At 40.8% G+C, this 67,342-nt stretch overlaps 2 protein-coding genes across 2 annotated transcripts; both read left to right on the top strand.

The window, feature by feature from the left end:
* Positions 1 to 724: 724 nt before the first annotated feature.
* Positions 725 to 10,537, top strand: LOC115364620 (uncharacterized). Its single transcript, XM_030059121.1, has 6 exons — positions 725 to 753; positions 919 to 1,077; positions 1,463 to 1,655; positions 2,528 to 2,635; positions 3,860 to 3,943; positions 10,469 to 10,537. Exons 1-6 carry the CDS (start codon positions 725 to 727, stop codon positions 10,535 to 10,537), a joined length of 642 nt encoding a protein of 213 aa, XP_029914981.1.
* A 16,729-nt stretch (positions 10,538 to 27,266) lies between these two features.
* LOC115365975 (collagen alpha-1(I) chain) lies at positions 27,267 to 57,396 on the top strand. Its single transcript, XM_030061218.1, has 52 exons — positions 27,267 to 27,322; positions 27,416 to 27,460; positions 27,572 to 27,625; positions 27,971 to 28,015; positions 28,126 to 28,179; positions 29,087 to 29,131; positions 29,234 to 29,287; positions 30,473 to 30,517; positions 30,701 to 30,754; positions 31,389 to 31,496; positions 32,472 to 32,525; positions 33,069 to 33,122; positions 33,234 to 33,278; positions 33,389 to 33,442; positions 33,602 to 33,646; positions 34,782 to 34,835; positions 34,943 to 34,996; positions 35,995 to 36,048; positions 36,278 to 36,331; positions 36,601 to 36,654; positions 36,778 to 36,822; positions 36,937 to 36,981; positions 37,459 to 37,566; positions 37,694 to 37,747; positions 37,998 to 38,051; positions 38,197 to 38,250; positions 38,589 to 38,696; positions 38,795 to 38,848; positions 40,167 to 40,274; positions 40,460 to 40,513; positions 40,676 to 40,729; positions 41,033 to 41,086; positions 41,358 to 41,411; positions 42,921 to 43,028; positions 43,219 to 43,272; positions 44,267 to 44,320; positions 44,429 to 44,482; positions 45,072 to 45,125; positions 45,204 to 45,257; positions 45,423 to 45,476; positions 45,612 to 45,665; positions 45,756 to 45,809; positions 45,897 to 45,950; positions 47,913 to 47,966; positions 48,073 to 48,090; positions 48,189 to 48,242; positions 48,444 to 48,506; positions 49,008 to 49,173; positions 51,177 to 51,283; positions 52,582 to 52,662; positions 52,763 to 52,945; positions 53,769 to 57,396. Exons 2-52 carry the CDS (start codon positions 27,458 to 27,460, stop codon positions 53,922 to 53,924), a joined length of 3,306 nt encoding a protein of 1,101 aa, XP_029917078.1. The 5' UTR covers positions 27,267 to 27,322; positions 27,416 to 27,457; the 3' UTR covers positions 53,925 to 57,396.
* The last annotated feature ends 9,946 nt before the right edge of the window (positions 57,397 to 67,342 follow it).

Below are 67,342 nucleotides of genomic sequence, written 5' to 3' on the forward strand. Positions count from 1 at the left end.
AGATTTCCTTTAAAGCAGCCCAAATTTTTAGCTGCATGTTTCCCTCTGAAATGAAACCGGATTTATTGAATTTCGCTGCCACTCTCCAACCAAAATATATATATTTTTTTTTTGCTAACAAACAGCTAACACTGTGGCACATATTAAATATGTAGCACTGTTCTGTGACCGGCTTCACCAGATAAATTTACAGCTAGAATCATTGTAGCCGCTGCTGAGCCATGAAAATACCTGGATCGCAGCTACCCTGTCCATTTCTTTGGTTATCTTTGTTCAAAGAAGACAACAAAAGTTTTACAAGGAGGACAATCACTGCAACTTGAGTTTGGATCATCACAACTTGCTAACCAGTTAGCTGATAGCAAAAAAAAAAAGTCTCAAAAATGTTAACAAATCAGAGACAAATGATAACATAAATTGTGAGGCCTATTCAACCAAAGAAATGATCTCTACATCCACAGTAGCTCTGTGTTTGAGGAGTGTTTGTGTTGCAGTGTTTGAATCGATGCGTTGATTGTTTTCCAGGAGTAGCCTTGCTGTGCCTTTCTCTACCTCCACACTCCTCAGCGTCATACAGTCACAGTGTGGCCTCACTTTGTCCACAGAGAGCGTGGATTTGCTGCAGCATTTGTCCCAGATGGCCATCAACGCCACCAATGTGTCCTTATCAGTGGACAGCCGGAGGTGTCGGACGCTTCACATCGGCCTGTATTCCAGCCTGACCATGGCCACACAACAGGCGTTTGGACCAAGGCACTAGTTATTATTATTATTACTATTATTATTAATAGTAATTTTTCTGACTTATTTGTTGAATTTGCACAACTATTTTAAAATGGCTTGAATTATTCTTGGCAAAAATGAGATGTTCATGTTAAATAAATGTGTCTTTTGTACGGATGTGTGTCTTCCCTGCAGGTTTGCAGATGAGTTCAGCGTGCTGATGGAGTTGCGCAGCTCTCAGGAGGAGGAGAGCAGCCTTTTGACTCTGTTAAACTACCAGCATCACATCGACCTCCAGCTCCGCCTCGGCCCCCATTCACTAACTTTCATCTCCACCCAGCACAGAGAATATGAGTACGTCCACCCAAAATCCAGCTTTCCTCTGTTCATGATAAACCAGCTCATACGTCAGGTCAGGACTGACAAACATTTGATTTGGGGAGGCTACAAGTGCTGAAAGGTCACCTGGATAGAGAGGTGCATGCCAAATGGGCATGCTGATATATCGGTGTGGTCCATGGATAAGATGTAGTTTGACTAATTACATATTTATTGTAGATCAGCACTACAATGGCTGGCAATGGAAAGACCTTAACCAGAAGGCTAGTTACTTAATGGTCCTGCTCTAAATCCTGACATTAAATGCTGATGGTGGAGGTTAAAATCATTCTGTCTGCTGTAGTTTAGTACGAATACTCACTACTGAACTTAAAATTTGATTTTCCTTAATCAAATGTAGGTTTCCAGTGAGCTCTCTGCGTGATGGCCAGTGGCACCAGGTGTCACTGGGCGTCTCTTTGTTCTGGCTGGAGGTTTATGTGGACTGCATCCTGGTGGAGCGGGTGGACTGGGCCTATCCCAGTCAGGACGTGTCCACTGAGGGCCTGCTGATGATGGGGGGCATTCTGGAGGGCTTTGAGATTCCTTTTGAAGTAAGGAGGAGTTCTCACTAATTTGTTTGCTTTAAAATCAGTGGCTAACCAGTCCATATTGTTTGATCAATTCACTTTATTTCATTTGCTTCAGCCACTTGGTGGCAGTAGAGAGAGGTTGATTATAACCTCTGTTTAGCTAATTTCAGCTGTAAACAGGAACTGGGAGGAACTATGATACATTACTTTCATTGTTATCTTTCTAAAAAATGTATTTTTTTTATTTACTGTGTTGCATCTGTTAGCTACTCATTCACTGTTTCAGGAAAAGTCCAAACCACAGGTGTGCTCAAGAATGCCAGGCTACATCTCTATGCATGTTATAATTTTTCATGTCTGCAATAACTCTTAATAGTGTTGCAGAAGCCTGTGAAGACTGTGAACGTTCACTTCCCAATCTTTTCTACCACCTAAAATAATATAAGAATATCTCAGTAAATGAGCAGAAGTGGCCAAGAGTCATAAGGCCATCCTCATGTCTTGCCAATAAATCACTTCGATGATGACTGACTGCTCCTCTGCACCTTAATTGAATCCAGACGGACCTGAGCGCTGCTTTATTACAGACTGACAATCTGGATGCCATCCTCTGTCTTGTTGGCTGAATTTATCATTCTGTATGCATGAAATTTTTTGTGCCGCCTTCTCAGCTTCAGGTCAAGACGTCAGGTCAAGGTCATGAGAATGTCATAGGAAGATCGCCACCGCAGGGAATTTGCATTGATATTGATCTATTTCTTTGTCCAGCCCTCTTGACCCTGCCCTAAGTGTCTTCTGTGTGCTGGGCAGAAACTGTATGAACTTAGAGTGCTTTGCTTATGGCTGACCTTTGCACTTTGAGCAGTGTCTCAAACTCCTGCTGGTGTCCCCAGGGTGCTGTGAGACAGATGACCTTTGTGATGGGTGATCCAGGAGCTGCCAGATACCACTGCCCCCTCCACCTGCCTGTCTGCGACCCCCTGGCCTCCGACACCTTCAGGGTAGGAGAGTTAACCACATTAGTTTTAGTGTCTTGTGATGTCTAAATGCTGTTTGAGGGGCTTTTCCACACCGATGAGCAAAATTCTGGTGGAAACTGAATTTTGTGGCATTAGATTTGTCAGATTTAAAGAGATTGAATATTGGAACAAAATATCAGCTATTTATAGCTTCAGTGAAAAAACATGGCTGTAAGGCCTCAAAATCCTTCACCTGTTGAACGCAGCAGGCCACATAGTGTTTTCATACACTACAGTTTAAGGCTGTATATGTGTATTTGGTAGCACTTTACAAATAGCACTACACAAATTATGAATGTACATACATTGTGCATTATCTTTCGTTTGTGTAGTAACATTGTATGGCCATATCCATATGCTCTACCACATGTATTAGGAAGATTTTCACAATGCACTTACACATTAATAGAGTGGATGGGGGGTCATGTTTTCACCCCATTTTTTCTCTTTGTTTGTCTGTTATATGATATCGCAAAAAGTTATGAAAGGATTTGGGGAAAGGTTGGTCAGGGGACAAGACAGAGCTGATTAATTCAGATGCTGATTGGTCAAAAGGGAGCATGGCGGTGGGCTTTGCTGATTACAAAAATGCATGTCATTTTTCAAATAGATTCACGTAACTTGCCAAACCTTGTGGAGAGCTTGGTCATGAGGCAAGAAAGAGCAGATAGACTTATCATGCTGACTGGCCACAGTGGGGCGTGGCAGTGGGCGTGGCCTGTCAATTAAAAGCATTAAAAGTAAGAACTGACAAAAGTTCAGTTTGGTCAACTATGTCACATGGAAATGGCAGATGAGAAGAACTGTTTAGCATTGGCGAAGGTCTGCAATAGTGCCTTCTTTCTAGTTTTTTTGTGTAGCCAGTACTTTACCAAGATCATTTCAGTGATGGGATGGACGGTAAAGTTAGCCCACCTGTTCAGGCCGACATAACTCTACTAGACACTAGACACTAGTTCAACAAAAGAAATAATAAGTAATATTAAAATTCATGTAATATGTATTTTCAAAAATGTTTTTCAAATAATTAATATAAATAACCTATAATTAATTTATTGACCTCATGATGACTGAGGGTAATAGCTTATCAGCAATTTTATTTACTACTGCTACTGACTAAACACTACAATACACTCAATACTCTGGACATGGCCATGCTTCATTTACACTGGACAGGTGTGTTTTTTCCTCTCTTTTTTGTTTTAGAGCCATGACTTCTCCTCTGGCACCGCGGCCGATGACTTGTCCTACAGTGTGGAGGGATCCACAGACGAGGAGGTTGTACATGTGGTGAGTCCACAATGACCAGACTGTGCACTGTTACACAGCTGACAAGTGGTTGATGTAATGGATCTTTGGACTTTTTCCATATTTAGCCCAAAGGCACTGATTTAGAATTGATTTCTGCTATTTATTTATTTATTTATTTTTTTCGGAGTGATGGCTCATATGGGGATTGCAGTGCTGTGTTTGCTCACATCGTTGGCACTATTGTATAACCTCTAGCAGTGAGCAGCTGGTGAACATGGCTACATAACTGTAAACACAGAAGTTCGAAGTGATAAGTGGTGGATGCAGCAGATGGATTAGGGGTTCTGGTGCTTCCTTGTTGTCCTTACAAAGTGTTGACTTTGCATTTCTTAATGAGGCAGGACAGTGTTTAATTAGCAGCATAGAAACAAGCCTGTATCAGAGCTCACTGTGTCACAGCAGCATGTTGACTGTGTGTGTGTGTGTGTGTGTGTGTGTGTGTGTGTGTGTGTGTGTGTGTGTGTGTCTGTCCTGGCTCTGATATATGCCCCCTGAGGGAGGATTGGGGTTTGGCCCTGGATTCATTTCTTACAGCTTGTTAGCTGCATCCTAAGTGCTGCTGCTGTCCATGCTGAACTGATAGTTTCCATGCACAGCAGTGAATTCACTGCTGAGGCGGCTGGGGGCATGAAGCTTAGTGGTCCTTATGTGGGCTGGGAACAGGCACATGGAAAAAGTGAAAGTGAATTACATGTCTTTTTTAATTGTATTTATTTATTTACTTTTGGTGAAACTGTTCTCCCTTAAAGGCATAGTTCACCCAATTATAATTGAAAAAATGTTAGGTGGGGGGAAGTCCACCTCAGTGGCAGGAGGCTAACAGTTAGCATGTGGAGCATCCAGCCAGTATCCAGCACTCAGTGACAATGAGAGGAAGATAGCACCACTACTGTCCTACACAACAGCTTCAAAATGGTTAAACTATCCCTTTAATGCTTACACAGAAACACAGCATATAGAGTCACAAAATAAGCAGCATGTTTGATTTTTCTTTTTCAGCCTTAAGAACTGATAGTCTTTTACTCTGTGCCTCCAAAATGATGTAGCTCTGAAAAGAATAAAGTCTGAGCTATGAAATTCACAACTTTATCAAAAGTCAAAGCCAAAAAGATAGATATTCCTGACCCACCAACTCCTCTGACCCGTACGACCACATAGGTAACAGCTTAGGCCTTTTTCCATATGTAGCGTTTTCTGATTAAGATTTGTGGAATATGCCGATATTATTCAGTTTTTATGAGCATTTAGGAACATTCTGTGTTTATGGAAACAGTGGACTGTCCATCTCAGTTGGGGTTTTTTCCGCAGTTTGCGACACATGGCCTCTTGGTGTTTCACGGTCAGCTCTGTGTGTCGTAAATAAACCAACTCGCCCACAGTTTTCAAGGCTGGGGTAGAGATGCACTGACAAAAGAAAAGCCCACATTTCTGGTCAGAAGGAGAAACACCTCTACAAGAAATGATGAAAGACCTGGACTGGGATTATGTGCTAATATCACAACATCGACCTTTTCAATAAGGTAGTTGAATGAATGAAAGAGGGAGGCTGTGTTCACAGGTCAGCGTGCACAGCTGCATGCAAACAGAAATATTAGTGCAATATTCATCTTCATTCACCATGTGAACAACTTAATAGAAATTTTGTCTTGTTTGGAAAAAGGGCAAAAACCGTTCATGTAAACGTAGTCACTGTCTTATTTAGTCCTGATTGTTGAGACTTGCACTAGCGCCCCGAGGCTCCATCCCACCTGCACCGAGGTCAAAGTGTCACAGACCTGTTGTCAGGTCAGATCCTCGGGGTCACAGGACGTTTCCTCTGACTGTCCACTTCCAAGAGATATGGCCAGGAAAGAAAAGAAAAAAAGAAAAGAAAAAAAAACTCTCCTTGGTGCACTCTGATCAGATTCTTACACAGCTGCAGAAATTCTCAAAAAGATGGAAAGTAAATGTAATAGTTATCAGGTCTGGGTCAAATTTCAGAATTGTGCAGAAATTCTGGAAGAAGATTGGGATTTTTTTTTTTTTCCTGATCCCAATTCACCTCTCCTGAAGTAGCTTACATTTCTCATTGAGAAATGTTGCTGCTGTTCAGGAGACTTTTCTGAACAGCAATGCTGACACACTTAAGTATTCAAAAAAAAAAAAAAAGAAAGAAAATGAATGAGCACAATATGCACAAACTGCATACATATGAATTTGTCGAATTGATTTTAATTCTACTTGAGACAGTTTTATATGTGATATTGATGGAAAACTGTCATTCAGCTGACAGGTGTAAACCTTACCAGAGGTTCTTTTCAACAGTCACACTACCTGTCCACCGTCAGCATACAGCATTCTTCACGTTAGCCAAAATTTCCAAATCTAGTCAAGAAGTTAAAGTCTGGAAAATAAGTGGAATTAAAAAATGGGAAATGTGTATGAACCTTGGATAAGCACTCACTCTGGATTTTAACATTCAGTGTAACACGTTTTCTGTAAGCTGAAGTGCTGAGTAAAATGCCTAACCGTGATGCAGTGCTCCAGCTGCCACTGACAGATATTTGAACTCTGTGATGATGTGTTGGGTGGAGGAGCAATAGAATACAATTTAGGTGGAAGGTCATAATGGGGCTATTCGCTGCGAGTTGAGGCAAATCTGCATCAGACATCAGTCGTCCAGATGCAGCCTTTTACAGCAGCGAGCTACTTCACATCGAACACGGCGGTGAATGTGTTTCATTAACAGCAAATCTTCATTGTCTTGTCTCACATGCATCTGTGATCCACTTGGACGATCATGAATCCAGATACAGTCATTGTGTGTTGCAAAAAGCTAGTTTGTGACATCTTAGACTATGTTTATGTACATGTGGAGAGGTGTACCAGTTTCTAATTGTTTTCTAATCTGTGAAAAACCACATAGATATGTGGTGCAAAATCAGATCCCAAGGTGTGTGACTTAAGCTGGCAGTGTAGTGCAGAAGCTGTAAGAACAGCCTGGTGGACACCATGTGCATGGAACAGCATGGAGCTCTTTGTATGCCACTCCATGCCGGGAGGGGGCGCAGAATGGTCACGAGTCATCTGCTAAGAGCCAGCTTTATGCCAGAAACACGACACAACAGCAGAGAAGAGCAAACCACGCCGGTGTGCCTCTTTGATCTATCACCATGTAAATTTATTATATTGGACGAAAGGACACGAAAACAGGGTTACCAGAAAGACAAAAACTATAAAAACCATTGGATGTGTGCAATGTGCAAAAAAAAGTTTTTTTTTTTTTATCGCAGCTTACATGTATATTTAACCCTTTGAGCAACTTAGCAAGAAATGGCCTGAAATTTTTACTACATTTACGACTTCAAAGTTTCTTCACACCAGTATTGACCATAACCAAGTCGTCCACATTAGTTTTCCTAAAAGCAGCAGCACTGTTGTGTTTTGATGACTTGAAATTGTGTGGAGTGAAACAGTCCCTCCACTAGGGAAAATAGTAACTGGGAAATATTTGCTTTACACAGCCAATTATCAATTCTGTGGTTTATGAATGGCGATGACCTTGTTAGCCGCAGAGGCAGAACATTATCAGTCAGTTCATGTTGGTATCAGATATGGGTGGCATCCTACGACAGACAGGACGAGACTCCAAAAAAATCTGATACGAGCTGCAATCCGAATTAAGCATCAAGGTCTGCAGTGTGAACATTGCCAGAGAAATGGCGGATGCATAAACCAGATCACAGAAAGATAAAACCCCTTAAGACAAGCCTCATACAAGTCCTGGGAGCATAAACACTGTGGTATGAGTCAAATAAGCCTGGCTGCTTGTCGCTGCTTGGCAGAGGAAATATGCAACAGAGCGTGGGTTTAAAGTGGGGCTTGTGCTCTGTACTTGTACCATATCCCAGATGTCTGTGCTCTTGTCTGTTGGCAGCGCTTATCTATCATCTCTGACCTCAGCCTATTTAGTCTTGAAATCATAACTCTCTGGCCTATAATTTAGTGTAACCAGCTTCAGTTGAGTGGAGTGTATGGGAGGAGGAACAGCGCTGCAGCACCATGTTAGACACATAGGGTCTGATGTAACCGGTTTTTGCGCCTAACTGTGTCCTTTTCACACCCAAGGTAAACCCTGCCTGAGAAAGCCTATATGTCCCAGCCGGGTGTTGTAATAGAAACCACATGTTATATATATTGTCCTTGCTGTGGCTGGTGTTGACAGATAGATATCCTATAGACCAAGTGGCTCTGTCATGCTTAGACTGTGTATATTTGTGATGGGACTTTCAGTCGTTTATTTTCAAGGGAATTTTCCCTCTTTAGCACTACATATAGCAAAGTGATGAAAACCCTGCGGAGGTTTTTTCCCCACTGTCAAAGGAGAAACTCTTAATGTGGTGGACCCCCACCCGTCCAGATGATGCTGCCCCCACGGGTTTCTCCTCATTAACCCTGATCCCACTGGTTAAAGCCCCTGACGTCGCCCCGCCGCTCGTGCTTTGATTTAGGCTGCTGTTGGAACCCTCTGTAATTCTTCCATTTACATCAAATTACCCTCGGCGAAATAATTAGCAGATCGTTGCTGCGGTTTTTGTGTGAGGAAGCCCCACATTACATGAATGGGCTCGGCTTCTGTGGGCCATTCCCAATCACTCTGAAGTCAGAATTTTCCTACTAATTGTCTTATTCTCTTTGACAAGAGGAGACGCGGTGAAACCCGCTTCAAGCTTACAGCTGCAGAACATTTACAGCAGTCCTACGCATGTTTGGGAAATGAGGGAATCGATGGAAAATGATCGTGAACATGTACAGTTCTTGGACAGCTTGGGAATTGCATCAACATTGTCTGAAAATGCACACACACCCGCCTCACATGTTGTGATATTTGCTGTGGTAACACAATACGTTACAGCAACTTGGTTGCAGTGCATGGCATGCAACGCCAAAAAACAACCCCTATAAGAAATTAAAATGAGGAGACTGTTTGTTCCTGTTCCCTCTTTTTTGCAAATGTTCCCTCTCCTTTGTAATGTAATGCTGTCTGCTTGGTGTCTAACATAAAACAAAAAAGAATGTTCTAGAATTGTTGTTGGCCAAAATTTGTCAAAGTAATTTATTTAATTCCATCTGTATAATGAGACAAGTCTTTAATATTTGCCTTTATTTTTCCAGTTTAGTTTCTACCTTTTTGTTATATAGTAACACCTAGATGTGGCCCACATGCTGATATTTACAAATCTACAGTAACAATTACATCAAGAAGTGTAAAAAAAATGCTTAAATCCCTTCAAATGTTAAGTTGTGTGACCTTCGGACCCCCAAAATTCAGTTAAAACCCACTATATAAAATTAAAATGCACATTTTTACAAATCCCGCACAATCACATTTTTTATATGCTCATGTTTCTCATTTGTTAAATTGCATATACTTAGACTTTTCAACACTTTCATATCATACATAGCTCCATTCATTTCCTTTTCTAAGCACACCCTACTAAAAAAACTGACACCTCTGCATACTTGCTGAATATCATAATTGTGTGTGTGTTTTTTTTTTCCTCCTTAGTTCTGGGAGAGTCAAACCTTTTGCACTCTGTATCTAATAAAGGCTTTGATCTGGCAGCAGCGGTGTATGAAGCAGCCCTCCGTGAAGGAGATAGGCATCCATCCTCCTCAGGGCTGGGTCAACAGTTTGGGGTGTGGCAGTGTTTGGTGGCACAGTGCTGTAGTTTGTATGGGAGCAGAGCCCTGGGTGTGTCTCTCCCTTCCCTGCATAAGGGAAGTGCAGTGCAAGGGGAAAAATCCTCCAGCTCCTGCCAGGACAGGACCAGCGAACAGCAGCATATGGGCTCTGGACTCTGGTTGACTCTGGTGCAGCTGCAGTGAGCGTGGACATGCTGTAGCCATGTGGATTACATTAACCTGGGTGCTGGGCTGCCTTTGGCTGCAAGATCCTCTCCACATGGGGCTGAGTGTGCACGGGCAATCGACAGACAGTCATATGGTATGTGCTGTAAGGGATGGAATAGATTGGGATGGTGTTGCTCATGGTGTTGTCCGTGTTAACAGATCAGAAAGTGCTGTGATGCAGGTCAGAGAGCCATGTGTGATTCCAACCTGTGATGCATGCTGCCTTGGTGTTATATTGTAGGTGATGGGTTATTTTAAAGATGTTGCCATCTAAGACTAAATTTTGCATTTTGCTGTTTTGTTATGGCTCTGTGATACTCAAGCCAGTAGTAAACGCCCTTTATGCATAGAGGCCCTCTTAAATCGATCCATATGAAGCACATATGGCCATTTTGCAGGGCTTTTATTGTCCCTCATCAGGTGCTCTCCAGTAATATGTGTGTCCAACAGCAAGAGCATGCACAAGTTGAACTGAAAACTTGGCGCCGGAAATTCCTCATGTAAAGCAAAACAACAATGTGAGGGCAACCGGTCGACTTCAGACGCTGCTAACGCCTCGCGACCTCCCCGCTGACCTCCCTCTGTGTCGTGTGTACACATCTCCTTACACAGCCGTTCGCCTCCTCCAGCAAAAACCTGGACATGGTGCGTCCACGGAGCTTTCCCACTCGTTATGTATAGCTGCAGATGATGGAATATGTTTGCCCAGCTGCATTTTGGTGCGCGTGGTTCAGCAGAGATCATTTCCTTACCCATAGATTTAGATTACTCAGTTTATTGTGGTGCATACCTCTGTTGCTCAGGCTTGATTTATGCAGCTCATCATCGGCCTACTGGATACAGATCACACCCTGCTGGAGGCCGGCCTTCCACAGGCTTCATACGCTAGTCACTCATGCTAATGTCTTGTGAGTGACATGGTTTGCTTTACATTTCCGTCCCAATGTAATCCAAGCCAGTAGGTTCTATCTTTAATGAGGCTTTCCCCTGCCTGCAGAATACACTTGCTTCCATTCATGTCCCATAGTTTGGCACAGACATTACATTCATTCGTCACCCGAAAATATTAAATCAATAATCATTGCGTGCGTACTAGAATTCTAGCACGCTCATAAGGAGTTCACATCAAGGTCAGTTTTCCACAGGACACAAAAGCCAGTGGTTTTGCAAAGATATTGATCTGAATACTGAAACTTCTGGCCCAACTTGCTTAGGTATTTGCATTCAAACATCACTATATTATAATTCAGACAACTGAGTAATGCGCCACTATTGTGATTTCGCTTCTTAACGTCATTTGTAAGGAGTTATGGGCTCTCTTGTTTTGTTGTGAGTCAGTCTCTGTGCATCTGTCACTTAAAAGAGAGCTGTCCCTTTTACAGTTATGAAATCATAAGAAGACCACGACTCATAATACAAACACTCTGTTTGCCTGCCAGATACTTGTGACTTTACTACATAGAAGTGAAAGCTGCCATCTAATTCAGATTCATATGACACACAGTAATGCAGTGCATAACTGATAAGGCAGTTTTAAAAAAGGGAATTGTTTGATTCTTGGATGGGAAACACCCAACATCCAAAAAAAAAAAAAAAAAAAGACATGATATAAAATAAGACATAACACCATAAAAAATGATATGATAAACTAAAATAAATAAGATGAAGTTAAAAAAAAAAACAGGACATAACATTACAGCACAGATATAGTAGACATACCCAACTGAATTTCAAGCATCTGTGCAATTTAGGATTTTAAGAGGCTTATTGCTTTTACATCATAACAGATTTACATACAACTGATACAAAAAAGTACGTGGGTCAGTTTAGTCACAGACCTGATAGGCTTTCAGAGAAAAAGATGACTTCTTGCTCTGAGCGACCAAAACATAGCGGGCGCTCTTGGAAATGTGGAAAACAGAACACTTCAAACAAGAGGGTGATCCAGGCACACCAAATAACAGGAAATGTAAAAATGAGTAAGGAAATATTAAAAAGCCTTTATTGTAGTGGGTAAAACATTAAAAAGTAGATCTTTGTCAGGGCTTGTGCAGTGTTTCGTTTCTACATTTCCTGATGTGTGAAGTGCTTAGATTGCTCTCTTGTCTGAAGTCCTGGATAAGCTTTATTGATTTTATTTCTTAACCGTGGTCAACATTGTGACCAGTGAGGCTGACACTTTCTTGTTCTTTATCTCTCTGCTTTCCTGGATTCTGGTCAGTTGGCAGGGGCTTGTGAGGCATTTATAGCCCTAAATCTGTCAATCCCCCCCAGTACAATGCTGTAACTGACCAAGCAGTGGAAGATGCCGTTAGTCTGAATGGAGCCACCGTGACCTCCACACTCCTCCTCCTGTCACGGAGCGCAAACTGTGCTGTGGGCATTCAGCACGCTTGATAGCAAGCCGTAAAGGGTTTCCTCAAAAAGATAGTTATTGTGTTATATCATTTCACAACCATCAAAGTGTATGCTTTGATCGCTAGCCAAGTGGGCCACTAAAAATCCGCATTTACTGGCCCAGAGGTCTGAGAAACACTGACAGGCCAGCAGGCATGTGGCGGTGTCAAGCCCTGTTTCTAGTGTAGGATGTTGTGTGAACGCTGGCTGCTTTGATTTATCACGTTTTCATTTTCTCAGGGATCGCAGAGCATTTAGAGCCCAGCCATATTTCCCTCACCGTGGCCGCGTTGAATATGAAAGGTCTGTTATGGCCCAACTGCAGAGATCAAAGGCTCCGGTTCTGTACGCTGTACTCCCGGCCACATGTTCACCTCCACAGCAGACTGTGGAGCCGAGCGCCAGGCCAAGCCAGACTCTGCTCTCATAGGGCCCTATCTTGTGCCACCCGCTATCCGCTGCCACTACCCGCTACCCGCAAATTGCGGATTTAGGAGCTTCCGCTATCCCTAAACGGTATCTTGCGCCACCCGCTACCCGCTATCCTTATGCCGACTCCGTCATTTGCGCCTGGAGGTGTGTCTGTGGGTGTGTTTCATGCGCTATCCCTAAAGTTGCTATCTTGCGCACACACTTTAGGGATAGCGGATAGCGGGTGGTCCTGACCACCCGCTATCCGCTATCCCTGGGCTGTTACGAGAGCGCGCCCAGGCGGCTTCAATGCGCGCCCCGACGGAGCCTCGCCACACACACGGTCGGACTGATACCGGGACGCCGCCGGAATGGACTGAGTATATTACTCATATAGACTGTTTAGAGGAAAGACTGTTTTAATTGGACACTTACCCCAGCACGTTTTATTGTTTTATCATAAGCCAGCAGCTGTGCTATATTTTTATTATTATTTTAATATTTTATTTGCCCAATCTACCTTGTCAATAAATTAGTTTACACATAGTTCCACCTCTGCCTCTTGTGTGTGGTGTGTGACGCGGGGATTTCACTCAGTCAGTACAACCTTGTGACACGTCCACTTGGACACATGTGGCTCCATCTCCCGAATTAACTCGCCTATAATATAATATATAATATGTATATATATAAAGCCAACTTGCTTTAGCCTTAGTAGAAGCCTTGAGGAAATCTACCTCCCTCTCTCCATCGCGGGTTTAGGATTTAGGATTTAGGATAGCGCAGCCTGCCCTTAAAGGCAATGGCACCTGGCACACTGATTGGTTTAACTGGCGTAACGCCCAAAACACGCCTATACATAATATAGCGGGTAGCGGAGGTGTTTTGCGGATAGCGGGAGGTGCACAAGATAGCAACCTTTACGGGGGAACGCCTCTTCCTAAATCCTAAATCCGCAAATAGCGGGTTTAGGGAGTCTGGCGCAAGATAGGGCCCATAGTGTCCTGCAAACACTGGCGGCCGGTCAGTTTTGGTGTCCCTGCAACAGATGTACATTACCTATAAAATATTTATACCAGATGTGCTCAAGTATGACTTGAATGGCCAGGGGCTGAACGTCCAGTAACACTGTTAGTCATATTCTAATTTCCTCTCTAAATAATGAACGTGTAATTGCTAACCTTCTGTCCAGCTGGTACCAGAGATGTTCAACAAGGTACTGAGTCAGGATGAATACTAAAATGAACATTTCCTGAAGAGGCCTTTGTCATTTTGGGATATTCTAGAGACTGGCCTCCTCCATTAAATGTAAGTACAGGGTGACCCAAAAAAACAGGAACTTTTTAACAATCCAATAAAACCAAGAGTGATGGAAGAAAAATATTATATTCATAGTAATTGAAACCTGAAAACATGCCATTTAAGAAACAATGATGGAATTTTCATTTTTTAAAAATTGTGCTGCCACTTGCTCATGTCTGCCAATACACACTTCAAAAATTCCCGTTTTTTTGGGTCACCCTGTATTTATTGGTCCCTAAAGGTAACCAAACTTATTAATCTAAGGAAATGGTCATATAGTTGACCAAATTAAAGATTTGCAAAATAAATTGAAGATCATGTTTTTTGTTTAATAAATTCCAACATTAAAGTTAAAGTATATGCCTTTTTGTGACTGGTGACACCCAGCACGACACCCCTTTTGACCAATCAAAATGAAAATTCATGTTTCTTGCCCCATGACCAGTCTGTCCATAAACTTTTGAGCCTTCATTCATGATGTTTTGAGATATCCTGCTAGCAAATAAACAAACTGGCAGAATGGGGTGAAAACATATCCCTCATCCAAGTCCACTGACAGAGCTAATTAAAAAGAATGGGTGGTCTCTGGAAGCCGACAGTGGAGCGGGCCAAATGTGGCCCACATGCTCAACATGGCGGTCATGGTCTGTATGGTGGCGCTGGTTTAAAATTTACTTTGACACTAATTGTCATAGTCACTTTATATAGTTATTCTAGTCTATAAGGGCAGTGGTGATGAGCCGATGGGGCAGATTAGCTGAACAAATAGGCTCAGGTGCAGAACGATCAGGTGTCTGCTTATTGCTGGGAGAGCTGCAGCAACAATGCCAGCTTGTCCAGGATAAAGGAGCATTGTGTGCCGCTGAAAAAGGGGAATTTGTGTCTGTAGTGCGCCGGTATTCTGCCTCACCTTCATGCCACTCAGCTGTGCACTGCTATCTCTCTCATATTGTATCAAGTGGTCTTTGAAGTTTATCAGCTCCATGCTTACATTATTGACCTACTTCTACGGCAGTGATGCTGCCAGAGTCTTGAGTTACATCAGCCTACATACATGATGCATTACGTTATACATATATACTGAAAAATGAAGAAAATCAGTTCACATTAATGGAAACTTTACTGCCAGTTTATCATTAAAAACATTACATAAACAACACCAAAGTGACTAGAATAAAAGTGGCTGACAGCTGAGCAGGCTTGTGACAGGAACGTTCCTGCTTCATGTCCCTAGACTTTGTGAGGAAAGTGAATGAGTAACACTCTCTGTGTGGAAGGTACTGAACCCCTGACCAGGAGTCCAAGTCACGAATTTGATGACGTCAGTCTCAACTTGACAAAATCAAGAAGACTTCAAAACCAATGACTTTTGACTTCACTTGGACTTGAGCCTTTAGACTCAGATAAACCTTACAGTCTACCTTCTGCAAAGCCAAAGATTAAAAATTATGGAATTAACCCATTCGTGTAGACACCCTAGTACAGTCAGTCAGTCAGTAGCCAAAATATTATCAAATCAATCAGTACTCAGCTGTGTCTAGTGTTAGGTTAGGTATGTGTTATTAATGCATGCCAGCAGTGCCTTAACAACGTTACAATAGACAGAACTTATATTAACTACAGGGAGGGAAGAAGGGAGGCAGAGATGCTTGTGTGTGCATGTGCTGGTGTGTGGGTGTGTGTGTTAGACAGAATAGGGCAGAAGTGTGTGTGCATGTGTGTTTGAGAGAAAGAGAGGGAGAGAAGGGGAAAGTAAAAAAAAAAAAAAAAAAACTTGCACAAGTAGACCCTGTCATTCTTTGGAATAAACCAAAGGCAGAGGGGCCTTGTCATTTCAGGACCTCTTCTATACCCAAACTGATTAACAGTAAAGACAGACTGGTAAGTTGAAATAGGGTGTGCTTATGGCCCATGTGCAATAAATTGCATATATGGGGCAGGCAAAGTGAAAATAAATGATCAAGTTATTAAAGTAAGCTTGGTAAATAGCATATTATGACTTGTGAAGGAAACCTCAAAGCTTAGGACTTGGGACTGGGCTTGGACTTGTCAGTCTTGACTCATGACTTGACTTGGCATTTGAACGCCAGGACTTGAAATTTACATGTGACTGGCTTTTACTCTGTACTTACCAGATGTTAATGGGTGAAAACTATATGAATGTGAATTGCAGAGAATTGCAAAAAAAACACAATGCATGCCTTGTCAACATTCCCTGAATCAAGGTAAAAATTAAAATCATAGCAACACAGAGCAGATTGCCATTACAGGGTGTTGCTGCAGTGTGTCAGACAAGTGTGTCAGACAGTGTGTATGACAAGCAAACATGGCCTTCCTCTCAACATTTAGGAGGTAAGGCGTCAGGACAAAGGAGCTCTTATACTTGATTTTCTTGGCAGCAGTTAGGCTGCAGCAATGATGAGAGAGTAATATCCTAAAGACAGAATGTAAGGGATGTTACATAACCTGGCTGTTGCGTGCCACACAGGCTGCTTTCCTCCTGCTTAAAATGCCACGTTGTTGAGGATAAAATTGTGTGATTTTCTTCATTTTTTTTTTCTGTCTCCCTTCTCAGGATCCATCATTGGAAAGAAAACCTGTAGATTTCCTGCATATAGATGCTGCTGAACTATCGCATGGCTTTGCACGCGTTGATCAACCATCCTCGGTAGAAAACACTATCCATGAACACGGAAGACATCACGCTACTAAATCACCTCCAACAATCCAAACCTTAGATGAAAATATCACTGTGAGACGAAGGACTGCAGAGGCAGGTGATGGACGGGACACTGCCTCATATAACATTGTTGACCTGGACCTCCCATCCCCTGATTCTCCGACCCAAATATCTGACGTGAAAACAACATCCCACAACATTAGTTTTCTCATGGAGGAGAACACGATACTATCGACGGCATCAAAGGAACATGAGAAGACAACCAGTAGTAATCTCCTATCACAAGGAAACAACGAGGAAGCCGGGCATTCTGCTCCTCAGCACAAAAACTCACCAATAGCGGTAACAGGGAACATCATCACTGGATCTGACAAGAGGAGGTACCGGCTGCTCAGAGGCCCTCCTGGTCCAACGGGGCCATGGGGAAAAAGAGTAAGCATTTCTGTAGGAGTTAAATGTTCTCAAGTCTTGTACCTCCAAAAAGACACATATTAGACCAAAGAGTAGATCTATATGTTGAATTGTGTACCTATCTAAAATATAGAATAGAGTAGAATAGTCATGCTTAAGCATTCTCCAACAGGGATCATTTCTAACAAATCTGGGTCCACACAGCCCACTTTGGGAACCACGGGCTAAGAAACCTCCAGTTCTGTTTTTGGAAATCTTTACAACAGATATAGCTTTTGTCATTCGTGCTAAATCACCAAAATATCAGCAGTGGCATAAAACTGCTTCTTATTTCAATAGAGAATGTTTTCCCCAGTGGCTTATGTAATTGCCCAAACTACTTCTCTTTAATCGGCCTGTATTTTGGTTGTAAGTGGAGGTTATGGTCATGCTGCGCAAACATTGTGGTCGCATCGACCCATGTGACGTTGACTCAGGCTGGTTTTCCTCCAACCTGTAAAATTACAGGGCATAAATACTGCTTTCAAAATGTGTGGCATTAATAAGCTCCTGCGAAGACCACAGTGACCTTTTCTTTACAAGATCATCGTTGCCAGACGGCAATCCTTGCAGTTTTTGCCAGTAGGGTATAAGCATATGTTAAAAATGGCATAATGGCTTATTGTTCTTTCAGGGATGTGCCGGGAGAGAAGGCTATATTGGGTTCAAAGGTGACAAGGTAAGATTTGTTATCTGGTTTTCTATCATAACTAAGATTTTGTCCATCAGTGCTGTGTAATTAGATTTTTTTTTAATTTTGCACTGTCAATCATTTTCATCCGGTGTCACACTTTGAAAATGGCTTTTATCTCACCTGGGAGCAACAAGCTGCAAAATATCATACTGCAAAGTCATTTTATCTCATGTTCTGTGTTAAAATCTTATTTTTCTTGAAACAAGGTGATGAGAAAAATCTGCCAGTGGGATTAAATAATCCAACTTGTTTCCAGAATTTTCTTGTATCTTGAATTTTCTTGATCCCAGTGGACCCTGAATATTTCCTCAAACAAGTGCTGCTTTGGAAACAAGTGCTTTTTTCTCATCACATTGTCAGATTTTTTTTTTCACTTGTTTTGGGTTTTTTTGCAGTGCACTTTTCCTATTTTCCATCTATCCACATGTCTGCAAGTTATAGTCAGTCACTGTATCTTTTCCCCTCCAGGGCTCTCAAGGTATTCAAGGCTTGGATGGGAGGAGAGGGGATCTTGGGCCTCCAGGGCCTCCAGGACTTCCCACTCTCTACCTATGGAGGAACTCTGAGGAGGACTGGACTAATTTTCGGGTAAGACTCACTAAAAACACCCTGTTCACCGCACCGCTCTACAATCTGTGTGGAACAGCTCTGAAACCATGTGGGTTTGGAACATTTTATGCCACTCAGTCAAACAAACTGCTTTTTAAGTCCCCCGGCTCACTAGGACATGGTGCTCTAGAATGTCCTCTTAAGTTCATTTGTCCTCTTGAGGTCTTCCTGAGCCAACGTCTTCAGCGTCCTCACCACACTGTCTATTCCTGACTGCTAATTTCACCCTGCTTCTATACCACAATGCTCAGCCCTCAGCCAGGTTGCTATGATTCAAAACAGTTGTTTAGTTAATATGATGATGACGATTCCTAAATTAGTCCGATTCAATGAACATATATAAACCGGTATGTTAATGCCAATGCCACGGTGGCGGGAAGTAACTATAGAAACCATCCCATAACGGAGCAGTTAGAGATTCATTTCCCATACCTTACAACAGCCTGTGTCTCCACAAACAGCCTCATGTCCCAAACGATCCTTCAGCCAGGCCCTGAACTCCACTGTAAGTCAGTTTTGATTTGCAGCATTAGTGAATTGCTTAAAATGTAAATTAAAGAGTTTTGCTCCATAATTAGATATTGACCATCCAGAAATGACATCTACGTCTTGAAAATTACAGATTGGACACAATTGGAACAAATAAGGGAGGTTTTTGAAGGACAGTCTTTGGTTTACAGAAATGATATCAAAAAGAAGTTTGCACTCCCAAGTCCATCAAAGAGCCGTTTAAATCCAGTTTCCTCAGTTACAGGGTACAGGGTACAAAGCACAAACATTTTGGCCTAAGCCTTCAGTAGTGTGCAGTGTCTATTTGTTGGAATTCACTCTGTTTGAGGCCAAGTCCACACTAATTCAGAGAAATCTGAACACATCTCCATTTCTCCATTTTGCACTTCCATCCACACTCAAGTGGTGTTTTTGTCCGCTGAAAACTTTTTGAAAATGCTCTCCCAAATAGGCAGGGACCTATGTCATATAATGCATGACTGTCGTATGATGCTTGCTAGAACTAAAAGGATCAACATGGCTGCCAAAGTACACAGTATACACGTGTTTTCAGCCTTTTGGTGTGGATGGCTGATTTTGTGAACTTTGTGACAATGCTAGTGTGGATGGAAAACAATTTGGCATGAAAACACCTTTTTCAGATTTTTCTGGGTCAGTGTGGACTCTTAAACTCATCACCAATTATGAGTGAGTGCTAATATACAAATATGCACATGTGCCAGGAGGCTAGCTCTGATGTGACAGGTGTCCTCAGGGTTGCTAGTCTAGAAGACCCTTTTTTCAGAATCAACATCTAAAAATACAGCAAACAAACATGATGCTGCCAGATCATGCACTTCCATGTGCATATCTGCATTGACATATTTAATCTTAATTTAAATTAATTGAAGACATAGCATTCAGTGTGAAGATCTAATAGGCTTCATGTTGGAGTAGCAGTTTATCCGGATTTCCACTGCCACATTACTGGGTTATTTTTTCTGTGCCAGTAATTATGGCTTTCCATCTAATGATAAGCACCGGGGGAGATCATGTCTTGGCATTTGATATTCTAATCTTCAAGCATTTTTAAGAATATTTATTCCTTAATGCTCAGTGGTGGATGTATCATAATCCTTCCCCAGCCTCACACAGACAGGCAACTAGATAATCAAATCAAGCTGCTACTGTGTGCACTTTCACAGTGTCACTTGCAGGTAAAAACCCTGTATCTCCAAAATGTCAACATTTAAAAAACTAAAATAGAAACAATCCTGTTTTTAGCTTAATGACAAGTCATTTTTGAGTGTAACCAGTGAGGTTTGGAAAGGGTTTCATCAGCTCAAGCTCAGAGGAGCATGTCATTTTTCTATTAAAGGGAAAACGTGACCATTGCCTATAATTTCACAAGATTTTCACACAACACCAGTGACATGTGACTGCTGTGCAGGTTTTTATAGATGGTGACCTCCTCTGTGGCCACATGGGGAGAAGTGGGCTTCTATTTCAGGCCGGGCTGAGTAATCCTCTCGCTGTGTGTTTAGACGGCCATAGCTCAGGCCTCACAGCTCACTGCACTCTCATGTACAGTAATGAAAGTTGACGTACCTGCCAAGCATTGTAACAGGAGCGCCCCTCCGCCTCATGCCTGGGTCAGGTCCTGTGCTTTGGTTGTCGGCCAGCCACGAGAGCAGGGTCAAGCTGGCTGTGAATGGCCTCAGTGTTGCCGGCTGCTCAGCACACTGAGCGCTCTGACTGCTTCTTAACCCTCACTCAGCTTCAGCAGGCCCGCAGAGACACAGCAAGGATTAGGGGAGGTCCAGGCCTCTCCTCCTGTCTGAGCTTCACCTTGACTGGGCCAGCCAGCCTCCCCTCTTACCCCCGGAGCAGAGTCAGACCCCAGAGCCAAGACAAATATTACCTGGAACAGCAGCACGGGGCAGTTTAATAAACCAGAGGGCCCCCTGTGTGTTTTAGTTGACCAGCACTTCCCCTGGTGCTCAGAGTGCAGGGACAGTGAGCTCAGAGCCCTCTCACTCATCAGCCATCAGAACAAGAAGCTCTGCATGGGGCTCTCAACGTTTTGTCCCCACGTGTTTCTTCTGGCAATTGTATTGTGCAATCTTAAAGAACCACACCATTGATTGTGAATGTTTGACCCATTTACTACAGTTTACCCACATTTTACATTGCAACAAACCATTTTGCACATAATGCAGTGTACTAAAGATTTCATGACATAAAATCAAAATCCCTCCAAATTTTTGAATTTTTGGTTGAAACAGCCACCTCATAATGTCCTGCTTCTGCAGCTGACAAAGTCATTGCCATTCATAAAGCACTGAATTGATATATGACTGTGCTATTACATTGATGTCTTTGAAAGTTCATTTTCATATCATAGTGGAATGAATGGAAACCAGTGGCTGCATCCAGAGTTCTAAAATATGACTGTTTGCTTTAATATCTCTTCCTCCGGCTTGTGCTGGTGCCGGTGCCGGTGTGGAGCCAGTTCTGCTTTGGTGCCTTTTGAGAACCATCCTGCATTTTGAAAGGTTTCAGAACTGTATGTAGTGAAACTTTGTTAGAATTTATTTGGAGGCTCAAAGTGCCAACGAAGTGATTGTCTTCCACAGACCAGACTTCTTTGGCTCGCCTCTCGAGGAGGCTGCTGACGCTGCTTTAACTCATATTTTATCAATATCACGGCAAAGCGGACACCACACCCGGAGAAACTCGTACAGTAGCTCATAGATTCTGACATCAGCAGTTCCAAGTTTAAGACCAGGAATTTTGTGGAGCTGTGCCAGTGGAACCGGGACAGCTCCACAAAGAACCATTTCTAGACGAGGCACCGGCACTTCATTCATGGACATAAATATTGCAAGACCTAAAGTGTGAGAGCTGAATCAGCTGACCTGTGGCCAACAATAACATGTATCATCATTTATCTGGGAACTCTTTAAATTTGCACTGTTTTTATGTAAAAAAAAAATTCATCTGTCACAAACTGTCAAACTGTACTGTCCAAATGTAAAGAGTGTTTCCCAAACAGCAGTGACCAGGTGCTCCATCCACAGGAAGTTGAACTTACCAACAATGGTTAAACCTGCTGCCAAAAGCTTTTTTCAACATATTCATTTGCACCAACCATAATAAAGTCCTTGGTACACACTACATTTATTTAGTTATAAAATTTAGTAATTTAGTAAATGTCTACAGTCCCTTTCAAATTTTCTCTTTGATTTTCTTGATGAGGAAAGAAAACCCATTAAAATAATTTTATTACAGTCTCAGAAATAGTAGATGTATGTAGTTACCCTTGATTTTGCTGTTTACCATGAGATGAAAGTGAAACAAATTAATATACTGATATATCAGGCCTTCAATCTATCAAAGGACTCCAGTGTCACATCTGTCAGGTCTACATCAGTATAAAACAAATATATAATCTTTATTCGTTGTTGCTTATTTTACAGAGATCATCCTTCTATCATATCCTGAGAGCCGGCTGGCCGGTGAGTAGCTCAGCTTTTACTTTGGATCAGAGATGCTGAGTCAGAGCGAGTGTCTGATTTAACTTCCCTTTGTCTCTAAAGGTGGAACAAGGCCCCCCTGGACCAATCGGTGAAATGGGCAGGCCTGGCCCTGCAGTGAGTTTACATCCATTGCACGCACACCTCAAGACAGAGATTAATTAGATTCCATTTGCTTTTCTATTTTTTTTTTTGTCCCATTTGTATTCTTAATAGATTTTTAACCTTTATCTTAATAAACTTTTGGAAGTGACTTCTTCTTCTTCTTCTTCTTCTTCTTCTTTCTATTCTGCAGGGTATTCCTGGTGACCCAGGGAACAGAGGAATTCCAGGACACAGAGGAGACAGGGTAACTTTCCTCTCTTAGTCGAGTAATTGCACTGGTTGTCCTTGAATACTGTAAGATTGCATGTGTGTTTTTTAGGGTTACCCTGGACCAAAGGGTGTGCGTGGCCATGCAGGGAAGTGGGGCCAAGATGGAAGCCAAGGGTTACATGGACAACATGGGCCTCCTGGTCTACCTGGGCTGCAGGTGAAAACAAACTGCAACTCAGAGCATCAGTCTGATAATAGACTACATTGTTTGGCAACTTTGGTAGTTCTGTTTCCTTCCAGGGTCCCAGAGGCTTTAAGGGAGAAGCGGCTCCACCAGGGGAGAAAGGTGACGAGGTGAGACTTTCTCTGTTCTTGTTGGAGGAATACACCAAGTTTTTGTCAGATTCTATCATTGGTCAACTTAGTCGTTAACTTATGAATATAGAAACATAAAAACACCAGAATCATCAGCATACACGATGGTGAGTGATATTATGTCACTAGTGTGGAGAAACTGAGGACTTGAGGTAACTCTGAATACCAAATGGCAAACATTTTTTAGCGATTTGAAGCTAAGTCTCGCATTTTTTTAATTTGTAAAACTCAGTCTGATATGAACTAGCAGAGACTGCTTTCTCTGCTTCCATAGGAAATGAGGATGGTGGCTGATGAGGAGCGTATCTGTGTTTCCAGGGTCATATTTTATTTTATTTTATTTTATGTTTTTTTTTTTTGTTTTTTTTTTTTAAACAAAAACAGCTCTGTGTTCCCTCAATCCTCAACATGCACAAAGAAAAATGTCCACACCTCTAGTATATTAACAAAAATGCATAGTCGAATAGTACATGCTCACTAAATCATATCTGAAATGGTGTTTAGGGACAACCTGCTTTCAAATATATTCTCTTATTCAAACACACTTGTGTCAAACATTACAGTGAAGGTTCCATCAGTTTATTACAATATCGTTATATGTGCAGTTTATTAGAGTATTTTACGTCATTAACCTTAATGTTGACATTACAAAACATTAGAAAGTGCTGGCAGATCAACAATAGCCACATACATTATAAGTGACATATATAATATATCCCTTAAGCCACTAAAAACTGCCCACTCTATACACACTTTGAGGACCATCAGGCTGCTACACTGTTCAGTTCTTTCTCTAATAAACTGTAAGACCATGTCCACACTAAGCCGGCTAAATTTGAAATTGAATTTGAAATCTCCAAGGTGTGTAAATCTAAAAAGTGTCTAATCTAATAATAAAGCTTTTGAAAATAATGACATAAGATTGTCATGCAAACTAGTGACTGCTTCTGTTTTCGTCAGTGTAGAGGGGAAGATGTGCAGGCGCATGCATGCGCATTGCATGTTTTGGTGCATTTCAGCGCAGAAATGGCATGAAAATGTAGTGTGAACGAAAGGCCAAAACGGCGTTTTTGAATTGACCCTTTTTAGTGTCGACATTGCCTAAGTGGGTTAAGGTTAAGGGTTAAGCTTTATTGATCCCCATAGGGAAATTTTTTCTCTGCATTTTGGAGCGGTGGGAAGCCGATGTGCAGCGCCCGGGGAGTGTCCCATTGATCTCATTGCCACTGACCTCAGAACTGTTCGCACTCTCAACATCAAGTGGCTCATGAAAGGGCCACATTATCCATGTTCTCCAACTGAAGTTGTTAAATCACCACCTGCACATTGTGTTGCCTCCTCAAATATGTTTTTTCTCAGCACTACAGCACTTTTTTCAGTCTGAAAACTTTACACTGAGGGAACTTATGATTTTGGGATTCTAGGGCCTTGTAAACATAGCACCCTGGGGCATAGGGCCCTGATAACACAAGACCTTAGGAACGTAGGGCCCTGGAAACATAGGCTGGACCCTGGCTAATGGACAGTGGATAAATACATGGTGGCTCACCTGAGGCTTTTCCTAACTGGGCTGACTGTGCCGACCGGGATCAGCTATACTCAGTTCATTATATTTAATTCAATAAAATATTAATATACAGATCATAATTTAAAAACTCTACCAACTGTTTATTACCAAAGTCTGCTTTGTTTCTTTTATTTAACCACTATCACTTGATACAATATATGCTGAGGTTGTAGCAGACCACCAGAGCCAGCCATTGAATGGGGAACCCAAAGATATTTGTAGTCTCATCACTTTATGTAGGAGTTGACTGACATCTCAGTTTCCTATAAAATGGCTTTATTCCTCTAAAAGCATTGAGATAAGATCCGAGGTCAGGTTCAGCTACAGAACCGCAACTGTGGAGCTGGTAGGGATTACTGTCTTGCTCAAGAACATTTAATGGCTACTCACTTTCTCAGTGGATTGCTGCAGAGTAATATTAGCCTAAAGGTTTTGAGAAGCAGTTCTGTAGCTAAAGTTTGCTGATCCAAAACCCGGCTGGGGAAGTGGCTAAGACGCGCTCACCTTCCCCAGAGTTGCCCTATAGCAAGGCATTTAATTTCCAACTGCTCCAGTGGAGCTGCTCAGTGGCCAGCAGCAGACCGGGTATAAACGTTCATTACTGAATGAGTGCAAAGAAGAAAGAAAAGTGTTTTATTTTCTCTGTGCACTGTACTCTAGGGTTTCACTGGTGAGCCAGGACCATGTGGAGACAGAGGGAGGGCTGGGGAGAAGGTCAGTACATATATTTACATTTCAGAAAACAATTTTAAGAGCATGACCCACTACTGTGCTTCTCCTCTACTCAATATGAGCTTCTCCATGGCTCAGTGTGAGCTGTACGGTAAATGCCTGACCACATCGCCCTCTAGTGACTGGAAAGACTTACAGCTTTTAAACAGTGGCCAAACCTGTGTGAAACTGCAAGTGCTGCTACTACTATGGATACTAATAATTATGATGTTATAATAATATCAGTAGCAAAATTCTTCTACTGCTAATGATGCTACTGCTACTATTACCATTACCATTAGTACAAGGTTACTGTTATTAATAACATTACAAATTGCTGTAAAAGGAGCAAAGGCATAAAATAAATATTATATGAGTGCTTATTTTAACATTATGTTTTAATATCACCACTTTGGCTCTATTTGTTATTAGAAAAGTCCCCTTTACTGTATCAAATGGCTCATTGTACCCTGTAAGTTTGTTAAGAAATATAACTCATTTGCACTGTGTGTTCTTTATGTGATCTCCAGGGATCTAAAGGGGAACCAGGAGAAGCTGGACCCGCTGGCCCCCCTGTAAGAATAACATCTAGTCAAGACCATTCTCATTTGATATTGCAATGAGTCCTATATATGTAATGACATGTTCACTTGTAAAGAACTTTCAGAGTTAAATGATCTGTCTGATCAGTCTTACAATGCCATGTGAGAAAGTCACATATTTAGGCTCCCCTAAGGAAGGCCTTGTCAACACTTTACACCAAGACAACATATCTTGAAATGTGTTGGACCTTGTAGTTTGGTGAGCAAATCCATGCTACTCGGAGGATGAACCCTTTCATTTCCTCTAGCGCCACCCTCAGACCACAATATCAACTTTGCACGCAAAATATCATGACATCTAATCAGTAAATTGCCATGATATTTGGTGAGGGCATTCATATTCCCCAAAGGAAGGTTTCACTTGATTTTAATGACCCCCATTATCTTTCCTCTACTGCCACCCTCAGGCCAAAATGGCAAATTTAATATCTCATAATCTATCGGGCAGATTGCCACGAAATTTGGAACGCACATTCATGCTCATCAGAGGATGAATCCTTGTAACCTGTCCTCCAGCGCCACTCTCAGACCAGAGTGTACAAACCTTGCGCTCCCACAGCTGGCTTCTCTGCCAGCTGGGTGCCATCAGTGGAGGGTCCATGCTACTTACTTAATTTTTTTTACTTTCTCGCCCTTTCATTCCTCCACTGTTGGACAAATTAGCTCTGTGCCTCTTCATTTCCAAAGCAGAACAACAACTATCAAATGCCTACTTTTGTACAGGACCTGTGCTGTCAATACCACTGATTAAAAGCCCTTGAGTGTCTGGAAACATCTATTTATGACTTGTTTATTTACACAGCTAGAAGATAACAAGGCAGTTCCATGAAAACTCAAAAGACCTTTGTGAAAGATTTCATGCATCCCAAAAAATGGATATACATTTAGAAAAAAAAGGTCCCACTTGTTAAGAAATCAATAGTACCTTTAAACCTTTGAAAGAGCTGGCCTCACATTTTTCAGATAATAATTTCTCTTACTTAGCATTAATGATTGACACACACAAACACAAACACATGATCTGGCCCCATAGATCATATCTGTTGTTTCTTTGTTTGTTTGTTTTTTATTATTATTTTATTTGCCCTTATTTTATTATTTGTTATTTCTATCTAGTATTTATTATATCTATTAGATAATCTATTATATTATCTATTATTATCTATTGTATCTGTTGTTAAATCTATATTTATGTCTGTTGTTGTGTAAAGCAAGATACTATGCTCATGATGACTCAGTTTGTCTTAAAATTTGACATCAATTCATTCTCTCAGGGTTCTTTGGGCAAAAAAGGCTTTCAGGGGCTTCCTGGACCACCAGGACCAGAGGTAAGACGTCTCTGAACCAAAGACTGTTCTGCTCTGTGTGTCCAGTTGTCACTTGATTCTCCTGACTCAAATCTCCTAAAACCTTTTGATCAGGGCCACTCTGGACACGATGGATTGAAGGGACCCACGGGGCTAATGGTGAGCATGCTGTAGTATAGCTACACGGTGTCCATATACCTGCTAACTGCTGCTGATATGTCACTTTTGGTAATGAAATGAGAAATGAAATTCCCAATGTCAATTTACCAGGGAGCTCCAGGGGCCACCGGCATGATTGGACCACCGGGGGTGAATGGCTCTGAGGTTAGCTCATATGTACAGTTCTGTTCCAAAATGGGATGTCCAGCATTTGAAAAGTATGACATCTACTGAAACAAAAAATGACCCGTTGCATGACAGGGATTTTTTGATAATATTGGAGCTTTTTTTCTTGAAAAAAAATATACTAAAACAATACTAAAGTTTCTGGCTATCTAACCTTCTGTCATATTTTTTTGTCCTGAAAATGGAACATATCATTTTGGGATACAGCCCATTATATCATTTACTTTTATTAAAAGGATTTATTGTTTAAGTAAAATAATGTGCAAAACCACTGTTCACTCAAACTGTCAGGTGTGTGACTGTGTTGTTTTGTGTTCTTTGCAGGGGGATCCAGGGCCAACTGGTCTCCGAGGTCGTAAAGGCCCTCCAGTACGTTCCACAGTACACTTCATACACTTATCAGGGCTGATGACCAGACACTTATCAGTGGAGAATCTACAAGAAAACCTAACTATTCAATCTCACTGTGTCTCCAACAGGGCCCTTCAGGATTAGCAGGAGAGAGAGGCCCACCTGGACCCGGGGGGCCCCAGGTAAGTTTAACTTGGGAACCACACCAAGCACAAGCTTCTGGCATTTTTCTCCATCAAAATAATGGAATATCAATAGAGGGAATGATTAGGGCATCTATCATGTCCTCTCAAAAAATACAACCTGTACATAGTTAAGTATTAGATGATAATACTGTTGCATGTACTTTTATATTCCCACTTGAATTAATGGGTTTTGAGTGGGATTCAAAGTTCTATCTGATTTTTCAGAATTAAAACTCAGAGGATCCTGGCATGAACGGAACAGAAAATTAATATCATTAGTAACACAACATTATGATTACAAAACCAAAACAGCCAAAAATGGTGATGCGCCTGACACATACATGCACACAACAATCACTGTGTTCTCTCAGTTTTTAAAAGTAGCCTGAAACATAACATAACCTAACATAAGTCTAGCAAGCCCTTGCCACGTTAATATTTTATTCTCCAAAAAAAAAAAAAAAAAAGTCACTCATAACAATAGCTAACAAATTATACACAAAACCTATCAAACAACCTAATGTTGTAACATGACAAGATTTTATCTCATTATGAAACCAGGGACTTTGCAGTTATTCCCACAAGCACTTGACTAACTTTGTTGTAGAAATGTGAATTGGGAAAAAAAAAAAAAAAAAGATCTTTGAATGCAACTGCAATGAAAAGTAGAAACTGCAGCAGTAACTGTCATTTGATCAGCTGGTCTTTAATGGTTAGTTTGACAGGCATTTGCCCTTCTGGCAAGCTTAAAAACCACTGGCCAAGTTTATATGATCAAATGAAAAGCTATGACCAGTTGCTTATTGCTTGTGAAGTGATCGCATGAATTACTGTTGAACTGTTTGGTGTTTCCATTTTTTTTTTTTTTTTTTAATTCCTGTCTTAAATATTGTATTGTTCTCAGGGACAGCCAGGAATTGATGGCCCTCCTGGTTCAAAAGGAGATGTGGTAAGCTTTATTATTGTAATCTTGTTAAAATGTGTGTTTTTGCATTGGGTTTTCAGTTGTTGAAAACTGTGCTGATATCAATGTTCTGGCTTGCTCTGATAGGGTGAAATAGGGCCTGTGGGAGCAAAGGGATTGCCTGGCATCGAAGGGGCCATGGTAAGATCATTATAACTTCCTCTTGAATCCACCTTGCCCTTGCTGTGATCTCCAATGTGAATTTGCTATGTTAAGTGGCCAGATGTTAACTAGAGTGAGTGCTTGTTCTAAGTAGAGACTTGGCTTGGATGTTACAAGAACAGGGTTGGGTGTGTGCGTGCACAACCTGGAGGCCTTGACTGATGGTTAAATTCTATCACTCCCAGTTTATGTTTTCATTCCTTTAAAGTGTTCCCAATTTCCATCCTGGAACTTTTTGTGTTGTTTGCTTCTTATTTGCCTCTGAAAGAAAAACTACACTGACTACTAGATGGGTGAAAAATGCAAGAAAAACAAACAAAGTGTTTTAGGAAAGTGCTAAACAGCTTCAATGCTCCTTTGGCATAGATTCTCCAAGGCTCTGAACTCCTGGAGGGATGGAGCTCCATTCTTCCAAAAGATATTGCCCCAATTGGTGTTTTGATTATGGTGGTGGAGAATGTTGTCCAACGTATCGCTCCAAAATCTTCCATAGATGTTCAGCTTGGTTGAGATGTGTTGAGTGTGAAGGCAACAGCAAATGATTTATATCATTTTCATTCTCATCAAATCACTCAGAGAGCCCTCGTGGATGGGAAGAGAATGGAGCTCCATCCCTCCATTAGAGTTCCAGAGACTTGGAGAATTGATTCCAACACACTTTCCAGCACACTTCCACTCCATCCAGCTGCTCTGGTGGCTCATGGTGGCCCAACACTTAACTAAGATGATTTATGTTGGGTTTTCCTTTAATTTGTTACCTGCCTGTTAGCTGTTTGAATTGTGGCCTTTCTGGAACAACAAGGTCTGATTTCTTCAAACCTCCATGAAGCACGTATCTGGCTGGGGCACTCCCACGTTTAATACACAGGGGTCTATTTCCCATCCCATTGTGCTGCCATCTGCTATTTCACTTCCATGTTCACATGTCTGGTTGTGTTTAAGGCCTATAACAACCGCAACTTTGGATTGTTTTCTTTTGTTGGGGTTCTCCATATTTTACTGAGGTCATCCATGACTCCAAACATGGTGAAGGAATGCTCCAAAATGGCAAATAATAAGCAAGCCACCATATCTTCTGCTGGAGGCAGTCTCCATCTGTGCATTGTTATGATGGAATCGTGTTCAGATTTCAGCATCTCACTTCCTTCTGCACTTTTCCTCTAGGGGATGATGGGAATTCCTGGTCTGAAAGGATTTCCAGGTGGCACAGTAAGAAGTGCATTCTTCTGTTTTTGGTAGCATTCAGGGTTGGAGTAAATCTGTTGTTTATTGTGGATTTAAGAGGCTTTCTTGTAGTGAAAAAAAATCCCAGTATTAGCTTTTAAGCAATGTTGAATTGATTGAATTGAGTCATTTGACCCAAATCCTGTGTGACATGGCTGTCGGGTCTAGGGCCATAGAGGACTGGATGGTGACAAAGGGAATGCTGGACCCAAAGGAGACAGGGTAAGACGAAGAGGACATTGGTATTGGAAAGGAAAATATAATTATTCCCCATGTGGACGATTTCATTGCAATGGGACATTTGCAATATAAAAAAAAAAAAAAAAATTGAACACCTACTCTGAGAAAATGAAATGAGATGACCATTAAATGAGCCATACTTTTTAAAAGTGCTACATGTATCATGCATTTCTTCATGGCTAGAAACTCTTCCCACCAAATCCAACCCAGTGTGTCACTGTGTAAAATGCAATGTAGACACCAGTAGACAGGGTTACTTTTCTCAGTGATGGTCTCATTTGTTACTGCAATTAAATTAAAATCAATGAATCAATCAATCAAATTTGGTAATCATTTATTAATGCTAAAATGCTACAGGTGGCACCTTTTAAAGGGTACAGTCACTTTACAAGGATACAAGGATACAAGGAAGTTTATTGGTCATTATACATCAGGTTGTATAATGAAATTAAAATGTGGTTCCCTCTTGATTGATTAATTGGTTGTATAAAAAAATAAAATTATTAAACAAGTATGGTAACTTTTTTTGCTTTTTTTTTTTTTTTGTTCCCCCAAGCTGGAGATAAATGTACACATTGTGCTTTGGACTGAAGCTCTTCATATATGGTTTCCTTAGGGCCCCCCTGGTGCTGCAGGGATCCAAGGTCACCAAGGGGAAAGGGGTGTTCGCGGCCCCACAGGTCTTCCAGGGGTGAGAGGTCAGCCTGGGCCCCAAGGAAAAGCGGTACAGATTCATAGATTATCTGGATGTCCAAAGTTTAAGCATGAAACGCCCACTGACACTGTACTCTTACTATTGATACTGTTGTATCTATACTGTATATCAAGTCAAATAGTTTTATTGTCATTATACTGAGGGTCAGACAACAATATAATGAAATTCCAGTAGCACTCCCTAAGAGTTTATTCCTGCTTTGGTGGAGAAATTTCTCAAATACTTTTCCCCATATCTCTGCTAATAAAATGTACACTTGTGTAACTGTCCCTATATAGCAAGCACCCCACAGCCAATAAAGCCCATTTCAAAGTGCGTGAGCATCTATCTAATTAATGAAGACACAAACTGTTCACCCAATGGGAGCAATACTTTATACTTATGTAATGTGCATTTCTTATCTTATGCATTTTTATGATTTGTTTTGGACTATGCAGTGGCTTGACTGCAAGACAAATTTCTCCGACCTTCAGCCCTCCCAGTGTATATATGTTGTCTGTGTTCTCTGCATGTATATCTGTGTGTTGCAGTATGGTCATCTATATGTTTCTGTGTTTGTACAGGCTGTGAAAACAAATTTCCTGCGGGACAATCAAGACTATATATATATATATATCTATCCTCTGGGAGACAAACCTTAACATTCTCAACCGAAGTGATAAAGGCTTGTTGTTGTTTTTAACATAGAAACATGGAGGAACATTATAGGCCCATTAAAAAGAAGAGAAAGATGAACATTATTCACTCCCAAGTGGATCATTACAGCAGCAATAAATTAAATAGACATAAAAATCACATAAATTGTGTTCATCTTGGCAATAAAGTGTTCCTTTTTGAAAGAGAGAACTCTGTCTCACTCGACTGTTTAAAAAATAAAGATATACAAATTTTAGCGGTTCTCAGATTTGCAATGTGGCAGTGTAAGCCAAGTACACGAGCATGTCTGTTAATTCTTATTAGTTTCTCCATCGTTTGTCCTCTCAGGGTGAAGAGGGCGAGGCAGGTCTCCAAGGAGTGGTTGGGAAGGAGGGGCCAAAGGTTAGTGGTTTTTACTGCTGTTTGGTCCAGCAAAGCCAATAAACTAGAGCTATTGCCTGTCACAGACTGCTGACCGCATGCACCTTTTATTTTGTATGGTCACTTTATATTATTAGCACTCCTACTATTGCTAAAACTACCATTGCTACTGTTACCACTACCACCACCACTCTTGCTACCACTTGTGCCACTACTTCCACTTTAATTATTACTGTAAAGAGCAAAGATATTTATGTGGCACATTATTTGAGAGCATTTTGTCATTCAATTACAAAGTGCTCTAAAATGAAGGCAACAAAACAAATGTTAAAAAAACATGAACAGATGGCTGGGAGCCTGCTGGTGACTCCATTAATCTCTAGTTTATTAAGGCCTATTCAGCATAACCTATACAGTCAAATGCTTTTACTGAAATGAGATTATGAAAATGAGGTTGCACTTGTGTTATGTAGGAAAATACAGACTACGCTCATTTATTGTGGCCCATGTATGGTTATACAACTGTTATAATATGGTGACTGTCAGTTTTTGTTCATATTTAAGGGCAACAGGGGCAAACCAGGACAAAACGGGAAGATAGGACCCAAAGGACCCAGGGTAAAGTGCCATTTGGACAGTAGACACTTGAAAACAATTGAAAGCTGAGAGTTGCAGTGTCAAGCAAATCATTTTACCCCCTTCTTTTATCTGATTTACTTCCATTTCCAGGGTCGCATAGGACTCCCTGGCCTGTTTGGCCTACCTGGCATGCCGGTAAGACCTGAAGCAAAAAAAAAAAAAAGCCACATCAGGTTTGATAGTCACTGCTATATTAGATAACCAGCAGACTGTGCATGTGGTTTTGTTTGTGTGTTTTGTTGCAGGGTTTTAGAGGCCATGTTGGGATTGAGGGATCAGAAGGAAAGCCTGGTACACAGGTTCCCATTTTATAACTTTTAATCCTATTTAATTTCTACTTTTCAGCTATGCTACTGTTAGCCAATTCCACAACTTTTATCTAGCAACCTCAATATTTTATGAACTGTCATGTTTTCAACATGGTGATATGACAGTAATGTTACGTGTCTGACTTGCAGGGTGGTCCTGGTTCAGTCGGTATCCCTGGGCCGAAGGGAGACAGAGTGAGTTGCATTCTTTGACCCGTTCAGCCAGGGACGGGATACGGTCATGAAGAGTTAAATGTTGGGAAAGTCAGTGCAGATAGAGGCTGTGTCCCATAAAATGCCCCAATAAAGCAATAGGATGTGTTGTTGCTCCTGTGGCATGTTATGTGATCTCTGTAACATTTTGCCTGTGGGCAGAGGTGGCCGGTATTGTGACACTCCTTTGTCTATATAAGCCTGTAAATGTCAGGCAACACAAGATAAACCCTTGTTAAAATGTTTACAGGGTTTGCAGCAATTTCCAGACTCAGTGACCTTAGACAGCATATTCTTGAGTGACATTAATTGCGTAATTTGCTATGTAAATATATGTTTTCAGGCTGCTTCTGCATCAGGCTTTCCCCCCAGGGATTAGTGCAGTATCTACCTGTGTCTCTGTTTGTTCAGTCTATGTAGATGCTATTTTTAATGTGGAAAAATAATAATGTGGCTGTGGTGCAGAAGTGTGCTTATGATGGAAAGGATTCCAATTTGAATTCCCCCAGCTAGCCGGGGGAGCTGCTCCATGCTCCCAAGAGCTCCCAAAAGAACACTTTTAGCACGCTGACAAATGTGAACAAAGTGGACAATTCAGATTTAAAAAACAAGTCCTGGTTCAAAATTTGACCAAAATAGATTTTTCTCATTATTTTTCCATTTGAATTGGAAAGTAGATCCAGCAGATAGAGTCTGCTGGAAACATCCACCTTGTAACTTTGGGCCAGGAAGAAATGACCTGATAGTATTTTCACAAATCATTGTAGGGTAAAAAAAAAAAAAAAAAGGTACTGGGACATGTTGTTTTTATAGGCATAATCCACTTCATTTATGTGCTAAAAGTGTTATTTTGGGAACTGTCATGCTATCAAAGTGAATGGAGAGATGGAGAGACATACAGTACTGTGGATTATCAGCCCGGGGGAGCACAGAGCAACTAATGAGGAGATTTCACCACCATGTGGACTCACATCACGCCCAGATTACTATACACTCCAACTCTCAACCAAAATTTAATTTTGCTGTAAAAATTGTTGTTCTGTGCTTTTACTGGGCAGCTACCAGTGGGAATGTATTTATTTGTCTGAATGTTTCAATTCTCTCTGTTCACATGAAGGGGTTTCCAGGTATGGCTGGTGATCCAGGGCAAGCAGGGCCTCCAGGTTCTCCGGTATGTCAACCCCTGATCTTTTACTGATGACATTCTCCTACTGGCACACCAGTGTACTAATTCTATCTTCACAACATGTTGACTTGAGTTATTTGTGAGTCCAACAGGGTCCACCAGGACTGCCGGGTCAAGATGGGATTCCTGGAGCGACTGGTGAGAGGGTGAGAAGATCCTAAATGTATTTTAGGCTACATACATTCAGGTCCATAAGTATCTGGACAGTGACACGACATTCATCATTTTGCCCTTGTACACCACCACAGTGGATTTGAAATGGAGTTAACAAGACATGATTTAAGTGCAGACTTTCAGCTTTAATTCAAGGGGTTCAACAAAAATATGGCATCAACCGTTTAGGATTTACAGCCAGTTTTATACAATGTCACCCCATTTTCAGAGGCTCAAAAGTCATTGGACACTTCACATGCTTCTTTGTATTAGTGACCCATGTCTGACTGTCAGATACGGTCACTTGTTAAATCGACATGACAGTTCATCATTACTTTGAATAAAATAGCAGTGCAGGCATTCATTTCTTGAATTGTTTGCTGTCCTAACAGTGGTATGGTGGCATCTTATCATGTATCTATATATCTCCCTGTCATTGTTTCTGCTGGTCTTGATGTTTTGTTTTGTCCACCACTGCTGACAATGAATGAATACTGACGCTCTTAAAGAGAGATGAGTGTGCTCAGTGGGAAAAAACAAAAAAACACCTGAATTCCTATTTGAGCGTTCAGACGGCAGGAATCGGATATGGATCTGATTTAGGACGACATATAAGTTGCCCAACTGAAAATTTCATATTCAATGTGGTTTTTGTGCTGTTCACACTGGCATAAAAAATGAAATCTACGTCACATTTGAGGAAGAAAATTACATCTAGGCCAGTCTGGAAGAGTATTGCAATTGAGTTTCTGGTTTCTTCAAAGGTTTTGGAATTAGACAATTAGTCTTAAGAAGTGGACTGGAAATGAGTTCATATAGACATCTCATTACCCATTTAAGGTTTCTATTTGAGTGTTATCTTGCATTATGCAGCATTTTTATTTCACACAAATCAATCTGCGATTAAAACAAAGAACGAATTTCACTGAAATGAAGTGTCAGAAGGTTTCATAATATATATGAGTAACTGATTGTAATGTCTCTTTTTAAGGGCCTCACAGGAAAAGCAGGAGTGGTGGGCCCCCAGGGACCAGTGGGCATTTATGTAGGTGACTTCTATTTTGTTTGTCAAAATACTGCTTTCTTGGTTTGGTCTCTCGTGAAAAACAGCTAGACAAGCAGCTCAGTATTGTGTTATTATTTATTTATTTATTTTTCAGGTTTGAGTGAGATGTTTTTTGTCGTTTTATTTTATTTAACAAGTTTTAAAATTGTTTAGGTCAGATGTACAACACATTTATAAGTGTACATTGAAAATTTTAACTGATCCTCAGGGTTACCCTGGAGCACTGGGTTTGATGGGGCGACCAGGCCACATGGGGCAAAGGGTAAGGCATAGTCCCTGTTCACGTTTACATCACACATCAGTATCAGAGTGTCAAGAACTCAAACCCTACTGCATTTTCTCACTGTGTGTATTCAGGCAACGTGGTTTTCTTCTGCAGATGTAGACTGTCTCACAGTGTCCCACACTGGAAACACTCCATAAGATAGATAGCATGAAAAGGACTAAGTTCTGTTCAGTAGCACAAGGTCCACTTCTGTCTGTTTCACTCAAGTGCAATTGATATGCTGTCTGATGTCTGTTTTCCTGAAGGGAGATGCTGGTGTCAGAGGCCCTACTGGCATCCCGGGAAAGACAGGACCTCTGGTGAGCATGTTTGATAGAGATTTGTTTGAAACCAACCACACACACACTCCAATAAAAGGAGAAATGCATTCTGGTTGTATATATTGGTTGTGGTCCGTCTATAATGACACATTGTTCCCACAGGGTTTACAAGGCCCCCGTGGTGAGAGAGGACCTCCTGGACCACAGGTAGGCAAACGACTGTTCAACATCCTAAAAATGTTAATGAGTCCGTCATACTTAACCACCATTTAGCAAGAGGATAGCTAGACAATTTTGCTTTCCCTCATTTCTCTTCTCCAGGGCCATCAGGGAGCGATAGGACCCAAAGGCTTCCAGGGACTACCAGTGAGTAGCTGGTGAACAAGAAGTATGGAAAAATATTACTGCTCAGGTTCTGTATGTCCATTGCAATCAGTCAGTGTAATTTAATTTGTCGTTATACAACATTTCTTCTTAATGCAAGAGGGAAAAAATCTGGCAATAGGGTGATAGAAACTTACCTGTTTCCAATGTAAGCCGAGAAGCTGACTTGCATTGCTTCACATATCCTGAGAAGAATTGTGTAGTTAGCATGAGCAGGGATAATTACCATGGCTGATCAGAAAAGAAAACAGCACCACCTGCAGAAACTCAAACTTCATCAACTGCACTGGACACAGACAGAAAATAAAAAAAAAAGCACAGTAACCATAGTATTAAACTATTACTATACCATAGTAATGGTTAGCATCAGAGAATGAGACAAAAACAAGGATCTTTACAATCTCCAGTTATGCTACTCTTCATCATTATTCTCTCTTTCCCCATTACAAATCCTTTTAGGGCCCTCTAGGACAGCCAGGACCAGAGGGTAGCATGGGGAACCCCGGTCCTCTAGGGAGCTTGGGGCCTCCAGGGCCACCAGGGCCGGTGGGACCCAGAGGGTTTCCAGTGAGTGGGTACTTTTCACCTTTCTCTCTGTTCCACAACAGCATGACAAACATGAAGTACTCTATGCTGCTGCACTTGATTATGATTTATGCATATTTGGTGTAAAATGGGTTTTTGTTTTTATCAGGGAACACCAGGGTTTGATGGACTGATGGGTCAAGCTGGAGAGAAAGGAGTGCAGGTAACAGTATCAATACATAGTTTGCTAAACTGTTTGTTATCAAATCCTTTTTCATAAATAAAACACTGTGTCCTTGTTATTTGGGATTTTTTTTAGATGAAAGTGGCCAAGTTTAAAGATACTGAAGAAGATAAAATACTGGCTAACGGACGCTTCAATGCAACAATACTGGCTTTCAGAGTTCCATTTCGGTCAACCTCAAGCACCATTCAAGTGAACTTAGTATTGAGGTGTATTGTTTTTTCTACAGGGATCACTGGGTCCTGCTGGTGAGGTTGGTCCACCGGGACTGAACGGACAACAGGTCAGTTAGAAACCGACGCAATCACAGTACACAATATGTTTCAAAAAACACAACTGATCATGGAGTTTAAAATGTTAGTCACTGCTGACAGTGCCACTACTGTCACTTGTATCAATGATGTGTATCATTTGGTGTGTAATGCTAGGGTGCTCCAGGTCCCATTGGTGAAGACGGGCCTCCTGGAACAAAGGGTGACCAGGTCTGTGACATTTTTAGAGAATTTTACAAAAACAAACCCAGTTCTCATGAACTTTTCTTTAATTTGCTTTTGCTATTAGACTAAAGTTAAACCGATGCACTGGTTTGCTGATATTAGCATTCTGTTAAAAAAAAAAAAAGGATCTGTCTCAGGCACTGTCATTCACCTTTATATGACTGACATGATATAAGTGTAAGTCAAAAACATAGGGCATGTAGGTTCACTGAAGTTGACAGACAGGTGCCAAAATAACAACACATAAAATAACTCACCATCAGAGGAGACAAAGCAGCCAATGTCAAACAACTGTCCAACAATATGTCTTCTTGGTAAGACAGGGAGCCCCAGGCCCCCAGGGGCGACCAGGGCCCGAGGGACTAAAGGGAGAACCAGGACCTGAGGGCTCACACGGGCTGCAGGGTGTGCCTGGGCAGAGAGGCAAAGAGGTCGGCAGTGTGGTCATTTCTAAGCACCTATTATATTCAGCCACTAGGCGCTCTAGTAAAAGGTGTTATTCTTCATTCTTTTTTATTTCTTTTTGCAGGGAAATGTCGGAGAACTTGGCATTATGGGGGATCCAGGTGCTAAAGGATCAAAGGTAATTTCCATGTTATGTTTGAGCTGTAAATGTAGCTGAAGGTACTAAATGTAGCATTTTAAACATCAATATGTAATTGTCAAATTATTTGTGGTACCTTGGTATCAGATCGTGGATGGAACTGGTGTCCGGTGTGGTGACCTCAGGGTGGTGTCACTACTTTTTGCTGATAGTTTAATCTTGTTGGCTTCATCAAGCTATGATCTCCAGCACAAAGGTTAGGATTAGGTTCAGAACCCCCAAGTCTGATTGCATGGATTACAATTAAGCTTTGATTGAAGGAACTATGGGATCCAAGGAAGTCCAAGTATCTCTAAGTCTTGTTCACGAGTGAGGTTAAAATGGAATGGGAGAACGAGAGACTGGACCATTGTGGGGAAGAGGGATTGTTGGTCATTCTTTGTTCTAGTTCTCACTTATGGTCATAAGCTTTGGGTTCACAAACAATGAGTTTGTGAATACAAGCAGCTGAAATGAGCTTCCTCTGCAGGGTGGTTGGACTCAACATTAGGGTTTGGGTGAGGAGCTCAGATATCGGGGATATCTTGGAGTAGATCCACCGCTCATCCATGTTGAAAGGGGCCAGTTTAGGTGTTTTGGGCATCTAACTAGGATACGCTGCCATAAGCCCCCCTATGGAGGAATCCAGGCACATTTAACTGGGAGGAAACCCCAGGGCAGACCCAGAACATGCTGGGGGAAACCAGTATCCCAGATAACCTAGTAATTCTTTGGAACCCCCAATGAGGCGCTGGCAGATATGTCTGAGGAAAAAGATGTCTGGCTTCCTCTCCATGTTGCCACCCTAACCTGGCCCTAGATCAGTGGCGAATGATAGGTGCATGGATGAATGGCTGGTCATGGAGACAGATAAAAGGATTTTTAAGTGAATCAAAGCTAAATTGTAGTAATAAGTTAGTCATAGGATAGTATGTTGCATGAAATAAAAAAAAAGAGTTTGTGGAAAATTGTCATGCACATCCACTTTGATTGCTGGTGCCAGACCAAAAAACAGTCAATAGAGAAATACCTCTTTTATGGAGCATAAGCTGTGTGTGCGGACTTCCCTTAACCTTTTGCAAGGCGAGGTATTTCTCTAATGAAATAAAAAAGAACCAGATGGATGATTGTGATATATGGTACTGCACTGAGCTGTAGCTCATTGTGCATCACATAGAAAACAGACCACTGGCTTTCAAGCTACAGCATGTTTGCTGCTTTTTTGAACTTAACCATTTCCATTCTGTTACAGGGATATTTTACTAATTTTATAAACTCTCAGGTCATTTAAGAACTTTTTTTTTTTTTATTATTATAGGGAGATGTAGGAAGCCGTGGAGTGACAGGATCAGACGGGCCTCCAGGGGGTCCAGGCATCCAAGGACCGAGAGGGTCAAAAGGAGAGAAGGGTTATGCAGGGCTGATGGTAAGTAACTCTTGATAACTATTCTGTCCACCTAGCAATGTATCTTCATTGTTTGTCCATCTATAGTGCTAATTAACACCATATATTTATGTATCTGTGTTTATTTATTTATACTGCATGTAATCATGTGCAGTCAATCTCCGTAATGCTACAGTTACACTAGTTATGCTGTGGTTTGTCCACAGGGTCAAGGGGGCTTGCTGGGTAAAATTGGACCATCAGGTTTGTTGGGACTACAGGTAAGCACCAAACTGAAGTAGGTGGTGTTTTATTGATGTTGAAGTTTTTAACTACTCATTGCTTTGTTAAATAGGTTTCACTTTCAAATTGTGATATTGATCTCATTTTAAAATTCAGTTGTTATATTTAGTAATTAATGTAAATGTGTAATTTTTTTCCAGGGTTTTCCAGGCATTTTTGGAATGCCGGGGCCTGATGGACCACCAGGACAAAAGGTAAATAATCTTGTAGTGTATTCTTCATAACTTCACTGTCAACACACTCAAGTCCAATTCAGTGTTTTTCATGATCAAAGTTGCTGTGTTTCTTTAGGGAAAGGTTCCCAACCTAGCACCCACGAAATCCATTAAATAAATAAATAAATAAATAAATGCATTGTTGTTTATGTGAATATTTACATTACATTTATACATATATTTCTCAATTCATGTTCAACATTTGACCTTTTGAATCATGATAAAAACTTACACAATGAAATGTGGCATGGAAATGGTCAACTGCACCTGTGCTCTCTTCAGGGAGAAAAAGGTCCTGCTGGTTTGACTGGGGACACTGGAACTCTAGGTGCTAAGGTAGCCTTGCTTCTGATTAAAGAGTAACTAAACCCTACCCAAATCTATGAACACGAGTGGCAAGTGATGTCACCACCTGTTGTACTCCATGGTTGGTGACGTCACCTGCCACCAAAGACCAGGCACCTCCTTTTTGCCAGTAGAGGTCAGTCTTCACTAAGTGGGGTTTGGGTTTAGTTACTCTTTAAAGTCATAAATTTGACTTGACAGTAACCTATAAAATACCAGCATTGACTTGATTCTCATCACATTTTGCTTTGTGAAATGGCAGGGGGAGGCTGGGAGCACAGGAGTGAAAGGTGACAAAGGAAAAGTTGGACCAGCAGTAAGTGGATGAAGTACAATACCATTATTTTCCCCCTTTCCAGCAAAAAGGTGTAGGACAGGGGTGGGCAACTGTGTGCCCTGGAGAACCAAGAGTCTGCAGATTTTCTTTCCAAACAAAAATGACACCAGGTGATTCCACTGATTACCTCACTTTCAATCAGAGTGTGTTTGTTTAGAATGAAAACCTGCAGACCCTCAGTTCTCTATGGCACATGGTTACCTACCCCTGAGTCAAAGTTCTGGATCTTGCTCATAGAGGCAAGACCCTAAGCTCTTGTGTGGTTGTGATTCCACCACAATCTGAGAACAGTAATCTCAAATCAAATAAGGAGCTGTCTAGAAATTTTGCATGTGGCTGACAACAGCAAAGCTGTAAACAGTGAAGATGATGAAGTAGCCATTATAATCGTGATTATATACTACTGTGCCACTGTGATGGTGCATTTGGTTTGGAGAAGAGACATACCGAAGTTAAGGATGGGAAAATAGCAAGACCTGAAAAGAGGAATCTGTTTTTAGTGATGCAGATCAACCTTTAATAATTTGCTTTCTGTTCCAAAAATGGTGGGGATGATACTTTCACACCCGTTCTGTCATTCTGTCAAACAATCTGGGATGGTCAGTGGTAAAACCCCACTCTGACAGTCCCAGGGAACTCAGACAGTTCTGCCTTGGTTTCAGGGTGCATTTTGAGGTTCAGGAACTCAATCTCAGGGCCAAAAAAGGGACTGGTTTGACTGATGCAAACATGGCAAGATTCCATAGTTCCTCAAAAGGGTTCCTGGGTTCTGCAGAGATTTACTCTGGTTTTGAAAAAGCGGTAATTGTGAGGGGAAATGTGCGTGGCACACAACAATAGGCAGCAGTCTCTAGAAGTTGGGGAAACCCACATGGCAAGGGAAATCGAATTGGGGAAAGTGATTAAGAAATGCTCACGTCTTCAACTACTAGGGGGCAGCTGGGTGTCCTTGTAGTTAGTGAGACAATCTCTGACCTGGGTTCAAGAACATCTTTTGGCAAGCATCCATCCTGCTGAAGTGTTATTGAGCAAGACACTGAACTTTTACCAGCTCCAGGGATGATGTTCTCTAGCTGACCCTGACCTTTCACTGCTTTGTGGTTGATCAGCACTTAGGTTTAGAGGGGCATATCCTCAAATGTATTTGATGAATTACTGCGAATTTTGGTGACAACATTCATGTTGCCTAAAGGATGCAACCAGGCAATTTTAGTGACCCCATGACCTTTCTTCTAGCACTGTCAGCTGGCTAAAATGCTGGAACAGTGACAATGGTGGGAATAGTGGTTGTAACTGTTGAAATTTTGTAACATTCGTGTTGGTTAGAGGATGAAACCTAGCTTCTAGCACCACCAACATGCTCAATAATAATGCACTTGTTGTGATTGTAGTACCTGGGCATGGAAGGGCGCAAGGTAGTCATTTTGTCTAGAGCGCCAACATAGGTAGAGCCGGCACTGGTTGAAGTGTTTATATTTTCTGTTCCAGGGGTCTGCAGGAACCAGGGGAAGACTAGGGGACACTGGTCCAAAGGGTTTTTCTGGACCTGAAGGACCAACAGGAGAGCCTGGGGAGAACGGGGAGCCAGGAGAGTCAGTGAGTATCACCAGTGATTTTCACTGCTTCATCAAAAAGGGATATTCACAACCTGAGATCATAGATGTTCTGTGCACATTTTTTTTTCTTTCAAAGATACTGTACTGCTTTGAACAACACTGAAAGGCCACAGACTGATAGCATTATGTTATGAAAGACTGATGGTAATGGTTCCCCTTATTGTTTGCAGGGTCCTGATGGCCTGCCAGGTGAGAAAGGGCCAACAGGACCACCAGGATCAGAAGTAAGACAAGAACCAGAAAAACACATCTCACTCTGTAACACACAAACTAAAAAGTAAAGCTGCTCCATGAATTGAATCAATGTTGACCATACTTGTTACTCTGCAAAAATTATGTTTCAAAATGCTGTAGCATATTTATATCATATAAATTCAAATACATATTCAACAAATTCTATATAGCTTTCCAAACAAGTAATTCTACTGCTTTGTAGAGTCACAAATCAACTTTCTAGTCAGGGAAAAACTTTGATTTTGTGCACTTCTTCCCTGGTCTCTCATCTCAGGGCCCTGTTTACATGTGCCTTGGTACACAATACAAAGCTTAATTGAATGCCCAATGTACCGAGTGCATTTGGGAATTTGGTGGATTGAGATGAATCTCTTAATATGGATGTGTTAGGAGCTGTGATTCAGTTAACCAATCAAGTTATCCCCTCAACTGTGACATTTGGCTATGACTGATCATCTGAGCGAGAGAGAGAGACAGAAAGATAAACAGAGAGGATGAACAAGGCAAAGCAGGAAACCATTTTCTCCACCTTTGTTGACTCTCTCCCCTGTAAATGAATGTGGGAAAAAAATCATTTCAGAGAATACAACACCATTACGCTCATTCTTCTCTTTCATCTAAATAGAATAAACAACATATTTGATAATTGCTAATTTACATTCTCTGTGTTCACTGAGGTGCTATATTAGATTGTGTAGAACAGCAGGAAATGCAATGAAAACTTCAAAATTAGCTTATCATATTTGTGTCTCCAATACATTCCTTATCAAATTAATTTGAACACAGTATAAATAACTAATCCCCGAGTTCACTGGTAAGGAGAAATTGGTTTTGACATGATTCTTTGTGCGCTATGATGTTTTGCACTGTGAACTATGATGAGTTTGAGATGAGTTTTCACAGTGCGCCTGCATGAAAATAGGGCCCAATAAGTCAATTCAACCCATATCAGTGGATGTCTTTTGTTTTGATTCCATCTTGTAGGGGGTGGAAGGTGAGATGGGACTTCAGGGGACTGTTGGTCCATCAGGACCACAGGTCAGTGCTGCCTCATACTGACATTTCCAGGATACGTTTGCAGTATGATATGTGTATTTTAAATACATTGAAACAAGATGCTTCATGCCCCACCTGTACTGTCTTCAGGGGCCAAAAGGTGGACCTGGGTCAGAGGGCAGGAAAGGACAGAAAGGTCAAAAGGTCAGATCAAACCTCCATGAGTTTTTTCTTGCCATATAATTTGCTCTTATCAGATTTTTAAAACAAACAAACATATATTTCCCAAGAAAATTTTTGAGGGATTTAAGTATTTTTAAGTATGTATTTTTATATATGTGTATTTCACTAGCGTTAAAAAAAATCTTGGGTGAAACAGAAAAATGCATGGCACTGCCAAAGCAAAACAAAACAAGAGTAAACAAAACAAGTCAAGAAGTCATATAGTCAGTCATATATATAATATATATAATCATACATATATAATGAAAAAATGCCAATGAGGTGAGATAATGTCACTTGTTTACAATGAAAATAAAGAAGATTTTACTATTTGTAGTGCATGCACTTTTTAAACTGTTCAGTGGGTTAAAAATGGGCTTCATGGGTCCTGGAGTTGTAAATAATACCAGGGACCTGAAAGGAATTGAAGTTGAATACAAAGAGAGATCCTAAACCTGGACTGATGAGGTACTCATTTGACATCAGATACAGTGTTACAGTGTGTGTATCTGACCCTTTTTGCTCAGCTTAAGATAGCTCAGACTTCTCATCTCACTGGATTGCATTTCAGGGGAACAGTGGTCACAGTGGACGTCCAGGGAAGGATGGACGCAGTGGGAGAAGGGTAGGATGACACAACTGGCTTATGAAGTGAACATTAACTAGGTTTGATACTAAAATCTAATTTTGTCACTATGCAAAGGGGAGGCGTGGAAAAGCTGGAGCTAGAGGCTTGAGAGGACTGCGAGGCGCAAAGGTCAGTTGTGACAGTCTGAAAATCTGGTGTGATTATGCACCAGCCATTACAAGCACACAGCTTAACCTTTAACATGATTCTAATGTTTCTCAGCTCTGAAAATATCTTTAAGGTTAATGGGGGTACCACATTTAATCGAGTCTTGACCTTTGTCTGGCCTTGCAGGGAAAGAAGGGAGATTTTGGCCCATTTGGTTCTCCGGGGAGACAAGGGGCTTATGTGAGTTATTTTTAGTGTCTCATCTCATCAGATTTTTTTTTTGAGCTAGCAGGTTTTCCTCTGTATGGGATTATACAACTCAGTCAACAGTGTCCTTCAAACTCACCTCCTCCCTCTCATAATCTCTCTCCAAAGGGAGAAGTTGGCTCACGTGGAGAAAAAGGTGAAATGGGGCAACCGGGCTTGAAGGTAAGGCTTCAAACAGACTCCTGTCTCCTAACTGTGTATTGTAGACATGAAGATGTTTCAGGGTGTATGTTCTTATTTCACATGATACAGGGAGAACCTGGAATTTTAGGACCACCCGGCCTTTATGGCAAAGAGGGCGAAAAGGTACATTTATGGATCAGTGTTCACATGACTGCATGTTGCACTGAGATGGGGGTGTGCAGACTTATGAATAACCACCTGTTGTTTCAGGGGGTCCAAGGCCTTGTTGGAGAGCCTGGGAGAGCTGGTCCAAAGGGAGAGCAGGTAAACCAGCTCTGCCTTTCATCATATGCAAAGCCAGTAGATTCAAGCTTCAGCTTTCAGCGGGTAAATTCTTGTCAGGAAGTCAGGGTGTGGTGATGTGTCTGTGTTTTTCTGTTTGATTGAATTCTGATTTCACCAACAAGGAGATACCTGCAGTCCAGCATGGCAAGTTGTGTTAACATTTATTAGCAGGACTGGATGTTCATTGCAGAGATCTGTAATAACATTTTGACAGAGGCCTAGTGGACAGAGGGGATGAGAGGACAGGTTCACTTCAGGAAACCTCTGTCCTCCACACTTTACTCCACTTCCAAATTGTTAGTTTGTCCAGTTACTGAATAGTTCACCGACTGTCATGAGTCAGCTGTCCCGCATCATTATTTCTCTTTTTTCACCTTTCACAAGCATTTAATCAGTTGAAACCTTAGCAAATTCACTTGATTCTTTAATAATAATAATAAAAAGAGGGGGTGGAGGGGTGATGAACAAATTAGCAAGAAAAGGACTTAATGATTAATAAGCAACCACTAAAAGAATGAGGAATGAGGAAAAATTGTTTGAGAATTTTTTAAAATAGCCCCTAATTAAAAAAAAAAAAAAAAAGTATAAAAAAGTAAACAAAAAAAAAAAAAAAAAAAGACTTACAAGTAAACTATTCATTATGACATTATAAGAAAATGGCCATAACTAATTTAAAAAAGGGGGACGCACCCAGCCCCTGACTCGGGTTCTGTCTAGTCAAAAAATGTTACAGATATCTGGAATTATAGTTTTGATAAGGAAAAAATGTTGGGAGCAGTTGACCGTTCACATAATATCCTGCTTCCTCAAATGTGTGTGGAGATAATAAATATAATAATCATTAGATTTAGCTCTTGTTCACTACAAATTCCCTGATGATAAGCATTTTCTACTTCATGACATTTTATAATCATTTTACATACAAAAACAAATTCTGTTTATTCTGCTGATCCTGCTGACTAGTCATAATCATGTTTACCATATCTGAAACTATCATTTGGTTGTTTGCAGTCATTTAGGATATGTGACGAGTTGAGTGTCACCATTGCCGATATCTAGAATTAAAATTTAACTGCTCAAATCTGAATGACAGATACCTGTGACTGTCATTTTGACTGTCTGAATGACATTGTAGATATCCATTATGTTAATTCCAGATATTCTGCCTTAGCACGAGAATGTAAAAGGGGAACATGCAGTGGATGATATATTGATATCCAATAAATATCACAAAATGAGCAGTCCTCATTAGAGACAGACCTGGTTAAACTGGCAGTTGGAGATAATCAGCATCGGCCGATATCTGTAGTCATCAGGTGGGTAAATAAAAAGTACTTGCAGATACATCTTACAAGTGTTATTTATTTTTCACTCATATGTTTTGTTAGTTCTTTTTTTTTTTTTTTTTTTTTACAGAGTTGAGTTTTTTCATAACTGTGGACATTTATAGAGTTAATACTTTTCTACTGAAAATAAATGCATTACAGACAGAGTGCAGATCTACTTAGCAAACAGAGAAAAGCAGACAATTTCATTTTCAGCAAGTTTGTGTCCCACCAAGTTCAAGTTTAGCAATTTTGTGTCTTTTGTTATTATTTGTTATATTATTATTTGTTATTATTAAATTGTTGTATTTTATCAATTCCCCTCCAGCCCCTCATAAAAAAAAAATAAAATAAAAATTTGACATTATATATGGGCTGTCGGCTGGCCTGCTCTCTAAATATCAGCACTGGCCACTGAAATACCACATCAGCCAGCCACTGGTTCTACCCACTCAAGTCACTTTGTTATCACGATGCTTTTGTCCTCCAAATCATGCCAGCACTGTGTGAATGTACAACACTGGCTTTCTGTGACCCCTCCACTCTCTCTGTTGCCAGATATTGGAGTCACTGTTTCTGTGCCATATAAATCATGGTGCTGCTTGTTTCTCCTCAGGGGGATATTGGTCCACCTGGGAGGCTGGGCGCCCCAGGCCTGCCGGGGTTACCTGTAAGTCACCTCTACACACCCATGTTCTTGGTCAACAATAACAACTGCACTGATGTTGGGTTGAATTAAGAGCTACTCTAACATTTGTCCGTTTTTCTCTCTTAAGGGCTTGTTTGGACAGAAGGTGAGTGTGTGAAAAGCAAGCCGGACAATGAGAAAGTTACATGTGATGATTTTTTTTTTTTTTTTTTTTTTCAATTAAAAGCTATTTATGATCAACAGGGACTAAAAGGATATAGTGGACCAGCAGGTCCTGTTGGAGAGAGGGGCTTACCTGTGAGTATACATCCTCATGTTTCAGCTGTACATTTCAACTCAGTTTTGCAGTGTAAAAAATCTCTGGACAAGTTATGTCAATATGTTCTCTACAAGAGAACAATGTGCCAGTTGTGTGAGCTCATTTAACTGGTTTGCAGTGCAGTGTGACTTTTTTCGAGAAGGAGACACTAGAATCACAAGTTGCATTGTGTTTGTCAGGGGCCACCTGGGCCACCTGGACCACCAGGATCCTCACTGAACCTCACGCTCAGTCAGCTGAAGGTAAGTGCGACTGGAGCCTGCATCATCATCATCATCATAATTTGAGCAAAACTATCGCCCGTGTACATTTGGTAAACATATGCGCCTTTTAGTTTCTGAAAGTGACACTTGTAAAGTGATGTCAAACCTTCGTTGAGTGGATTAAGGTGGTTATTTTTAAGAATGTTAGCTGGGGGGAAGTACAGCTCAATAGCAGGAGGCTAACAGTTAATGTAACAAGGTATCTTCCTCTCAATGAGAGGAAGATAGCACCACCACTGTCCTACATAACAGCTAGGGGGAAGAGAAATAATATCACATTTTATCAAAATGGGTGAACTATTTCTTTAAATGATGTCTAAACTCAGTTTACCCATCTTTTCCCTGAGCTTCCCATTGCAATCTTGTTTATGCACAGTGACTGTTGTAATTATTTGTTGATGTAAAAATGCTACATTTAGCATGTTGCATCTGGTCAATCCATTTATGCTGTAACTCTTTGTTTTCTGTTTAATGTTTCAGGACCTCATGCACATGTCAGACAAGCCCAATTACTTCCTGGTCCAGACTCTGTTAGACTCCCTTCAGAGAGACCTGCGCTGGTTCCTAGACCCACCGGACGGCACCGCACAGCACCCAGCCACCACCTGCCTGGAGCTGTGGCTAGCCCACCCCAACGCCTCGAATGGTGAGAATGTCAAAGGGTTGTTTGTTACTGCTCTGAGAGCGATTCTGCTTACACCCTCACTTCATGGCAAGATATGCAGCAGTAACACAAAGGGCTTCACCATGTATCAGAGTAAACAAGCCAGCCTCTTATTAACACTCTTAATGGAAAACCAGGGATTTAGCAAAGCATAAACCTGCCTAAACTCAGTTTACCCATCTTTAAATGCATCTTTGTGTTATTGCAGTCATAGTATACATTTTAGTAAGTAGCATCAAAATTACACAAGGATGAGGTCTTTCAAATTAAAAAAATACTAAGGGTCATTTTTTACATCAGTGTTTGTGACTAGAGGTCACAGTTTATCCCTTTTTATGTACCACAGCATCAGTGTGGATAACATGCTACACTATATTACCAAAAGTATTCGCTCACCCATTCAAATGATCAGAATCAGGTGTCCTAATCACTTGGCCTGGCCACAGGTGTATAAAATCAAGCACTCAGGCATGCAGACTGTGAAACAAGACATTTGTGAAAGAATGGGCCGCTCTCAGGAGCTCAGTGAATTCCAGCGTGGAACTGTCATAGGATGCCACCTGTGCAACAAATCCAGTCGTGAAATTTCCTCGCTCCTAAATATTCCACAGTCAACTGTCAGCTCTATTATAACAAAATGGAAGCGTTTGGGAACAACAGCAACTCAGCCACGAAGTGGTAGGCCACGTAAAGTGACGGAGAGGGGTCAGCGGATGCTGAAGCGCATAGTGCAAAGAGGTCGCCGACTTTCTGCACAGTCAATTGCTACAGAGCTACAAACTTCATGTGACCTTCAGATTAGCCCAAGTACAGTACGCAGAGAGCTTCATGGAATGGGTTTCCATGGCCGAGCAGCTGCAGCCAAGCCACACATCACCAAGTGCAATGCAAAGCGTCAGATGCAATGGTGTAAAGCACGCCGCCACTGGCCTCTAGAGCAGTGGAGACGCGTGATGAATCACGCTTTTCCATCTGGCAATCTGATGGACGAGTCTGGGTTTGGAGGTTGCCAGGAGAACGGTACATTTCAGACTGCATTGTGCCAACTGTGAAATTTGGTGGAGGAGGAATTATGGTGTGGGGTTGTTTTTCAGGAGCTGGGCTTGGCCCCTTAGTTCCAGTGAAAGGAACTTTGAATGCTTCAGGATACCAAAACATTTTGGACAATTCCATGCTCCCAACCTTGTGGGAACAGTTTGGAGCGGGCCCCTTCCTCTTCCAACATGACTGTGCACCAGTGCACAAAGCAAGGTCCATAAAGACATGGATGACAGAGTCTGGTGTGGATGAACTTGACCGGCCTGCACAGAGTCCTGACCTGAACCCGATAGAACACCTTTGGGATGAATTAGAGCGGAGACTGAGAGCCAGGCCTTCTCGACCAACATCAGTGTGTGACCTCACCAATGCGCTTTTGGAAGAATGGTCAAAAATTCCTATAAACACTCTCCTCAACCTTGTGGACAGTCTTCCCAGAAGAGTTGAAGCTGTAATAGCTGCAAAAGGTGGACCGACATCATATTGAACTCTATGGGTTAGGAATGGGATGGCACTTCAGTTCATAGTATGAGTAAAGGCAGGTGAGCGAATACTTTTGGTAATATAGTGTATCACTATATAGCACTATATAGCGATACTGGAGGGTGTTTTATTCTAAAGCTAAAAATTTACAGTACTTGCTTGGGTGGAAATGGTCGCATTAGTAAAGGACAATCTTCTGAAATAATCCATGTTACTGGTGTATTTCGTTGTACTGCTGGGATATAATCTGTAGGTCACACTGAAATTTATCATCAGTAGATCATGTAAATTATGTATGTGTATTATGTAATGTTTTATAAATATGCATGAATAATTAACATGCTTTTTGTTTGCAAGTGTTTTCTTTTGTTTGTTTGTTTGTTTGCTTTTTTGTTTTTTTTTGTTTTTGTTTTTGTTTTTTTGTTTTTTTTTTAAGTAATCCAGAATCAACCATATTTTTCCAGGGATGTATTACATTGATCCTAACCAGGGCAGCCCAGCTGATGCTTTTCAGGTCTACTGCGACTTCACAGCTGGGCCAAAGACCTGCCTGTTTCCACTCCAATCTCAGGTAGAAGCACCACATGTAACATTCTTAAAAGAACTACATGCACCAGTTTCACACATCAGTATATCAGTGTCAAATTAATTGTGATACACTCAAATGAGACCGTGGTTTAGATGACTGGTAGCCCCTGTCTCATGTCAGTGGCAGTGCTGGTGCAAGTCCTAATCAGATTCAGATTATTATAATAAATTATATATTATAATTATAAAAATCTGAATCTGAATCTAATCAAATTTGAAGGACCATGCCAGGTACAACATATAATCAGAATCACTTGATTTTGAAATTTGAACTGATGGGTTGAAACACCCACCTGATAATTTGCCATTTATAAACCACAGAAATGATAATTTTGTAAAGTATACCTTTCCTTTTAAACTGGGCTAAATCCACTCCATCATCTAAATACTGTCATAGGAGTAACTTTCAGAATTTGAATCTCAGTGGCTACCAGGAAATCTAAAATCATGGGGGATACTTATAAACCCAGGGCATGAGAACATGATATCCCATCATTTTGACCCAGCTTTGAACAAGATACAGTTACCCTTCAAGAGCTGGGACCACCTTCAGATTTCACTGTTAGGGAGAATCCAAGCTACAAAAATGGTTATAGCTCCTGAACTTAATTATCTCTTGAGCATGTTACCCCTGAATTAACCAGTGACCATATTCCAGTCATATTCCAGTCAGGAAAAAAGCTGGAATAAAGCAGCAAAATTACAGGCCAAAATATAATATGAGGTTTGAGTCTTCCTAATATGAGACTTTACCAAGAAGCATTCGTAGGGAGCCAAATAGTCTACCTGTTCTTAGAGTTATTACAGTGATGGAATATTAGTGTGACGAAACCTTGAAGTCTCTGAAAGTCCATTTTTATATCGTAGTGGAATGAATGGAAACCAATGGCTGGAGAAAAGGGAGGAAAAATGATATCGCTGTTGTAAAATACAAGCTTTGGGGAAAGATTAGCAGGAACTTTGGCAAACGTACGGCTTTGCTGCAGAGGATAAAGATGTTGAGGTCTTTTACTCCTTCCATAAATGAGTCATTTCTAGACACTTTGAAAGCTTTAGCTATTTGTGTTCCCAAAAGCGGTGTCATCTTCCTGTTTTGTATTGTAAATAAAAAAAACTGCAATGTAAAGGTTGGTAGAGGCTGCCAACAGTGGTGTTGTTTGTTTACAGTAGTTATACTAATGTCCACAAATATGGCAATGATACGTTAATGTTAACATGCCACACACTGCACCTGGTAATATTATTCAGTGAAATAATAATTGATTAATGACAAACCAACAGGTTCCAGTAAAAGCGTGGCTGAAGGATTCTGGCACTGATGTCTCATTTCACTGGTTGAGCACTGTTGACGAGGGCTTCCAGGTGAGTGCCTGACCCACAAATTACTTTGCCCTAGATAAATTCCACTGTTTCTCGGCTTCTTCCTCCAAATCCCCTCCACTTGTGCAACTCTCATTACCAGCTTGAGTATCCAGGAGCAGATGTGGTGCAGATGCGGTTTCTGAGGCTGAACAGCAGATTCTGTGCCCAGAACGTCACCTACTCCTGCGGGCCGGGGAGCAGACAGGGCTTCAGCGAGAGGGAGGTCAAGTTCCTGGCTGATACGCGCAGGCAGAGTTACGTGGGGGCGCTCAGAGACTGTGTGGTGAGTGATCCTGATGATGATAGTAGTGGAGGTGGCTGAGGTAGCAGTATTGATTTATTTGGCAGTCAAGCCTTAGCCCTTTGAAATCTCAGCCAATTCACTTGTTTTTTTTTCAGAAACATGAGCAAAAGGTGATGAGCAAATTAGCAAGAAATGACCTGGAAATGAGTACATAAAAAATGACAAGGCAACAGCCTGAAATTTAGCAAACTAATTAGTAAAAATAAATCACAAAAACACTCACTGAATTATTTTGACTCTTAATAATTATAATTTTATATTGTGGCCCTCCCTAGTCTTTGTGGCTCTAGGCCAGGGGTTCTCAAATGAGGGAACACATACCCATAGGCGTACATTGGGGTACTGCTGGGGGTACGTGAGATTTATTTTCTTTATGTTGATTTTTAAAATATCAGTTATGTATAATTCTTAAATAATTGTTCTATGCTATAATAAGACTGAGAAGCCAGACAAAAATCCACAAAAGGGATTAGTGAAACATAGCAGCGATACAGCTGAAAACAAGGAGACAGAAGTGAAAAACTGAGAAAAAATATTTCAAACGGGGCAAATCACTGAAAAATGTCTGACAACCACTGTTACAACCGAATAGGTGTGGAAGTTGTCTACAAATGTGGAAGGGACTGAGTGGCTGATTTTTTTTTTTTTTTTTTTAGACAAGGTGAATGGCAGCACTTTGCATATACAAACCAATATACTAGCCTGATTCTGATGGCTTTTTCTGCCTGCATGCACGATATTAAGTCCACAGTGGATTCAGTAGCTTTCTGTGTGATGTCAGCTGCTGTCTCCCTCTCCACAGCCTTCAACAGAGCCGGAGTTAAGATCGCACCAGTCTGTTTTCCAGTTTGAGAGTGAAGACCTCCAGATGCTGCCCCTCAGGGACCTGGCAGTGTCTGGCAACAATGAGATAACCCAGGAGTTTGGCTTCACCATCGGGCCTGTGTGCTTCAGCTAGATGAGGGAGGCCCCGGAGCCTCTGTGCAGGGTTCACACTGCAAGCAACTTAGCTGATGGGTCACTGAGTTCTGACCAAACGTGAGCAGGGTGATGGGCTCTGACTGCATCTACATTGTGGTCTGCACTTACAAAATATGGAGCAAGTTTGAGCAATGATGTATTTTTCGCTGCTTTGGTACTACTTTTCATAACGTTACATTGTTTTGATGAGTTATCATTACAAGCTATTAAGTAATAATTATGTAGCATTGATCAAAAATATGCAACAGAAAAGCATTAATATTACTTCAGAGTCTCAAACCCAATTATGGATGCAACCATTCCTCAAGCATCAGTTTATAGATGTTTACTGCTATTGTCGTTCAAGTAAAGGGAAACAGAGAAAGCTTTGAATGGAGGGAAGGGATTGGAGGGAAGCTTGAATTGCTGTCCATTTTGAAGAAGTATTTGTTCATAAAACAAAATCACATTGGCAAGGATCAAGGAAGTGCATGAATCCATTTGTCGGCCAATGATTGTGAAAAGTTCAGCCATGGTCAAGTCTTCTCAGACGACAACTCGCCCACAGAGCTTCCCTGGTCGCTCATCTTTTTAAGAATTGAATGGACTTCTGGTGACTTGTCAATTTTGTTGCTTGCAGAGTGAACACTGGGTCAGGAATGACCAAGCACAGCCAACAGAAACTGACGGTACTCTGGGAAAAAGTGCGCCTTTCCCCTTTATGAAGGTTTCCTCTTCAAAGACAAGACTGTTGGCATGTCCACTTTTTGGACCAGGGATATTTTGAACCTGAAGTTCTTGAGGTTAACTATCTTTTGTACATTTTGTTTACATGTATTTGTGTTGTAGAAACCGGTGCTTATTTATGTATTTGGTTGAACTGACAATCATTCAGTCATTTTTATTTTGATTCAGGTATATTTTGACTCAGATTACTGTGGTTAATGGTAGTCGATATTGGACTATTGGGGTATCTGAAAAGGCTGGAATCACATGGAAAATACACACTCCTTCACAGAGCTGTAAATACCGCCATCTTCCAGACACAATTACAAAGGGAAACCATGTTAAATTGTGTATGAGACATCCAGATCAGCAGCTGTAGTAGTACCATTACATACAACTGCTGTACAGAGCACCATTTCTTTCTTTCAACGGAGCATATCTAGATTGGCAGCAGCAAAGGTATCAGTGATTCACTGCCGCATATATTGCAGATTTTTTTTACTGTCACAAGAATTAAAATTCTCATTTAGACAGCCCCAGAAACCAAAGTCTTTGTTATAAAAATATACCCATGTCATCAGCTTAAATCACTGTGGAGCAGTGGGCAGAGAAAAATGCCTCATCCTCGCTAAGCAAACTGCTATGGATTCAGCCTGTTGGGCCAGATGAAATTCTGATGTCAGTACAGTTACTGGTGCAGAATCTTCTCTACACATTAAATAACGAGCAAACATTAGAGTGAATCCAAGCTGTCTCCTGAACTGCTGCGAGCGAGGCTAGACTCATCAGTGTTAGATCTTTCACCGCTCTCGTCCTTCCCGAGTATATTTTGAAATAAGGCATCACCGACTAGCTGGGCTGATAAACAGAAAACACTAAACTCTTGCTGCCAATGTGCAAAGCAGCTTAACCTTAATATCATGGCTCAGACATAATCTCTGACAAGAAAATAAATCCCTATGATTCCAGACTTTTCGGACACCTTATTATAACTTAACAATGTGTCCACATTGGAGACATAGCCAAAACCTACTCACTGTTCTCACTCCACCTCAATGTCTTCAGTGACGCTGCTAATTATGTGTGCCTGGATAAAAAAAAAAATTAAAAAATGACAGTGGTTTCCTCCCCATCTTAAAGGAAAATACACCCTTAAAGCAAAATTGAACTTTAGTAGAGTGTTGGATGGTATAGGTACCTTGATGTGATGTGAGTCCACATGCTGGTGAAAAATCCTCATTAGCTGCTCAGTGCTCCTCTGGGCTGATAATCCACAAAACTGTATTTCTGTCTCTCCATTCACTTCCATAAAGGTTAAAACAGCTCTCAGAATAACACGTTTAGCACATACACAAACACCAACAAAGCAGATTATGCCAGTATAAAAAAAACACAAATCCCGGTACCCATTTTTTGAGGAAGTTAAAAAGCTCTTTTCTTGTTGTTTTTCTATTTGAATTGGAAAGTAGATCTGGCAGAAAGTGTCTGCAGGAAACTTCCACGTAGTAACCTTGCTCCATTAAGAAACAACCTGATACAAATAGTTGTATTTACATGCAATAAATGGGTACTGGGGCTTGTTGTTTTTTATATTGGCATAATCTGCTTTGTTCGCTGATCTTGGGAGCTGTTTTTCCACACCATAGAATTGAATGGAGAGACAGAAATACAGTATTGTGGATCAACAGCTCACAAGGTAGAGGAGGATATCTCACCACCATGTGTACTCATGTGAATTACAGGCAATGATAGAGCCTAACACTCTCCCAGAGTTCAGTATTGGTTTAACATGCTTTAACCCTCTTAATAACAGATATTGGCGAGGTACTTGGGATCTTTTTGTTTCGTAATATATATTTCTTATAACTGTACTGCCGTGTTGAAATATTTCCAGAAAAGCTATGATGGAGTTTGATAGCAACATTTTTTTTTATTAGCTAAAGCATCAGTGGTAAACATTTTGGTTTTGGTGTCAGTTCCACAGAATGAAAAAGTGAGGGCTTCTTTCTCAAGTCACTATTTTGCACGAGTGTTCGTATGGGGGAAATCCATCATAGAAGAGGTAAGAGGTAGCAATTTCTCCACACATAAATAGATCAGTAATGCAGCCACAAGACATATTGCATTTTAACTCATTATGGAAATGTAGACAATAATTATCTGAAGTACAGATAGACAAGTAGAAGATGTTGGTACACCAAACAAAGTGAATTTCAGCATGACTTAGGTGTTCATTATGTAACAGCATCCAAGGTGCGGTTTTGCCTTTAACGTAGTGTCACCTTGCCTCCTCATTTCCCGTCCCTTGCAGCAGTCCTGACTACCTCTGCTTATTTCTCTGTGTGATGCATTTCTCCTACATAAAGACATAAATGCATGACAAACTGCCATGTTGTACCTAAGGAATATATTCCAGTACATCCTGTGCCATTTACTGTTGGAGAACCAGTCACTTCAATCTCATGAATTGTTAAATGTGTCCACCACGGCACTAATGTAAATACATAATGCGACTGCTGTAGATATTTTTTACGAGCTGAGTTCGCATTGCATGTCGGCTTTATTAATAATACTTCAGTCTCAGTGTAAAGAGATGTAATTCCATCTCTCGTTTCCCAAAGCTGTCTCCTGTTATTTGTTTTTATTTGTTTGAACATTCTTAATTTATGTTGTATAGATTTTAAGTTGTTTTTTTTTTTTTCTTACCCACTTGAGAAATAATTCTTGTTTTCTCATTATTTTGTATTTTCCCACCAATGCTGCACAGAAATTGACCAATAAATGAAGGGATTTTACAGTTTCAGCTCTATGGTTCTATATAGTCCAGTGTGTCGTCATGCTACCATCATTAGCAGTGTCAGTGAGACTGAAAGCCTCACTGACACTGCTAATGATGGAGCTCACCATGACACTACTCTACACATCCATGGTGCTTTGGGTAATGGCACACAGCAAATATGTATGTATGCTATCAGCTTAACATGAATTGATTTAAATTTGTGCTCTTGTCTAAAGAAATGGTGTCTACAATGCAAGAAACTTGAGCCTTGCTGATGCATATGCACCCTGGGATATTACTGCATCCAGTGTGCCCAGAAAAATCATAGTAAACTATATGACTTGATATGAATATGAATCTTAATAATAAAAAATTCAGATTCCACATCCATCTATAGCCATACAATGTGCCGTTGCCTTCCAGTTTAATTCAGTGGCTGACGGTTCTGTGCTGCATCCCCATGTCAAAACACACCTTCATCACAGAAGCCACAGTCACACACATGCAGCTGTCAGATTGGCCATTAAATCATGGGCACGTTTTCTTTAGACAATATAACAATACGACAACACACAATATAACTCAATTGTGGGCTCAACCTTATGAATCTGAGAAGTCAAAAAAGTAAATAACATGCACGAATTAGGATTTAGTGTGCACAAAAAGAAAGACAGTTTCAGGCTCAGTGCTCTTGGGACATAAACAAAAAAAAATAGACTTCCCATGAGGGGGAACTAAAGATTTCACAACATGTAATCAAAATCCCTGCAGCCACCTTATAATGTCCTGTCTGTGGCTAACAAAGTCATCAACATTAACTACTTACCTGATAAGTGGCTGTGGAAAGCAAACGTTTCCCTGGGGACTATTTTCCCTGGCAGAGGGAGAGTTTCACTCCACCAGACTTCAAGTCACCAAAACACAACAGTGCTGCTGCTTTTAGGAAAATTCATGTGGACGACTTTATTATGGTGATGGAATACTGCTGTGAAGAAAGTCTGAAGTCTCTGAAAGTTCATTTTCATATCGTAGTGGAATGAATGGAAACCAACGGCTGGAGAAAAGGGAGGAGAAATTCTACCAGAGTTGTAAAGTGCGGCTGCTTGCTTCAGGAAAAGATAAGCAGAAATGTGAGGTCTATACATTTTGTAGATATTAGGCTAAACATGCAGAATCACAGGTGTGGTCCCTTAACAACTGTCCAAAAAGCTTTTCAGTTCAACACTTCAACCGTGTTTTCAGCAGAAGCCCTCCCAGTTTGCGCAGATCAAGTTTCCTTTATCTGCTGCTGAGCTGCCGCTGGGCGTGGTGTCGAGCGTTCAGTGGCAATGAAATTTATTGGGCCGACCAAAAAAAAAAAAAAAAAAATGCCCAGAGCGGGTAAGCACTTCAAAGGCAACCTGATAGGCTCATTCATCATCCTCTTACACCAAATTCCTCAACTTTCATCCATTCTCTCGACTCAGGAGCAATTTGGTCCAAGAGCATCTCAGGTAAATTTCAGGTGCCTGTTTGTTCGTTTTAATTATATTTAATCAGTGCAGTTCTCTCATTAGTTTGACAGTGGAAAGGAACTGCAAGTACATCCTGTACATTTTAAATAGATGAATGAGAAGATTATATTTATCTTTGAAATGTCAGGACTGGGACTCCTCTGAGCTTTTGAGTTTATATCAACCAGGGCGGGTATGTCGGGCTCAGACAGGTCCTATAAGGCAGTGGTTCCCAACCCAGTCCTCAAGTACCCCCTGTCCTGGAGGTTTTTGTTTCAGCTCTACTCTTTCACACCTGATCCAATTAAGGCCCTTGCACCTTCATGCATGCCCTCTTCAGGTAGATCTGTTTCAGCCAATCAGCATGAAGCCCTTAAATGGATCAGGTGTGAAAGAGTAGAGCTGAAACAAAAATCTCCAGGACAGGGGGTCCTTGAGGACTGGGTTGGGAACCACTGCTATAAGGGAACAGTGCATCTATTAAAGGGACGTCTCTCATGTTTGCTCTCATTCTGCTCCCAATGAGGCCTGAATGTTTTGCAAAGATGCATCTAATATAAGCTAATATCAGGCTATGAACTTTTACATTGTGAAAGAGGTTCTTGTCAGCATTTCATTTGTGTTCCTTTCTGGGCTAAAAGTGTTATTTTGGGACCAGTTGTTCCATGTTATGGAAGTGAATAGAGAGATATAAATCCAGTATTGTGGATTATCAGCCCAGAGAAGCACAGAGCAGCTGATGAGGAGATTTCACCTCCATGTGGACCAACGTTCAGTTTGCTTTAAAGACCCTTTGCAGTTTTCTACGTCAAAACTTTTCATCATCGACATCATCAAAAGGAGCTTGACCTGGATGCTGAGTGAACCTCTTTACTGTCAGCCTGGCACCAGAGCAACAGGAAACTGGCGGGATTACGAAGTGTTCAAGCTAGGATCAAATATGGTCACCATATTTCTCATGACCTGGAGTGTCCCAACATCAGCACCATGGAAAGAAGCAACAGATAATTCTAATACTAAGAGATCCACTGGTTTTAATGCAGGATATATGTGGGTGCTTCCATCTTAAAACAAGGATATTCTTGGCTGCAGTCAAACTGGCAAAAAGAATCTTCCTCTAATGGTTTGATAAGTAAAGAGCTGAGTCATCATTCAAAAGAGCAATATCTGGCAGACATGGTGTGTGAACATCAGTGATGTCTGATATTACTGCAGGACTGTCTGACCTTCCTCAGAACAACACATGTATGTAAACACCACACATATAACACATGTATATACACACAACACATATAACACGTGTATGTACACACAACACATGTAACACATGTATATACACACTACACATATAACACATGTATATACACACAACACATGTAACATATGTATATACTCACTACACATATAACACATGTATATACACACAACACGTATAACATGTATATACACACAACACATATAACACATGTATATACACACAACACATATAATATACACACAACACGTATAACACATGTATATTCTGTGTGTCCCACTGGGAAAATATTGGACTTGGAATTGTGCTCACCTGACGATGTTTCCTTGTTGATAAATAACTTTGAATCATTTGATGATTAGAATTAGGCCATGGGATGTTAAAGACATGCTACACCATACTCTGTGGCAGTCAATAATATGTCGAACATTTTTCAGATCTTCGTTCCATACAGTGTAATTTCTGCTGCATACAGATAATACAGCAAAAAAGGTATACGTACAAAAACAGGATGAACCTGGTAAATTAAACATAAAATTTAACTCTTGGAAAATTATGATGCCTTCATTTTTAATTATGACTGGAAGGTAATGGAAATATTTTATTAGTTAAATTTATTTTAGTTATGTACTAGCAGATGCATTGTTCAAATGCTGCAAAAAGCAAAATCACAACACCAGTCCAACAAGAGGCTTTTAAAACAATGGAGAGGAAAAAAGAAGAAAAGAAAGAAAGAAGAAAAATGAACAGTAAAACAAAGGATCATATCAATAACTAGAAAATATCTTTCAAGTGGGATTTGGGTCCAAACAGGTCCTCTATGATAGTTATGAGAACAGTGTTGGTTTTTGCTCCAGATAAATCATAAACAGAAGACATATTTAGACTGGGAGGTCTGTTATTTCATTCAACTGTAACTGTAACTTTGACTGCTGCATTTGCAGGAATATTTTGAATATTTTTTCAAGTTTTCAAGCTGCTGTTTAATTCAGCCATTTGCACAGCACGCAATATGAGAAAATGATCACAACATGCTAAAATTGTTGAGCTAAGGGCTTGAGGTGTAGCTATTTCTTTATATACAGTACAGGCCAAAAGTTTGGACACACCTTCTCATTCAATGCGTTTTCTTTATTTTCATGACTATTTACATTGTAGATTCTCACTGAAGGAATCAAAACTATGAATGAACACATGTGGAGTTATGTACTTAACAAAAAAAGGTGAAATAACTGAAAACATGTTTTATATTCTAGTTTCTTCAAAATAGCCACCCTTTGCTCTGATTACTGCTTTGCACACTCTTGGCATTCTCTCCATGAGCTTCAAGAGGTTGTCACCTGAAATGGTTTTCACTTCACAGGTGTTCCTTATCAGGGTTAATTAGTGGAATTTCTTGCTTTATCAATGGGGTTGGGACCATCAGTTGTGTTGTGCAGAAGTCAGGTTACTACACAGCCGACAGCCCTATTGGACAACTGTTAAAATTCATATTATGGCAAGAACCAATCAGCTAACTAAAGAAAAACGAGTGGCCATCATTACTTTAAGAAATGAAGGTCAGTCAGTCCGGAAAATTGCAAAAACTTAAATGTGTCCCCAAGTGGAGTCGCAAAAACCATCAAGCGCTACAACGAAACTGGCACACATGAGGACCGACCCAGGAAAGGAAGACCAAGAGTCACCTCTGCTTCTGAGGACAAGTTCATCCGAGTCACCAGCCTCAGAAATCGCAAGTTAACAGCAGCTCAGATCAGAGACCAGATAAATGCCACACAGAGTTCTAGCAGCAGACCCATCTCTAGAACAACTGTTAAGAGGAGACTGCGTGAATCAGGCCTTCATGGTCAAATAGCTGCTAGGAAACCACTGCTAAGGAGAGGCAACAAGTAGAAGAGATTTGTTTGGGCCAAGAAACACAAGGAATGGACATTAGACCAGTGAAAATCTGTGCTTTGGTCTGATGAGTCCAAATTTGAGATCTTTGGTTCCAACCGCCGTGTCTTTGTGAGACGCAGAAAAGGTGAACGGATGGATTCCACATGCCTGGTTCCCACTGTGAAGCATGGAGGAGGTGTGATGGTGTGGGGGTGTTTTGCTGGTGACACTGTTGGGGATTTCTTCAAAATTGAAGGCACACTGAACCAGCATGGCTACCACAGCATCCTGCAGCGACATGCCATCCCATCCGGTTTGCGTTTAGTTGGACGATCATTTATTTTTCAACAGGACAATGACCCCAAACACACCTCCAGGCTGTGTAAGGGCTATTTGACCAAGAAGGAGAGTGATGGAGTGCTGCGGCAGATGACCTAGCCTCCACAGTCACCGGACCTGAACCCAATCCAGATGGTTTGGGGTGAGCTGGACCGCAGAGTGAAGGCAAAGGGGCCAACAAGTGCTAAACACCTCTGGGAACTCCTTCAAGACTGTTGGAAAACCATTTCAGGTGACTACCTCTTGAAGCTCATAGAGAGAATGCCAAGAGTGTGCAAAGCAGTAATCAGAGCAAAGGGTGACTATTTTGAAGAAACTAGAATATAAAACATGTTTTCAGTTATTTCACCTTTTTTTGTTAAGTACATAACTCCACATGTGTTCATTCATAGTTTTGATTCCTTCAGTGAGAATCTACAATGTAAATAGTCATGAAAATAAAGAAAACGCATTGAATGAGAAGGTGTGTCCAAACTTTTGGCCTGTACTGTATACATACATACACATATATACACATACATACATATATATATTTAGATATAGATATATATATTTAGATATAGATATAGATATATATCTTCTGTATTTAGTACAAAACAAAGTGTTGACCTTTCACCTAAATAATTCTAAAATAAAGCGTGGTGCCATGTACATGTTAAAGGCTCCTCACGGGCTTATCCTGGAAGAAAACATTTATATCCTGATAACGTCCTCAGTTAGGGTTTGGGTCTCGCTAAGATCAAGGTGTTCAATAGTGAGAACAAAAAAAATAAAAACCTGTTGACAAGCTTAACGCATTTAGCCAGCTTATGTTAATGCTTCACATACAGTTAGGAACCTCGGAGCCAAAGCTTTTACAGAGCTAATAAATGCCTATTAACTTTGAACTCTATAATTACAGTTGTTTAAAAAGATTAAACCCGTGGCCACAAAGCAGCGTGTCGAAACACAACATGGATATCAGTGACTTATGAATTGTAAATATTTAACTGCTGTCAAATCTTGCAAAGTGTCAAATGCCACAGTTATGTACTGTCACAGCCCTGTCTGTCTCCACATGTCTGCTGGGTTGCCAGGTCTGTTTGTCTTGTGCCTTGTGCCTTGTCTTTGTGTCCTGTGTTGCAGGTGCACAGTGGGTGGAGGCGGGTGAACACCTGGGAGCAGTTTTCCCAGGATTTTAAGAGGCTGTTCCGTTCTCTTTCAAATACATGAATAATGTCACTGTAATCTCTTGTGTCTCCTCTCATTATTTGTCACAACCTATGAGACAATCATGACAAATTTTAGCCTTGAACAGCCTTGGTCACATAAAATAAACCAAAACCATCATGTAGCATGTATGAAAAGAAGAGACTGCCTTATCGTGTTCACAGTCAGTGAACTACTACTGCTGCCTTCAGGTGCTGTCAGAAATAAGCATATGTGTGTTTCAAATGAGCAGTCCACAAAAGAGTAAAGACCTCCAGGGAAGCAGGAATTTTCTATGATACACAATGTTGAACTGTGATAGACAGGGAACAGAAGCATGGAGGCCATGTCATCAAGTGATGTGCAACAACCTTTGCTGATAAATAAATATCAGTTATATACCTGATGTGCATTTTCTCTTCTTCACTTTGGCAAAGCAAGGCAAGGCAAGTTTATTTATATAGTACCTCTCAGACCCTGAGGCAATTCAAAGTGTTTAACATAAAGTGCAATGAACACATTAAAAGGCAATGATACATTAAGATAAGAAAAAAAAACCTAATTTCATAAAAGCAAATAAAAAAAGAAACTAGGATAGTGTGGTTACAGCACAGTAGTAAGCAAATACATAAAAAGTCAACATGAAACAGGTAAAAAAATAAACAGCATAAAAACTAAAGGCTGCCTCTCCACATTTTGTTTGTACCCCTGATAAAAGCAGCTGACATGTTCTTGAAGATCTGAGAGATCGATTGAACTTCAAGTATATCAGTCATGTATTTTTTCCCAAAGCCACTCAGCGATTTATATTCAATACTTTCAAATCAATTCTTTGGCTGGCTGGAGGCCAGTGTAAAGATTTAAACATAGGCATGATGTGCTCAGTTCTCTTGGTTCTAGTTAAAATCTTTGCAGCAGCATGTTGGATAAGCTGCAGCTGTCTGATCTTTTCTGGCTCTTTTGGGAAGGCAGATTTTGCTAATACATCACAAAAAAAAAATAGTTTTTGCACGTTAGTTGGTGCATTCTCTTGTCATCATTTTCACACATCGCTGATCTTTTGGAATTGTTCCCAGCCAGATTTGCACGCCAAGGTAGGATATTGTGGCTTGTATTCATTCAAAGAAACATTACAGCATTGTGGTCATTTGAAAAGATATGAATTCAGTAATGTCAACTAGCGGCTGAAATGCCTTTGTCAGTTAACGTATCACCTACGGTGGTGTGATAACACACTCTGCATGTTGTCTCTCCTTCACTGCACTGCTCTCATTCACACACACATTGCACACACAGCCTGCCCTGCACTTCCTGTTCACCACCCACATGCCCCCAGACACGCCTGGCACAGATCTGCACTCTGCTCTTTTTGTTGGTTGGTTTTTCAGATACAATTCCAGCTCATCCAGAACACCATGACGGATAATTTAGTGGATACAAAGGACCAGGAACCACAGAACCAAACCCATGAAGCCGAGGACAAGCCATGGTGCCATGTGGAGCTGTACCCCCTGACAATGTCACACATATTATGAGCCCAGGACCCTGGAGTACAGGAAGCCAAAACAATAAAGCATAGATATATGATAAAAACATAATCATAAAATATTTCTGCACATTTATTTTTGAATGGCAGCAGTGTGTTATAACATGCATTGCATCATCAAAGCTGCAGCAGCTTGTGTCTGTATAACCAGTGAACACAGAGAGCCTGTGGTGTTGCTGAGCCCAGCCCAGCAGTGGATGGCAGTAATGTACCTTTGTTATTGTGCGCCAAACTGAGGCAGAGACATTGTTAATTGTTAATGTACAAAATTACAGAAAGTACACATATACACCATATATACAAAATAATCAACACCAAAACTTAGCACCAAGCTGGAGAGGAAAAACATGCCAAAGGTACATTTTTGAGCATTTTATAAAATTAAACTTTGATGTATGAATTGCTGTTTTCATTAACTAGCCTATTTAAAAAAAAAAAGAAAAAAAAAAGGGGTTTTAAAAGTTAACTTTTATATTTGTGCATGTGAAATATGTGTAACAGAAATGTTAAATTCATTACAGAATGATTTTTGTTTGTTTGTTTGTTTGTTTGTTTGTTTTTGTAAGCCATGCATTTGAACAGTTCATTTTTCCAAAACAGGGACAATTCTGGTGAACATTATGAATTGGAAATCTGAAGGTGCCTTGCCATAATTTACTAACATAAAGATAATCTTACAAAAAGATGGTGAACAGTGTCAGGATGCCTGTTCCAGATGTTATAGAGACCTTTTTTAACCAGTGAATGCTGCTTTACTGAATACATTTCAGAATACAATATTATATAACAGTCAGTACAGAATAAATCAACAAAGACAGAAAATATTAAACAATGCCAGGGTAAGATACACATAAGTCATCACAAATAAGACATTAAAAAATAAAAATAAATAAAAATCATGCTATGGGAAGATGCCAAATCTGGTGCACACAGTGTCCTCACAGCCCTGCTGTTGCATAAGGTAGATAAGCCTTAAGTAGGCCTCCTTTTGCTTTTTAAATGTACAAAATAGGGCTTTGCTATTGAAGGCCTTGCATTCATGTATGTAAAATTTGGCAGGGAATATGATAACAGTATGTATGAAGACCTAATTTTCGAGCTCTTTCTTGCAGGGTGTCAAGCCATACAGCATTTGTCAAATCTGCTGATGGCTTGCCACCAACAATATTCACAAAACCGAAGCAAGTGAAGCATAGTATCCGGGTGTAAATCACAGAAAACGCAGTATATATATCAGCAACGGCAAATGCTCTTAAAGGGATACTTCAACTGACTCTTATTCTGTTATTTTGGAAAAAAGAAAGAAGTCCCAACATTGAGGCTTTGGTTGACAAAACTGATGGACACTCCTCATCTTGAGAGAATGTATGTTATGAGTAAAGACAAGTAACTGAATCTTAATGGCAGGCCGGGGTGGAGGGGGTGGTGTGTGTGTTTGTGCGTGTGTGTGTGTGTGTGTGTTGGGGGGGGGGGGGGGGGGGGGGGGGGGGGTACAAGGTATTGTATCACCAACATTTATGAGAGGTTTTTATGACAGAGCCGATCAGACTTTCTGCTTGACAGTCCCATTTTGTTGGAATAAAAATGATTGAAGTGAGATGAGCAGAATGAAAACTTTATCTTATCAGATAAAACAGATGTTGAGTTTTCCCTCAGGGACATAATTTGCAGGCAAAAAAAGGTTATAAATCATAATGTATCGCAATACATGTTATCACAATCCTCAGCATATTGCACAATGTTTGAAATCGCAGTGCTATTGTATCATGGCTTAAGTATCGTGAAGCCTCGGGTGATTCCCAGCTCTAGGTGGCTATAGGCCAGAGGTCCAGTGGTTGTTTTTGATACGAGTGTCATTTAATTTAACAGCCAATGCTATACATGTTATTTGAATGTGTGTGTGTGTGTGTGTGTGTGTGTGTGTTCTTCCTATGTTCTCTGTCGATATGGAAAAGAAGCATGGCAAGCCCACATTTTGTTATCCAGAAAATGATGCTTCACAATAAAAAAAAAAACAAACAAACATGTGAAACACATAATACTATCTACTGTATTGGTGACCAGGCTTTTCTGTGGCTGCTCTCAGGCTCTGTCCCACCACTGATACCTTTTAATCAAATGTAAAGACACACTTTTTTCTCTTGCTTTTAGTTTAGTCTGAGGTTGCCCGGTGTCATGTCCACTCTTAATATATATTTAATATCCCCTTATT

The sequence above is a fragment of the Myripristis murdjan genome, chromosome 9 (assembly GCF_902150065.1).
Source record: "Myripristis murdjan chromosome 9, fMyrMur1.1, whole genome shotgun sequence".
Taxonomy (NCBI): domain Eukaryota; kingdom Metazoa; phylum Chordata; class Actinopteri; order Holocentriformes; family Holocentridae; genus Myripristis; species Myripristis murdjan.

Excerpts from the sequence above, each read along its gene's own strand:
- LOC115365975 (XM_030061218.1), top strand. Across the intron at positions 38,052-38,196 it reads CGGGACTGAACGGACAACAG|GGTGCTCCAGGTCCCATTGG; the intron begins GTCAGTTAGAAA and ends GTGTAATGCTAG. Across the intron at positions 41,412-42,920 it reads AAGGAAAAGTTGGACCAGCA|GGGTCTGCAGGAACCAGGGG; the intron begins GTAAGTGGATGA and ends TTTCTGTTCCAG.
- LOC115364620 (XM_030059121.1), top strand. The coding sequence starts at position 725 with ATGGCCACACAACAGGCGTTTGGACCAAG. Across the intron at positions 1,078-1,462 it reads ACCCAGCACAGAGAATATGA|GTTTCCAGTGAGCTCTCTGC; the intron begins GTACGTCCACCC and ends AATCAAATGTAG. Across the intron at positions 1,656-2,527 it reads GCTTTGAGATTCCTTTTGAA|GGTGCTGTGAGACAGATGAC; the intron begins GTAAGGAGGAGT and ends TGGTGTCCCCAG.